Source organism: Lygodium microphyllum, chromosome 18, assembly GCF_053477565.2.
Source record: "Lygodium microphyllum isolate KBCC chromosome 18, Lygodium_microphyllum_v1.1.10, whole genome shotgun sequence".
NCBI classification, from domain to species: domain Eukaryota; kingdom Viridiplantae; phylum Streptophyta; class Polypodiopsida; order Schizaeales; family Lygodiaceae; genus Lygodium; species Lygodium microphyllum.
This window is the reverse complement of record NC_141152.1, coordinates 116,648,040-116,720,128: the sequence shown is the minus strand read 5'-3', so window position 1 is coordinate 116,720,128 and position 72,089 is coordinate 116,648,040. Positions and strand designations below refer to the sequence as shown.

At 39.7% G+C, this 72,089-nt stretch overlaps 2 protein-coding genes across 5 annotated transcripts; both read right to left on the bottom strand.

Annotated features, from left to right (window-relative positions):
• Window positions 1-23,612: 23,612 nt before the first annotated feature.
• Window positions 23,613-38,723, bottom strand: LOC148021285 (uncharacterized). Of its 3 annotated transcripts, none has more exons than XM_087699143.1 (3): window positions 38,579-38,723; window positions 37,945-38,087; window positions 23,613-24,077 (listed from the first exon to the last, which is right to left on the bottom strand). In XM_087699143.1, the coding sequence occupies exons 2-3, from the start codon at window positions 38,082-38,084 to the stop codon at window positions 23,804-23,806; spliced, it is 414 nt and encodes a 137-aa protein (XP_087555269.1). In that variant the 5' UTR covers window positions 38,085-38,087; window positions 38,579-38,723; the 3' UTR covers window positions 23,613-23,803. The 3 variants fall into 3 exon arrangements, with proteins under 3 accessions (XP_087555269.1, XP_087555268.1, XP_087555267.1); XM_087699142.1 differs by lacking the exon at window positions 38,579-38,723 and adding an exon at window positions 38,346-38,515; XM_087699141.1 differs by lacking the exon at window positions 38,579-38,723 and adding an exon at window positions 38,164-38,329.
• On the bottom strand, window positions 24,099-37,928 carry LOC148021286 (uncharacterized). Of its 2 annotated transcripts, none has more exons than XM_087699139.1 (2): window positions 26,905-37,928; window positions 24,099-26,784 (listed from the first exon to the last, which is right to left on the bottom strand). In XM_087699139.1, exon 1 carries the CDS (start codon window positions 31,174-31,176, stop codon window positions 29,695-29,697), a length of 1,482 nt encoding a protein of 493 aa, XP_087555265.1. In that variant the 5' UTR covers window positions 31,177-37,928; the 3' UTR covers window positions 24,099-26,784; window positions 26,905-29,694. The 2 variants fall into 2 exon arrangements, with proteins under 2 accessions (XP_087555265.1, XP_087555266.1); XM_087699140.1 differs by having other exon boundaries at window positions 26,930-37,928.
• Window positions 38,724-72,089: the final 33,366 nt, after the last annotated feature.

The window sequence follows — 72,089 nt, the reverse complement described above, 5'->3', positions numbered from 1 at the left end:
CAATCTAAGGTGTGCACAAATTGATCCTTTTTCATCCAAATTCTAGAGAGTGCATGGCCTTGTAAATCTAGAGACTATAGTCATATCTAGGTGCATATCTATATTTGTAACATGTCTATCCACTGAATCCTAATGGCACAAATTTATCAAGAGGTAATCAATGTAACTTTCGCTCAAAACTCCCTTGTAATAACCAAACTATATTACCTCAAACTACTTAAGTCTACCTCATAGGGAAAGTTCCACCTCAACCACACAAGGATCAACCTAAAGCAAGCCTAAATCATGACTATAGTCTCCTACCATGGTTATCTAACATTAGCTTAAGATAACTACTTTGCTATCATCTCTCAAACTTGAGTAAAACATTGCATTGATTTAAAGAGAGTGAGAAATTAGGGGGAGTAATATGCATCAATCACTTTATTGATAAGGTATAGTCTCAACTCACGCTCCCTAACATAACATTGATTTGGATCCAGGATGACACACTAGGATAGTTGACATTCGATCATTTCTAACTTGACCTAATCTAGCATTTCAGATTTTTAATGGAACTATCTTGGCTAACCAAGACTACTTTGCTATATAAAAAATTGATGGGCAATTTAAACACCCCCTTCCCTCAAATAGTAGCTTTAGTTTTCTAACTAACCTAACATAATTTATCCACCTCTCTCTACACTCTTTGTTTCATGTTCTCTCCCCCTTCTCTTTCTTTCTCTCTCTCTCTCTCTTTCTTTGTTGCCCCTCTCTTTCTTTCTCTCCGCCCCCTCGTGTTTCTTACTCATTCTCCTCTCTCCCTCCCTTTCTCTCTCTTTCTCTCTTTCTTTGTTATTTTTCATGTTTATTCTCTCTCTCTTGTTCTCTCTTCCTTTTCATTTCTTCTTCTCCCTCTCTTATTTCCTCTCTTTCTCCCTCAATGCACCTCATTCTCAAGAAAAACAAACAAAAGAAAAGAAGAAAGAACAAGAACAAACTAAGAGGAGGCAATGTACTTACCGCAAAGGCCCGAGGATGGATTCTTCATCTCCTCTTCGCAATGGCCCCTCTTCTTCATTTGTGCACTTCTCCCTCTTCTTTGCGAACGGCAGCGCCAGTAGTAGTAAGAAGCTCTCCTTCTCTCTCTTTCTCTCTTCCTCTCCCTATCCCTCCCAAAGCCACGATCTCTTGCAAAAAAATGCCGCAATCGGGTTTTGCCCACTTTTTTTTCTCAGAGTGACGTCACTATTTGCATCGCTATCTGCATCGAATTTGCAACGCAAATAGCGACACCACTAATTTGCATTGAAAATTCCCATAGGGTTACCCCGATTCCCTTATAGTGATGTATAGGCATGCACGGGTGCATGTGTGCATGTCATCTACCTTGCTAGCAATAGTTTGAATATTTCATGGTTGTAAGGTATGCAAGAGTTTCTCCTACTCTTCAACTCTTTGATATTTCTTTGTTTCTTTAATAGATAAATCCCATTAGTGTCTTTCTCAACATCATTAGCTTCTTCTACATAAGTCATTGGCATTAAATTTAAGCCAAAATAAACATGACAACCATTAAATTTAAGCCATGGGGCTTACCACCTTAGTTCTTCTTGGTGTAAGTGATTGCTCCTCTCATGCACTTGTAATAATTGTCTCGCTCAATACTACAACTGCTACAATCTCCTTGTAATTGATTCTAAATGTGGTGTGATGGCTTCCATATAATGTGATTCTCATCAAAAAATGAAATTATGATTTATTTCTATCATATGATTTGTAAATATAATATGATTTGTGCAAGTTGGGTGATGTGGTCTCTATGGATTGTGTTGTGTTTGCAATGTGTACCATGTAAGAGAAATGGTGTGTGCCATAGTTACCTTCATGTTATCTACATGTTAACAAGCTACAAAAGAAAAAGAGATAAGAGTAAATTTCATGTTATCTACATGTTTACAAGCTACAAAAGAAGAATATAGAAGAGTAAATTTCATACTTTGAGTCAAAAAGAGAAGAGTAAAATCATGTTACCTGCATGCAGTGGTAGTGGTGGAAGGGTAGTCACCTAGGGCAACATCTTGAGCCTTGATGATAGGAGAAATTTGCTATCCAAAAGGCTTTACCAATGGTAGAAAGTGCTCTCTCTCTCTCTCTCTCTCTCTCTCTCTCTCTCTCTCTCTCTCTCTCTCTCTCTCTCTCTCTCTCTCTCTCTCTCTCTCTCTCTCTCTCTCTCTCTCTCTCTCTCTCTCTCTCTCTCTCTCTCTCTCTCTCTCTCTCTCTCTCTCTCTCTCTCTCTCTCTCTCTCTCTCTCTCTCTCTCTCTCTCTCTCTCTCTCTCTTGATTTCGAAAAGTATCCTCTAATGTGGTCCAAATTCTCTTCTAAATTTTATATTTAGCCATATACATTCATTCCTCTATTTTTATTAGCATTGCTCATTAAGGCATATGCTATTACAATGGTGTACACTTACCTAAATTAGTTAAGTGGCTCACTTTTTAGACTTGTTGAGTTATGAATTGATTTAGTTTAAATCATGTTCACTTTTGAGAATCTCAGAATTATTTAAAAAATTAACACAATTTTTTTGGGAAACCCCTTGCCCACCTCTCTTGGATACTTCATCCACATGCCAACCTACACACACACACACAGAGATGTGTGTGTGTGTGTATGTGCATGTGTGCATGTGTGTATGTGTGTGTAAATTGCGTCTAGAAAAGTGTGAGAGCCTTAGCCCATCAATTTCTCTCTTTTTGCTCTCCAGTGTTCAATCTCCCCCCCCCCCCCCCCCGGGTAAGGGTATGGGTTTTGTAGCTATGCCATAGTCTTAGAGCTAGAAACACCTATATAGGGAGTAGTAGTCACTCAAGCTCTAATTGGGATGTGCTTCTACATGTGATTTCCTATTATGAGTGTGGTGAACCCTCACATGTGTGGTGTCATGAGGGTGTAGTCCTGAGATGTGCCTCAATGTTGTATATTTCTATATTATGAATACATATAATTCCTTATTGATATATCTTGTGTGCCTTTTCATTGTGCCATTTTTCTACCTCATGACAGGTTATGACTTGAAGTCCGGTGAAGGTTTCTATACCCTTGCACTCACCCCTGTTTAATGGATTGATATCCTTAACAATCTAAGGGAGGTTTTCTTGACTCATTGTGGAATCTTAATACAACTCATTCTATCAAGTTGATCAATGCCTATTGGTCTAAGACTTGACTCGTTTTAGCAGGGTCTTAACATAGCCTTTTCTATCAAGCTCGTCAATATTTGCCACACTATAACTTGGAGGTCTTAGCATAACTTTGTCTATGAAGTTGGCTAGGGTCTTGCCCATTTAGACTCAATTCTTTTATTATTTTTCATTCCAATGCACCCTTGACTCAATTACATTTGAGGAGTGGAGGCTTCATAGTCCTAACCTTATTCTACTTGGTGCTTATAGCGTTGTGTGCCAAGCTTTGTAGGCGCAATCCCAAGTTATCCCGCTACTAGGATCAAGGCATGGTGACATATTGTTGCCATATTGTGCTGCCATGCCTTAAGGGAGGAAATCCATTGAATTGCTCCTTGTGCAATTCCTCCCATTCTTCTTTCCTTCACCTTAGGCCCTGGTGACTTGTGTCTCTTGGTTTGTTTGCCAAGATTCTTTGCCCTCATTGCCAAGTTAAGAACTTGGGTTGTTTTCCCTAGCCTCTTTGTTGAATCTTTCTTGCTTGCTTTAAACTTAGACAAATTGGCTGGTTCAGCTTACCTTTTCATGCGAAAGGTGTGATCTTGGTGCATGGCACCTCTTTAGCTCTTATTAGCCTCATTTGGAGTTGAAGTTCTTGGGGGATAATGGACTAAGTCGTTACACTTAGACTAGATTTCGAGTTGTGGAAGTAGAGGTATCATTGAAGTTCTTGGGGTGATGCCCATATTTGGAGTGTGTGGTGTGTCATGGATGCATATGATTAGGATGACAACTCCTTGCACAGTTGCTTGTAGCTTGAATGCTGAGATCTTAATCTTTACCATCATTTAATATGGTCCCAACAGGTTCCATAGTCCAAAGACATTCACCTTAAGAGTGAGTTGGAGAGTTCTCTAAGACTCAACTAGCAAGGTTCTTGAAAAGACTAGAGACACTAAGACCTTGGGTATATAATACAAGTTTTTTACTTTTATTTAGCGAATGGCATCACCTAGATGGAGCATGCTTGTTGTTAAGCACCAAGCTCTTGGGTAGTCATGAACTTTGATGGTAACCATTTTTTGATAGATGCAACCATTAAAGCCATTAAGGAGGAGCACAATGAATATGGCATGGATTTTGATGTCCCTTAGGATAATGTGGCCATTGTTGGTAGATTTCAAAAACTCCGTTAGACCCTAAAACTAAGGTACATTCACTTTTGGCTATACATAGGCTATTGCAACTGCTATGATTGGGTTAGTGAATGCAAGGGATGAGGTCATCCTATTTTCCCCATTTTTTGTTTCTCACTTATTAGCAACACTTTCAATGCTAGAGCCAAGAGAACAAGGAGAAGAAGAAGAGATAGAGAGAAGAAGATAAAAAGAAGGAGAGGAGGATGGATTTCTATTGGAGGTTCAATAGTAAGTTCATGTAATTGCAAGTTCTTCCATTGGCCCTTGTGCATTAGTTGGAGTAACTACTAGATCTTGGCAAGCGGCATCACCACTAAGTTTGGTAATACCAACCTGGAGAGGGGTCCCTCAACCCCACATTGATCCTATTATTTCTACGGATACAAGAGCATATCAAGTCCACAACTTGCAAAGGAGTCCAAGTGCCCCTATATTCCTTGTGTTTGGTTTTAAAGCTAAGTTGAGAATTATGGTCATCATATGGTCCTAGTCTTATCTCATAAGTCATATATTTAGTATCTAGACCTCTTTCTATTCCATAGAAATGAAGGGTATCCATGAAGTTGAAGCATAAAGAAATATGCATAAAATTGCATTGTGAAGTAGCAACTTGTATTGCTAGTACTACCTAAGTTGGTCATGCTATTGAGAATTTTAGTGACCTAGGGGATGGTAGAAACAAAGATAGATGTCATGTGATACAATAATGTAAGGATTAGGCATAATAAATTGTAAATCATTCAAAGGTAAGTTTGTGATTATCAATTAGAGTATCTTGCTATTAAGGTCAAATTAGGGATAAATTTCAATCCTAGAAGTTGTGCATTTTGACCCCTACAAATGTGATCTTCATCACTGTAGTTTAAATCAAGAAGAATGCTTGAAAAGGACCAACCTAGTCCTTAACTTAGCTAATATTGGAACTTGGATTACCCATGCACTCAAGTTACTTGAGTATTCATGATTTATTGCATCTCTAGAAGGGGATTATAAGACTAACAAACTCTTTTGGAAAATTGGAAAGAATTGTTCCTTATGATATGTTTAGGAAGTGGTTGTACATGTCAATTATTGCATCAATCAAAGGGAAGTTTGTAATGTAATAAATGTCTTAGGATGTGACCAGCAGGACTAGGAGAATCAGTGGCACAAATTTCTTGAATCATATGGTTCAATTGATGAGGAACCTTATGTGATTGTAATTGCCCAGCAAAACATTCAAAGGACAATGAATTGGTTTTATGATAAGGCTTACTCTTTTGAAAAAACAATGATTTTACGAGCCAAGGATAAGTAGGTTAGTTGACTCTATGGAGTATCCAAGTGACTATTTAGATTGATATTATGGAAAAGAAATGTTTTCCTATTGATCATAGGTTGTTTGCTTGGTTGTGTATTTGCGTGTTAAATTGTTAGGTGATCTTAGTACAGAATTGAGGACCTGGACTCAAGTCTATCCATATGAGTTATAGCTAAAACCTTTTGTTGTGGAGTGGACTCAAGAATACCTAGGTGACAAACCGCATGTTATTCTAATGAGTGCTAGGTGGCATCTCTTAGAAAAAGTCTCTCAATGAACCACTAAATTGTGCCATTGAGGGCTCCTCATTCGAGAATGTTTACACATGGTATCAAAACAAAAACAAATAAGTTAGCAATACACTATGTCTATGTTACCTTAACATTTTTACTTGTAAGTTCAAGAACAAAATAGTTGAAGTTGTCCTAAATGCAATAGTCTAAATAATATGTTTTGAATTGCCAAGCATACTCTATTAATATGGATGTTGAGCGACATGAAAATATATTTCTCTTGAAGCAAGTCAAGCCGTCTAAGTTCACGAGAAAAGGATCCAATGTTGAGATTGATGTTAAAGTATGGATTGAAACCCTTGAGGACTATTTTCATGAGGTAGGAATAAGTGAAGCTAGCAAGGCCATGATTGCCAAGCTGAAACTGGTAGTAGGTAAAGTATGCTTATGGTAAAATTAGTGGTGCCGAGATAATGCTACCACCAAAAAACTTGAAATCTAGGAAGATATCAAGAAGGCCTTAAGACAGAGATAATTGCCGCCTTCCTATCACACATTGCCTATGGATGTTACAGCTTATAATATGTTGCCTTGAAAGAAAATACACATCCCTTGCTATGTAAAAACAAGTTGAACTTGCACAATCCATCATTGAGGTGTAACTTTTAAAGTAGAAATAAATCCCCTCCAATGATAGTTTACATCCTCTCATTTAGCTTTTATTCGCATTGTGAGAGTCCTTGCATTAGAGCACCATGGTGACCTATATAAGAATTTATGGAAAAGAAGGGTGCCTTGGATACCATGTAGAAAAAATAAAAGAGAAGGTCAAGAAAAAGAATGGAGAGTACAAAAGGTGTAATGTACCTACCCTCGCACCTTAAACATTAGTAACATGAAACGATAGAAGTTATCAATGATGTTACAATTCTTATTAGAGTATTATAGCTTAGGGAGCTTGAAGACTACGTCTGTATTGATTTTTAAAAGATACTGGTAGCAATGCCTAATAGCAAAGCATGAGGATTAAACTTTAGCTTTTCCAAAATTTTCAACCACTTAAGGTGAAGCCATATACTCAAAGACCTCATCATCAAAATTGTAAACTTTGCATGAATCCAAATTCCAAGTCCTAGAGCAAAGATTATATCCGTTTGAAGTTTTTTCCCATGTGCAAGAATTTTTATGTGCACTCTACACCCGATCATGGATGGGCCATGCTTTTCCTTTTTTTGAAATTATTTTTGTACAAAAACATGTATATCCCCTAATTAAGCTAAGTCACTTGAGAAGAACTGAAAATGGCTTACTTCAAGCTTAAGTCAAGTCCTCTTGTTCATCTATATAAACAACACATGGTTAACCCTGAGAGATAGACAATTCTATTGGAGAAGAGAGCACTCTACAAGCACAAGAAAAGCTAGAGGGAGCATCTCTCAGCTCTTTAGTTATTACATGGTTGCCATCAAGCCTTTTCCCTCTTCTAAAACTCATGCAAAAGGTCTCCACGAAGCACTTTCCCTCTTTTCCACACTTGCACAAGAGCTCTACTGCTGAAATCCATGAGCTTTTTTCTCTTTTCCACATTCACATGGAAGCTCTATCAAGATCCACCAAGATTTTTTCCTATTTTCCACTATTGTGCAGGAGCTCTACCAAAATCTGCTAAGCTTTTTCTTTGTTTTCCATAGCCTCACGAAAATGATGACCCTTAATAGACATTGGAAAATATATGAGATTGTTAAAGAATAAACTTCTAAAGATTTCAAGAAAATACAGTCTAGTGATGGACTTAGAAGACATAATTAAGAATGCAAATTGTACCAAACCTAGTCATGATAAGTAGGTTTAAAAGGCAACCCCATTCTCTTTGAATCAAGTGTAGAGTTAGCCCACTCCCACCTTTTATTGTTTACAAAGTGACCCTTCTTAGGTAAGTATGCCATCTATGAGACTCTAAACACTTAGGAACCCTCTAATCAATCCTTCAAGTTGAGACCTTCAAATTTTCTATGAGGTAAACTTAAAGACTAAACCAAGTAAATCTATGTATTCTATAGGGTCCAAAGGGTATTTGTCATGAATCGCATGGTGGGGGACTTTCTTAAGTTGTGTCAAACACATAACATATACACAAGAGGAAGCTCACTAAAAAATACAAGAAGAGAGATGGAGGCTAAAACATTTTCTTGCTAGTTTTTTCTTATTCTTTATTACATAATATAGTGTATACAAAGTATAGATAAGATGCGACATAAAGAAAAGCAGCCTACTAAGTGTCAAACTTTGCATAACTGACTATACTAATCGAATGGTGCTATAACCATACTTGTTCCAAGCTAGTTGAAGAGCTTCTTAGGGCTTAGCTAAGCCTTGTTGAATGCTTACTGCGCTAAGAAGTAGCCATTCTATCCATTTTAAGTGGATACATAGCATGTTGTAGAAGTCGTGGACAACTATGATAACTTGATAGTACTTTCATATTTTGGCCATAACTTTTGCTCCATAGCTCCTACTCCCTTCTTGCTTTTGCTCATGCTTCTATCTTTGCTCCACCTTTCAACTAGTATTAGAGTAGGCATTCGAGGAGCTTTATCGCCATTACATTCAATGTGGTAAGAGAGCTTGACTTATAGCTTTCATGGCAGTCCCATTTTAGTCCATTTGAGATATGCATCGACTTCCATGATCCAAAGCCAGCTCTAACTAGAAAGAGTCGAGGTAAAGTTACAACAACTAAGGATGGTCTGCCAAGTCATCTACACATGCCAAGTGTAGATGTGTAGACCCATCCATCCAAGTGGCCCATAATCAATGTTTACACATGTTGAGCTTGCCATCTCAACATTTCCCTCAAGCTCAATTATATCTTTGTAACTCTAAGTAAGCTTCAAAATTTTTGAAGCTTCTCTGCACCCAATACCTTTGTAAAAATGTCAGCTATCCAATCCTATGTGCTAATATATACCAAGTCAATTTCTCTTGCAAGTACCTTCTCTTTCGCAAAGTGATAGTGCACCTCAATATGTTTTGTCCTAGTATGAAGCACTAGGTTCCTAGTTACGTATATGCTACTCATGTTGTCACAGTGAATAACAACTAGACCATCTCCTTGCACATCAAAATCACCCAATAACTTTGTAGCCATATCACCTCACATGTTGTCATAGAAACAACTAGTAGATCTTCTATCAGACATGCTACTAGCCCAATCAACATCTATGTATCCAAACACCTATATATCCTTACCTTTCTACCTCAAAAAAATTTCCATAATGCAATGTGGACCTCACATACCTCAATATACCTCTAATTGCATCCAATTGAGGTTTTCTAGGCATCTACATAAATTGATTGACAAGGTCAACAACATAACTCAAGTCTCTAGCCTTGTGATAGTCATATAAATTAGACTTCCTACTATCCTCCTGAACATAGTAGGGTCTTCTATCTCATCCCCAACATTAGCAGTCAGCTTCACATTTTTCTCCAATGGCACTGAAAGAGGCTTACATGATGCCATACCATATGTAGACAACATATCCAAGCCATACCGTCTTTGGGGCAGCCATATACCATCATCGTATTTAATCACCTCTATACCAAGAAAGTACCTCATCTCACCCAAATCCTTCATCTCAAACTTCTTCTTCAAAAAGTTCTTCTTGCAATCCCACTATTATTGTCACCTGTAACAATCAAGATATCCACATAGATGACTATGATGAGCAAACCCACATCTCCCTTTGTCACATAATCAAGACATCCATATAGATGACTATGATGACCAAATCCGTATCTCTCTTTCTCACATAAAGTGAGTGATCAATATTAGACATATAAAATTCAATGTTGACAAGATACTCTTTGATCTTGTCAAACCATGCTCTAGGTGCTTGCTTAAGTCCATAGAGTACCTTCTTTAACCTACACACATATGTGGGATGCTCTAGATCCTCATAACCTGCAGGCTACTCTATATACACCTCTTCTTGCAATTCACCATGCAAAAAGACATTCTTGACATCCATTTGATACAAACTCCAACCTTTCTCTACTGTTAAAGTGATCACACATCTAATAGTTGCTATTCTAGCAACTGGATTGAATGTCTCTTCATAATCTATACCATATGTTTGAGCATAGCCTTTTGCAACTAGCATAGCCTTATACCTACTAATATAACCATTTGCATTATGCTTGATTTTGTAAACCCACTTACAACTAATAGCTTTCTTGCTCTTAGGCAATGAAACTAGATCACAAGTCTTATTGGCTTCTAATATACATCCAACTCTACTTCCTTTTGCGACCAACCTACACTTATCATTAAAGTATTCTAGAAAACAATATTTTGCATTAAAAACCTACAATCCTTACTCTACCATCTAACCAATAGACACTAAATTCTTTGCGATTGATAGTACATGTAATACAAATAACAGAATCTTTGTCTTGCCATTATGCAAAGATAAGGGAACCTTTTCAATGTGTAAAATCTACACATAACCTAGATTTTGTAAGTCATTCATCTCTCCAAACCATTCAAAATGATCGGTTGTATGATTAGATGAAAAAGAAGAAGGGTGGGGGGGCGCCCATAATCTAAAATGATCGGTTGTATGATTAGATGCATCTAAATTAATATACCATACATCATCATGTGTCCTCTTTCTTATAACATCATTCATCATATGTTGCATAACAAACATATGCACATTTTTGTCTTCATTTTGTTGTGAAGACAATGCATAGTTTCCTTGATGCAATTTACCACTCTAAGTACCATCCTTCTTAGCATAATAATGGGCTATAATATGACTTATTTTACCACAATAATGATAAACAATACTAGAATTGCTAGAGACTGTGTTTTGCCATTCACCTCTTCCTCTACTAGACTTCTTCCTACCTCTAAAGATTCCATGGCCTCTTGAAACTTGCACTTCATCAAACTACTCATTTAATCCGTTTTACTAATTATCACCAGCATGTTTCATACCATGGCCTCTTGAAGAGGATTTGCAACGTCCCCTTCCTAAACTTGAGTAAAAAGCTTAGACATGTTTATCGTTTCTTTTAGATGATTGACCCTACATGTTGATCCCTTCAGTGTTGATCATGAGAGAGACCAACTCATCAAAATCTAGAAATGGCTTTTGTACATATACAGAAGTGAAAAATGACTTTCGAGATTTCACATTATTAAGGCCACCCAAAGTAGATGAAACTAAATCATCATCATCAAGCATTGTATCAATTGCTACCAAAGCATCTATAATGCTCCTCACCTTCATAACATACTCATTGACAAGCATTTTCCCTTTCTTCAAAGTATTCAACTCTTGATTGAGTTGAATATTTCATGCCTTTGTATTTATAAAAACATGGTCTAAAATTTTATCCAAGCTACATGTGAAGTTTCTGCATTTCTAATATATCCCAGTATAGTATTATCAATGGACTTCAGATAGTCAATACATCACCTTTTTGTCATTTGCATTCCATTCTTTATATGTCTTTAATTAATTTGGAGACACCGAGTTACTTATCTCTAGCTCCTTTTCTTCACTTAAAACAAACTCATAAAGGCATTTTCCAATAAGGAAGTTCATCACAATACGAATTTTCTATTATGGATAATTTTTCTTATCCAGCTTTCTCAATGATGGGGTTTCCACAGGTTTCTCTAACATTATCATAAAATTGATACAAAATAGCAAGCAAGTCTTCTATAACCTTTCACAATAAGTATAGAGCAATACACCAAGCAGCCTTTTTAACTAACTTCTCAATAGTACATGTAATCGGTAACTTGTTTGCAAGTAAAAATTGTGTTTGCTTCTTGGCAAACACGTCAGAACTTACAAATTTGAAATTTGTAATATGTATATCCAATTTCGATCAACATAACAAAAATTGTAGTATACCCTAAAACTATTATCTGCAATCTTGTGGGTCTAAAATGAGTCTTAAAATAGCCTCAAATGGCCAAAAAAGTAGTGATAAGGCCTAACAAGCTTATCTGCAAAATGTACACAGTGCTATGCTCACATACCAAATCTAGAACAATCTGAAATTTTTGATCTACCTTGCTTCTATTACCTCCACCATCACTATCCAAAATCATTGCTTCTTCTCCTTTATTTTAACCTTCACTCATAAACAACCTCTCTCAGTGGCGCCACTCTAATACCATATTACAAATCGCGTGGTGGAGGGACTTTCTTGAGTTGATATGCCAATACACACCATATACACAAGAGGAAGCTCACTCAAGAACGCTAGAAGAGAGATGGAGGCCAAAACATTTTCATTATGGTTTTTTATTCTTCTTTCTCACACAATACAATGTACACAAAGTATAGATAAGATACAACATAAAGGAAAGTGACCTACTAAGTCAAATAGTACATAACTGACTATACTAAATCGATTGGCACCATAACTATACCAATTGTAGATAGGTGTAACAACCAAATATAATAAGTGATAAGTCAGTGTCCATGTGAGGATCGTAGTGTCCACTGACATGCTAAATGTGGACATATGGACCCATCTAGCCGGATAGTCCATCATCAATGTCTACACATGTTGAACTTGCCATCTCAGTAGTATTGCTTATGGAGAGATGTTAGAGTGATATTATTGCCTCATCTAATCTAGTTGGGGGTGAGTGTCCCATGTGGTATCAAAGCAAATGTTTATTAGAATGTAAGATGTTTTGAGGGGATGCTATATAGTAGGAGACATGGGTATATGGAGAAAAAGTAGTATGGGTTTGATGGAATCAAAGAACTTAAGAGGGATACTAAGCTTTTTTTTTTTAATCATTAGCTAAATATCATAATTGAATATTCATTCAAATCACTTAGGAAAAACTTAGTCAATGTCATTTCCAAGAGGGTTTGAGTTGAGAAACGAAGCTGACTAGACTTCATGTGAGGAAGGGAATTTCCGAATTAAGGGAAGGAAGAGATGGACTAACTAGAAATTTGGTAATGTGAATCCAAGGTTTTGGATTGAGAGTATTTGTGGATAGTTAAATCACTTATTATTTAGCTCCATACAGTATTGTCTCTTATATATAAGACAAAGTGCTTTTGTGAACTCAAGAATATCAAGAGATAAGAGCTTCACTCCAAGAGAAGAAATTTCTTCTCAAAAAAATTAAATTACTAAACTTACAAATTTTTTGGCCTTGAATAATGTGATCTAACTCTAGAGTAGTTTGCCTTGAATTTTATCACCTTTGAAAATATGCTCCACAAATGACCACTACTCAACAAATTATAAAATTTTGCTTGAATTTTTCTCTGAATAACCATATTGGATCAATGAGATTAATCACTTCAAAAGATGTGTTGATATTGTTGAGATGGCAAGCTCAACACATAAAGACATTGATGATGGCCCACCTAGTTAGATGCTCACATGGCCACTTACGTATCACCTATTATACTTGGTTTGTTGCACCTACCTAACTAGTCGGCATAGTTATAGCACCAGTCAATTAGTATAGTTAGTTATGCACTGTTCGACTTTATAGGCCACTTTCTTTTATGTTGTATCTTATCTATACTCTTTGTACATTGTATTGTATATGAAATCAACAAGAAAACATTTTTTCATCCATCTCTCCTCTTGTGTTCTTTAGGGGAGCTTCCTCTTATGTGTATGGTGTGTGTTTGGTGCAACAAATCAAGTAAGTCCCCCCACCACGTGATTCATGGACAGATATGAGGTAAATCATTTTTCAATGAGATTAGCAAGGATTGTGGTGATGCCAAATCCATTGAACTTTCTCTCTATTTCCACGATTACATGGAAGTTCTCTCCAAATCTATTTACCTTCTTCTCTCTTTTCAATAATCTCATGGAAGCACTATCAAATTTACTCCAAAGTGGTGGTATTTAAGAGATACCATAAAGGAATGGAGGTTGTCAAAGAAACCACTTCTAGATATTTCAAGGAGAATTCCTCATAAGACATCATTGAGGATGCAAACCATACCAAACCTAGTCATGATAATTGGGTTTGAGTTGCTCTATGGTTTTGCTTGTGAATTGATAAGGATATTTATGAGAGTACATACTTGCTAGATCTAGAGATCAATAGATATATAGCAATTGGATTTACATAGCTAATGAGGCCAACGATAGTAGTTGGACTCACCATAAGGTCTAATGGATACCCTAGAGTAATTGATATTGGGATAAAGGGCAGTGCCCATGTTCGCCTGTAAGGGCCATGTTGTACATAGTACATATACCTATCTAAAACGTATTGAGGTACACTCTTCAATACCACAAATTGTGTGTCTCTATCTCTTCTCTCTCTCTCTCAACATGCATCTCTACATAGAAGCTCCATTGCAGCTACCTCAACAAACTGGAATCAAATCTTGGTTTAGGAAATCAAGAGCTTGGCATGTCTTCAAGTGCAGGAGCTTGAAGTTGAAGAAGAGTTCATTGTGAAGAGTCTACGTGTAGGGCAGCAAGGTTTGAAGCTTTTTCTTGAAGCTTGAAGCTTCCCTCTTCATTCGAGCTTATTGGTAGCCATTGTTGGCCATTTGGGGACCCTCCCCATCATCTCCAACACTTGGACCATCATTTTAATCCCTTCAGGACTAAAGGCACCATCAACATGGGTATGCAGATCTAGTTTTCAGCATGCTCAGGACCTACAGCAGCTGCTCCTCTTCATTTAGTATCATAGTTGTGCTCCAAAATTTGCATCTAATTCTTAGCATTGAGCATTGAAGTGTAATATTACACTTGGGATTGATATACATTCAGCTTCAGGTCTAAAATACACAATATTCACATCTGTAATAAACAGGGTAGCACCTGATCTCTTGAGATTGATGCTCATTTGATGGCTATTGGATATCTTGATGTTGGATGCTTTGAAAATCATGTGGCATTGTCTTGAGACAATTTTGAGCTAATCTTGGCAAGGATTTGGCTCAATTTGTAGACGTGCTTGTTGCTGGAATACACAATCCATAGCCTACAATTTACAGGCAGCTCTCTGTCCTTTAATGACATTGGTCCTTGGACATGCATGTTGATGCATATACATACTCAAGTGATGTCAAGACACTGAGGAATGATATGCCTATGTATTGAAGTGCATTTGGGCTAACACCATATTGGGGAATATGGGAATTTCCCATAAGTTTGGGACACATGGTCAAACCTTTGAATTTTTCATAACTTGAACGCTATAACTCCAAATCGAGTGTTCTATAGCTCGATAGATTTCATTTTTCAAGCACTTTCTAATGATAGGTCACATCATATGGTTTTGAGTAACTTATGGGCATGTTATCCGGGTGCCACCTTTTTTATTCAAAAAATGGGAATTGGGATATTCCCAAACTCACTAATATTGTGTTGGCTGATTTTGACTGAGATTTCACTCAATTTTGACAAAGATTCCGTATGCTTCAACCATTGGCAGTTTGATGTATACTATGGTTGCTACACGTCCTAACATTGCCTTTGCAGTGGGAGTGGTTAGCAGGTACATGGCAAACCCTGGCAAGAAACATTGGGAAGCAGTGAAAGGTATTATGAGATACCTCAAGGGCACAAAGGATTTGTGTATCTGCTTTGGCAAGCAAAAGGCATCTATCATTGGCTTTACGGATGTAGACTATACTGGACATATGGACTACAAGAAGTCCACTTCAGGATATGTGTTTACCTTCACACAAGGATCTACTTCTTGGATATCCAGGCTACAGAAGTATGTTTCGCTATCTACTACGAAGGCAGAGTATGTGGCTGCCACCACTGAGGCATGCAAAGAGGCCTTATGGCTGTCATGTTTGGTTGCTAAGCTTGGGATTACTGAGGTTCCTGTCCTCCACTATGATAGTCAGAGTGCTATCATGTTAGCACGGAACCTTGTCTTTCATGCAAAGACAAAACACATGCAAGTGAAGTATCATTTCATCAAAGAGGTACTTGACAGCAAGAGCATTGAGTTGGTCAAGGTGCATACCGATGATAACCCTACAGACCTTCTCACAAAGGGTCTTCCAGCAGAGAGGTTTGCACATTGCCAGCAGATGATGGGTATTGGATAGGTATAGCCTCTTCAACTTAATTAGACTTAGCTTATTCTTTTCCTCTACCTTTGGGCACATTGCCTTTAGGGGGGAGGTTGTTGGGATAAAGGGTAGTACCCGTGTTTGCCCGTAAGGGCCAAGCTGTACATTGTACATATACCTATCTAAAACATTATTGAGGTACACTCTTCAGTACCACAAATCATGTGTCTCTATCTCTTCTCTCGCTCTCAACCTACATCTCTACACAGAAGCTCCATTGCAGCTACCTCAACAATTGAGAAAACCTACTAGAAGGACACTACTTGGTATCCACCCATGGTCAAGAGCCAAGTGGTGAAAAATACCAATTATTGCCGCATCACCTTAAGTGGAGGAGCTTAGAGGGGCTTTGAGCCTGTAAATCTCTCGACACCCAATAATAGTGATGTAGTACTTTGTGATCCCCATCTCCCAGATAGGGATGGAGGCCTTGGTAAGAATGGGCATCCTTGTAAGAATTGTAGTAAAGAAATTGAATCCTAATTAATAGAACCTATGTTCCAATATTTGATTGTTTTTTTATTGTATTCAAATTACATGTAATGAACTTTATGTAAGGGAATAATAAAAGAAAGCTACTTTTGTATACTCTCATTGTGTAACATCATGCTTTGTTAACTAGATAACTAAACCGACAGTCTTCTAACAACAACTAAGTATCTATGGTTGGATGGACCAATCTATTCAATAACTTTCCTAAATACTAGATAGAGTTATTAAAATGTGACCCCAAATTTTGTAGGACGATAGAGCTAGCGTAATACCATTTTAAGGGACTAGAATGTAGTTGGGTCTTGGTCCTTACGATCATGGAACTTGATAAGAGAGCTCCACTCTCTTTGATTCAAGTGTGGTGTTATCCCACACTTACCTTTGATTGGTTACAAAGTGAACCTTCTTAGGTGGATGTTAGACTATTTTCTTCGAGACTTTAGACACATTAAAGCCAGTCAATCCTTTGAATTGAGGTTTTAATGTATTACTGCAAAGGTAGACTTGGAGACTACTCAACCAGCTAAGTTTGTGAATACTATGGGGTTTGGCTGGTGTTGCTTTTGGAGAGGGGTCTAGGCGACTACCAAATGTTACCTCCCCTAGCCTAGTTAAGGATAAGTACGTCACAAAATGATATGGGTCCCAAAAAGAATATTGTCTTCAAAACATTTCGTGTTAGCTTCACATCATCTTTTTCATATCTTTTGACATATTTTTTTAGTAAATAGGATTATGGGAACCATCAAGTGTCAAATTTTGGAGTTTTTAGATAAAATAGAGAGGAGAACCATGAAATGAACTTCATTACGTCCAAAGTAGAGGAAATAAAAATAATGTATTCTTGTGCACATGGAAACCTTTGTTTGTCTCTTCTCTTAATAAAGAGATTTGTAAAGGTCTCTCTTTTAGGTGTTTGTGTCCCTAATGTTCACATTAGCCCTCAAGTCTAAACCCTATTCTAATCCTAGCCCTAACCTAACTCTAGTTTTCATCATGGGCTTCCACACATTATTAAGATTCTTTGAAACCATAGTCATCAAAACTTCACCAATCCTCCTAGCAATCTCCAATCATTTTACCCTCTCCCAATGTCATGCTCTCAATATCTTTTGAGTCTTATCATTGGTCTATGTTTTTATCTATCAAACTTTTGCTCTAGATAACCTATGCCCACTATAACAAGTCATTGAGTGCAAGAGAAAATAATGTTGTGAACTTATCAATGACCAAGTCCAATTATATTTTGAGCCATTTAATTTAGACACTCTTGACAAGCTACCACTTCCAACATGTAATCAAGCAATGGACTCAACAAAGCAAGTAGGCCAATCTAGCAACTAGCAACATGCCTCGCTAGAAGAGGTATGATCAATGTAGGAAGCTTGCAATAGCAAACGAGTAGTGCAATTTAAAAGTAATAGAAGGAATTATGATACGGAGCACACCAAATGACATGACAATGATGCATAAATCAAGTAAATGATATGAGTATTTTCAAGAAAATCACTTGTAGAGTATGGTTATCAAAAATTAAAGGCATCACAAGTATATTTTTCTTTTTTGCATTATAGGTACTAAGATGCTATTTGTCTTCAATATTGATATCATGAGCATGAGAGAACATTGAGTATAGTTGTTTAATGTAGTGGTATGCAAGACAGCTTTCAAAATAGCATTGGGCTTGGAAAATACTCATCCTAGAAGAATAAAATGCAAGCTGCATCTACATATATGAACCAAATAAAGCAGTTGGTTTTGTGTGCGTGCGTGCGTGCGTGTGTGTGTGTGTGTGTGTAGTGAAAGTGAACTTTCTCTTAGTAGCACATACAATGATCAAATCATCTATCTTAATACAGTGCCTTTATCTTGCCTAAGATGATATTGATGCTACAAAATCCTTACAAACTAGAGCTATTTATCATATATCTATAGAAAGATTTCAAGCTCTCTACACATGAAGGTATATTCATTATGGATAGCTCTACTTCATCAAGCAATGGTTACCTTCAAGGGACTTTAAGTTTTTCAACCACATGGAAGATAGCGTCATAAGAGCCGATTGATTCCTTGACAAAAGTCAAGAATGTAGCCAAGAAGGGACAAATATCTATCGCGTTAAATGTGTGGATGGACAAATCTTCTATCTTCTATCTTTATTATTTGAAGGTTTATGTCATGCTCTTGCACCCCTTGCAAATCTTCTATCTTCTATCTTTATTTTTTGAAGGTTTTGATGTGTTCAAGCTCTTGCACCTCTTGCAAAACCCTTGGAGGTGCTTTGGGTTGTGCCACGTGTTAACCCCCGTCTATTTGCAGTTGCTCTCTCTGTGTGCATGATGTTCAAGGTACATTCACTTACACTAGGCGTTCCGTGCCTAGACTCGCCCCGTCCAATTTTTACAGGCGGGGGCGAGTGTTGGATGTGTGACACCTACCCCTGCGTTCTCTTTTTTTCTTGTGGGGGAGGTGGGGGCTACCAAGTGGCACCCCCCCCCCCCCCTTTCTCGTTACTAGTAAACGCAAAGTAAAGATTCGAAAGAGGATGGAAAGGGCAGAACCCAGCCTGGATTGTCGAGGTAGCCAAGCTGCTGCTCCCCACCTCTCTGAAAGTTGTGTTTGGTGTAGGATCATCAAGGCTGCCCCCCTCGAGGCTTTGCATCGTCAAGGCAGGCATCGCCTTGGTTGGTTTGAAGGGGTGAAAAGGCAAGACAATTATCGTCAAGGCTGCCCTGATCATTCACTTCAATGGCATCAGAGATGTCGTTCTCGAGCCGAGAGATGGTCTGCTGGATGTCTTCGGGTCCTCGCCTCTCTGAGATCTGTCTTTGCTGCTGGGATCGTCAAGGTTGCATCATCGAGTCAGGCATCATCTTGCGTGGTTTGAAGGGGTGAAAAGGCATGGCAGGCATCATCAAGGCTGCCCTGATCGGTGGCTTCGATGGCATTAGAGATGTCGTTCTTGAGCCAAGAGATGGTCTGTTGGACGTCTGCGGGTGATTGACGAGAAGGGAGAGAAAGATAGAGAAGAGGAGCAGGCTCATGTGATGTCGAGACAGGTGGTGTAGGGTTTGGGAGAACCTCCCATCATGCGGTTGATGCAATTGATATTGGAAGGAGAAGCTCTCTCTCTCTGTCTCTCACAGCATCCCACCAGGATGATGTCCGCATGCCTACGTCTTCCATGCCGTCCAATCTCTACATCATTTTTCTGCCTTCCAAGTCCTACATGATCGCTACATACCTAGAAGTTCCCCATAGCTTCCAGTCATACATGGAGGTAGTCATACATGGAGGTATTGGTGGACAAATCTCTTAAGAGTCATAAATAGGAGAGAAGATGGAGGGTGTAATGGAAGTTGTTGTCCATGCATGCAGGTATTGGCAGACAAATCTCTCTCTCTCTCTCTCTCATTCATGGTCCCTTGGATCATAATTTGGCATTCCGTGGACGATAATAAACTACTCTACTCTACTCTCTCATATTCATCTTGCAACTTCAAAGCTATATTGCCCCTCTGAAAAGCCAATACCTTCCCCCATTGCACTCGAATGTCTTTGGCTGGAAGGTCCCTCTCTAAAGACAATTTTCCTTGGTATGATGGCATCGACTTCACAAAGTCCCCCTCTTGGTGTGTGCAACCCCCTCTCATGAAGGTGTATGCAACCCCCTCTCATCAAGCTGATTGATGACTTCTCTCTCAATTCTATTTGGCTAGATGGTATCAACTTCATGGAGCCCCCTCTCTCTATTTCTCATTTTATAAGTTGCAACCTACGTGACTCAAGTGCCAAGTCTATCGATAAATTCCCACTAAGACTGCCTCTTCTTTGGTTGCAATGGGTAGGGATTTAGAGGGTGATGTTTTTTTCTAGGTTTACTTTTTGTTGTATATTCACCCCTTCAACCTGACGAAGTAGATGGGGGGTTTCCTTGGTGGGCATACTACTTTGGTTATGCTCATGGTTCAATTCCCCTTAAGCTCAAGAAGCACTTATATTTGTATTATTTTGTGTATAGTTTATAACATCAGTCCCTTGACGAGATTATTTTTTTAGTATATGGAGACATTGTAGATTCTCGACAATATCATTTTTTTAGTATATGGAGCTAATAATGTCTAGATAATCATGCTTTATTTTATGTGGGGGGGGCGGGGGGGGGGGGGGGGGGGGGGGGGGGGGGGGGTGTGTGTGTGTGTGTGTGTGTGTGTGTGTTACCACAATGTTCTAGATAGATATAGAACATTAAATGAGTGTGATTATGAGTTGTAGATAACTTGTGAGTGGGTAATATATTACAAATAATATATTAATCATACTTAATTTATTAATTATACTATGCTCACATCCACATGTGAGAAGAAGTGACAACAATAACATCCATATTAAGGAATGCACAAGTGATTCAATAGAGCTTCACCCTTGCATTTTGTAGCAAGCATATATGTAAAGTTAAAAAAGTTATAAAAGCATTTTGTAGTAATATATATGTAAAGATATAAAAGCATAGTAATGTGCACCTCTAACTTGGATCTATATGCATATACAATTGCTTTACATGTGTTTTTGGACATGTAAGCAAGTTGCACCTATATATTTAGAGTAATAGTTTGCGTTTAAATTGCTAAAAACAAATTGCCGTAGTGTGAAACATAAAGAGATCGCATGCTCAAAGGAGCCTATATAGATACACACACGTAGAATCAAAATTAGATAGATTTTAAATATATAACCTTCAAAAAACACACACAAAACTAAAACTATTCATTTGCACAAGCAAGATTTGTGGAACAACTATATAGAACATGTTTGCGAGGCTCCATCCATATGAACTCCCTTTGAAATCTATGGTACATATGCCTTTGGTATGCTACATTCGTCTTTGATAATGCATCAAGATTGTACATGTATAAGGACCCTTAAACCCTTGCATGCTCAAACCCCCACCACAAAAAGGACGTTAGTACTCTAGCCTCTAATCATTTGCAATCTCTCATAGACTATGAAACCCTCAACTCTACCTAAAACCCTTGGATAGCTTTAAAAAACCTTACTACCTAGAAATCATTATTCATATTTTCTCCTAAAGCCCACATCAATCCCTTGCTTTGAAATGTAGCTATCATACAATAATATGATTAAAAAGAAAATAGTAGTGGCTGCGAACAAGAGATGAAACTCATAAGCTTTGAAGTGTAAAACATGTTATAAAACCATACAATCTTTGAGAATGAAATCAAATTTCAAACATACTAAATCAATTTCTATGTCGGTGGAAACAATGGAGAGAGAGAGAGAGAGAGAGACACACACACACACACACACACACACAAAGGAGGGGAGAGGGAAGACAGAGTGAGTAAATCAATGTGTGTGTTTGTGTGAAAATATATGTAGTGATTGCTTGTGCATACTTGTATATATATGTGCTTACATGTGCAAACATGAATTACTTGACGTGAACAACAAAAGAAAAGAGTTGTATAAATATTTTACTACAAAAAGTGTGCACTAGCATGTATGGCCTACACAAAGGGGTAAGTTTGGAGAACAAGGCAAGAAGAATGGATTTAAACATACACTAATAAAAACACTTATAGAATCATTTGCAAGGTATTAATATTATTATCTAAGATGAGTGCTTCCAAGTTGAATTCTTAACCTTCTCTCTTCTTTTAGGGGCTTGAATTCCAATTATTACATCCTTAGGGCATAAAGCCAAACATTTCTCTCACATGCATGCGCACATACACACTCTCTCTCTCTCTCTCTCTCTCTCTCTCTCTCTCTCTCAGGTAAGTATGGTGCTACATAATCTGTGTTCACATCCAATGTTTGTAGCGATATGGCAAGGATAAGGCTCCCACAAGTGGTTATTCGGTTTATTTTTTAGCTTCACATAGAAATTCCAACCCTCGAAAGAAAGGTTATGCCAGTTTATTGCTCCAGTTTGAGGCTGGTGCTTTGCATTCAGTTTGAGGCTGGTTTGTATTTCTTTTGAGAATATTTCTTCGGAGGGTTGGAATGCAAAGCATCAGCCTGAAACTGGTTTGTATCAAAGTTTATTGCTCCTAGCTCTACCTCAAGGTCATTCTAAAAGCAAGGAGCAACATGTATCTCCAAGAACCATAATACTTAGATAATATAAATTATCACTTTTTAATATGCACTAGATTTGGCTTGCAAGACACACAATGTAAATTATAAAGCTTGTCTACCTAGACATGTAATCAATAATTGCTACTTTTGCATATACTATGCATTGTTGAAATAACTTCTTCTATTAAAACTACACAAACCATCTCACAATTAATGCTATCACTCAAATGCAAAGCAATAACCCACCTTCAAAAACATCAATGTTCAACAAATAATGGTCATAAAAACTAATATGATGATTACTTATCAAATTAGTTTTGTTGAAGCTAAATCATATTAGAAGCATCACTTGTCATGACAAATGAACTTTCACAAGGTGCACGCATAAATTTGACTTGATCAACCATGAATAAATAACTAAATTGTATTGTCTATTGTAGATATTATACAAGATGGCAATATATGGCTGAAAATATTATATATTGTCTATTGTAGATATTATACAAGATGGCAATATATGGCTGAAAACGTCTCCAAGTTTTTGAACACACTATGAATATTATTGATCAATGAGATACAACTTGTGTCTATCGCATCGTGTTAAAATAGGAGCTTGCTTAAGACATTACAACACAACGGCATAGAGTATCCTACAAAGCAACAACAAACTCACCGACACTTACCTAGATCTCATCTACCCCTTGCTATCACAAAGTACATGCTATCTACAACTACAACACATCTCACATCATAACACTAGGTGCATGCAACAACATAATTCAAAAAAATTTATAGAACATGAAACCTAGAAACCGTACTCAACATGCATTTGTAGATAAGCACTTCTACTTTGCCCTTGACACAAGAACATTCAGTAGAGCATTATTCAATTGTAGTGGTCTTACAACTATGTTACCTAAAGAATATGTCACATACCAACTCCAGAGGTGTTTAGACAAATTATCTATCAACTTGCTCTACTAACATAGATGTTGCTTCCTATGATAATTTGACTATTTGGCATAAACAAAAGCTAGATAGATGTTCAACATACCCACAAAACCTTTTCCAAATGGCCTTGAAAGAAACAATTATGTAGTAGTAGTGTTCCTATACACACATCAACAAACACCCTTTTGACAGTTTAGTTTTTCCTTTCCACTTCAAAAAGAGTGACAAGCCTTTCATGCATCAAGAATCATCGTCATCTCGCAGGGATCTTTTATAAAATGCCTTCACTTCATGACCAATAGTCTTGAGTTCTTCAGTAACAGCTTCAACACCATGTGCAACTTTCCCTAAAATTGAAGGATTCTCCTTTTTATCCTCGTCATCATCACCATCATCTTCATCAATAGGTCGGTCTCGAAACATGCTATAGGGTTTTATGACATCATCATACTCAGGCAAGCCTCTTGCTTTGGTTCCCCCTTTAGCATCCTTGCTTGCCTTTGCATCTTGACCACTACAAAAGGAGATACTCGACTGTTATATTACTACCAAGCAATGTGCCATGCAAACTCTTTCTCAACAGATAATAACCAAATGAACAAGAAAAGCAACTATGGAACATCATTATCTCAAAATGATAAAGAAATGGGTCATTTTGCCTGTCAAACACAGCGCTATGACCAGTAAAGAGAACCTAAGTTATTGATTAAGCAGGCCCCTGAAAATTGCCTCTCTCTGACCATTCATCTTATCTTTCCTTACACCCACTCTGTTCTTGTTATAATCAGTTGTTCTACAGCATAGCTTAATCTGTTCTTTCCAGTTCACTGCAATGGCATTCCTTCTCCGTTTCAGTTCAGTGTCCAGTAATATATAACAGGCAATGCCCACAGCCATGGACAGGTGGAAGGGTTGCAGCATGGGCAGAGGAAGCTGCAGGACAGGTAGAACAAGGACCAGAAAGTATAGGTCCCTGGTTTGAGATGCAGATATCATGAACAGCACTGATCATCTTTGATTAAAACTCGATATTTGACAGGACAGGTCGATTTCTGTGCATCAAAGTGGAGCTGGAAATACAGTGTGGATACACATTTAAAGTAGCAATTCCTGATGTATACGCTCATATTACTGCTGTAATATAGATATAAGACAACCATCTCCACTTTATATTCATCCATCTGTTTTGTTTACAATTGGTATCAAAACTGATTTGTGATGATGACCAGGTTAAGGAGTGAAGAGCCAAAGATCAACAGACAGTCCGTCGTTATGTCAGATTGATGATTGCAACAAAATCTTGTTAGCCACAATCACCCATATTTCAAGATACAGTCAAAGAATCCCATCTTCAGTCTCTGGCTTTACCACAAGGTTGAAGCTTTGGTGGGGGAGGTAGGGGTTGCAGACTTGAAATTTTCTCTCCTTAGAGAAACAAGGAATTCTTCACCACGGCAGCAACTGGAGGTAGCACCATGGAAGTGTGTAATGTGCATGCCAGGAACATGCATGCAAGATAGGTGAGCTGGAGTCACAGCCACTAATTCTAGGTGGATCACATTTTGTGCATGTTAACCCTTTTGCAGAGTTTGCTCTCACATTCTTGGTATGGCTTCCTTAACAGGATGAGACGCCAGTCAGAAGGCATGCACACTACAAAGCAGGATTCAACGGCTAAACCTCACAAGCTACAGGAATTCATGGTCTACACAAGCCTAGCCCATGTTAAGTGTGGATAAAGAGGATTTACTGCATGGCTAGAGATGAGGCAAATCAGTCTTCACACTCCACCCACAATTGTTGAAGTTGGTGTGTGCCATCTCATGGACTCTGAATTGATGCCCTAAATTTCATGTTTTGCTCTCCCTAGTAGTTTGAACTGTCACTTAAGAGAGTTGTTACAGCCAGGAACCTAGGACCGTAGTGTCCCTTGGGTTAGGGTTTTTTTAATTTAATCATGGTTAGATCACTTATGGTTAGGGTTGTCTATAAAAGGACATTTTGTGCAACCCTAGCATAGAAAGTGTGGCATTATTTATTGTGGTCTTTCGAGCATTGTACCTTCTTTCTATCATTAGAGCATTGGCTTTCATTGTGATTGAGAATCAATGTGCTTCCTTTTTTTTCGTAATAGGATCAATCCCCTCCTCCCTTCTCTCTCTCTCTCTCAACCAGCTCAAGCAAAACCACAAGAAAGACATGAGGGCTTGTGGTATGCATAGGTCGAGCAGTGGCTCACAATATATGGGACCCACATTGACCACCTCCCCCCCTTCCAATATGACCCTCACTCCCCCTCCATACACCTCTCTTGCACTGAGAGGAACTCGATCATGCAATAGGATCTCTACCAAATGCACATACAAAAAACATGGATCTCAACCCAGCAACCCCTTCCCTCAAAGATGTCATACTATTGAGACTAATTTTATAAACAAGGACTACAGTAAATGGCTTCATTGAGAGACCTAGATACCTAGACATATACATGCCACATGAGATGCAAATAGCCATTGGCCAAATCAAGGCCGCCTCTCATCAGCTTGCCCATATCCCTAGAACCAACATGATCTTCAAACTATGCTAGGAGGGAGTGGAGAGAGTCCATGCTAGATACCCCACATTATATAGAGGAGACATTACCCTCAAACTAGTCATGGAGTCTCCAAACCAGCCACATTTGGACCACTTCCTATTTGAGATTTAGAGGCTCCACACATCACTACTCTAAGCAAGCACCCTGCAAAGAGGGGTTAGACAAGCACAACTCACCAATTTTTTCCAAACAATGACTACACATACTACATGTACATACAGGTGACAATCCAAAGGGATAATTTGATACTCCTTTAATTTGCACTATATATCAATGATCATCATTTCTCACATCACATTTTGATATCTAGTGATGATTATCATCGTACATGGTTAGGCCAACAGTGAAATCAAAGCAGCTACTCCATAGCCATTTCTTGTAATCATCTCTTGCACAATCATCACCATTGAAAGCCACACCCATAGTTGCCTCCGTACGTCGTATGGTACTGAACAAACTATATGATTCATATCATACGATACGGTACATAACTGTAGATTTTTCGTATGGTCAAACTAACTGTTTTTTGCTGCCATGTCTAGCATGCTTCTACGTGTTCTTGCGTGTTCTTGTATCCGTGTTGTCCTCCATGGCACTTTAGGGGGGTGGGAAGCCTTGGATACTTCTGCCAAAGTGAAGCGATGCCGAAGCGTATGACCAAAACAAAGAGTGAGCACAGAGAAAGAGACAGTGAAACACAGAAAATCTGTAGTGAAGAATGTTGTATAAGGATGCAGATATATACAAGGGTGCAAAGAGAATGTCTCCACCTCAAAGATCTCAATCTTCGAGAATCTCGAGGGCAATCTCCACGGTCTGCAGCCTGAAAATTGAGAGCACAAGTATCAAAGAATGTGAAGACAAAGGCCATTCAATAGGCCAAAAAGAATACACCATAAAATATAGGTTAGGTGCATTAAATGCAGCCGACTGGACAGAAAAACTATCCGACCGGACACGTCTCCAGCCTGCCGATGTCAGCTGCCATGTGGACTGCCTGCTGCATGCCACATGGACTGCCTGTTGTACTTGCTGCATGGACTGCCTGCTGCATCTGTTGCACCTGCCTATCCAAGGAATGTCAAGGTCTAACACCCCCTCTCAAATCCTAGACACGGCAGAAGGCTAAGGGATCACAAGTAAAGCCAAAGGAAGTGCCTTTATAAACAAGTCGGAAAGATTGTCCTCTGTCTTGTAGTAGACCAAGGAAATAGTCACATCCAGAATCTTCTCCCGAACGAAATGGTACTAGATCTCAATATAATTCGTCTGAGCATGAAACACAAGGTTCCTGGCGAAGACAATGTAATTCTCATTGTTGCACTAAAGAACAGTAGGACCTTGTTGTAGGCAGCCAAGCTCCTCCAAGAGCCTAAGAACCACATTGTCTCACATGTAGTAGAAGACGCCGCCCGATACTCTACCTCAATCGAAGATAAGGCAACCGTGGATTGCTTCTTGCTGCTCCATGAAACAACACCAACCCCCAAGGTAAAGCAATAACCTATTGTGGACCTCCGATGATCCACATTGCCAACCCTATTTGAATCACTCCATCCTATAAGTACCAAGTTTGCATCACCTGTACCTGGTGGATAATAGATCCCAAGATCGAGGGTCCCTTGTAGGAACCGCAAAATCCTCTGAGCAGCCTACCAATGCACCATCTTGGGTTCACTCATAAACCCAGCTAGCACACCTGCAACATAACATAAGTCAACACAAGTATTGAGAAGCCAGATCAAGGAGAAAACCAACTGCCTATAACAAGTAGCATCCGCCAAAGGAGAATCAGAATGAGCTACAACCTTCCAATTCAGGTCCATAGGAGTCGTAAGAGACTTGCATCCCTCCATCTCATACGTAGCCAAGAGCTCTTGTACATACCGCCGTTGTGAAATAAAGATCCCCCTCGTTATCTAATAGATCTCATGACCTAAAAAGAAGTGAAGAAGTCCCATGTCTGTTGTCTCAAACTTCTCATGAAGTGTTGCCTTTGTTTGCTCGACCATCTCAGTATGGTCACCTATCACAATCAAGTCGTCCACATAAAGGACAAACAACACACAACCTCCACCTGAGGTGAACATAAAGCTGGGGATCGGCTTTGGAACGCCGATATCCCAATTTCTCTTAAGAGGAACAAGTCAATCTTCTCATTCCAAGCACGAGGAGCCTGCTTACAGCCATAGAGAGCCTTCCTCAACCTGTACACCTTACCGTTAGAAGAACCGAAGCCTGGGGGCTGGTCAACATAGATCTCCTCCTTCAACTCCCCATTTAAGAAGGCAAACTTCATATCCAGCTAATAGATAGGCCATCGCCTATAGCTAGCAAAGGTAAGAATTGTGCAAATAGTAGCCATCCCAACTGTAGAAGCAAAAGCATCATGGAATTCAATGCCTAGGCACTATGCAAAACCTTTAGCAACAAGGCAGGCTTTGTGCTTGCCCAACGTGCCATCACTGCAGTACTTAGTCTTAAAGACCCATTTGACTCCAATGATCTTCTTATGAGGAGGCTTCAGCACAAGGTACCAAGTGTCATTCCTCTCAATCGACTCCAGCTCCTGCTCCATCGCTTTCCACCAATGATCACATTGTAAAGCCTCCTTCACAGAGGTGGGCTCCCGATCCTACATGACACAAGTCATCAAATAGTAGTTAGTGTAAACAAGCTCGATGTGGTGTGTCTGGTTTCTCCGAGAACGCCCTGGGCCATCCTATGGCTGCCACTCCTCAGGGACCCTCTTAATCCTTGCATCACGAAGAGTGTCACTGTTGGGTGTAAAGGCCCTTTACACACTCTCCCATGTATATATTACATAGAAACATGAAACGGGGAACGGGAACGGGGAACGGGGACGGAGACGGAGACGGGAACGCCAAACTTAGGGAACGGGGACGTGGGAACGGGAACGGCATTTAAAAAATCAAAATTCATGAAAAAAATAATAATATTTCACTCATAATCCATGTGGACTCTGGAGTGTTAAAACTTAAAACCAAGGTATATAATCCACAAGGACAAATCATTTTAAGTTTTAACTTTAAGATATCATGCATTATTCTAAAACTACTCATTAGAAATTGAATTGCAACTTACAAGGCTCAAGAGGTAAGCTATTCAATTATAAATAATAAAATCCATAACACATATGTCAAAAATCATAAATGATAAAACAATGAACAATGAACTAAACTTAAAAGTCTAAGCTAAAAGAAAATTCCTATGGTACCATTGCCAAAAAACTTAAAAGATTACAAATATGAATTGAAGTCTAATCTTTGAAAGAACATGCTCATTGCCCCAAAAAAGACTGCAAATATAAAGTCTAATCTCTAGACTAAAGCAAAATGCGGCATGCCAAAATAGCCCAAAGGGCAACTGCAAGACTGCAAGACTCAAGTACAAATATAATATCGGCGTGGCACAACTGTCAACAACCCAAGTGTCACAGTGTCATCAATGATCATAATATCATATATAATGTAAATGTGTCATGTATCATGAGACTCGTGATAAATAAGCTAAATCAATGATCATGATCATGATCTGAGGCTACTCTAGCCACTCCTGAAGTGCCAACCTCATCATCATGTGTACCATGAATTGCTGCATCTCCCTCAACATCAGCATGTGTCTCCTCTTCTTGCTGCATCTCCCACTCTGTGAATGGATCAGGCTTTGTTGTCATACTGTTACATAACATCCTCAAATTAGCACTAACGAATACTAGATCGTTTGCCCTCTCCACACCAAGACGGTTCCTCTTCTTTGAAGCAATGTGAGCGTAGGTACTCCACAATTGCTCCAAACAAGAGGAGCTAACTGACTGACTCAAAATACGGATGGCTAGTTGCTGCAACTCAGGACCATCCGAACCATAGTCCTCCCACCACAAAGCTGCCCCAATCTTACAGCGATCCTCCTGTGCATCCCCACAACCAAAAGAACCCCGAAAGGTCCTATAACATGAAAGCTGATCTCTGATCTTTCGTCTAGTGCCATGATCAGGCACTAGACGAGACAATATAAGTCTCCATGCATCCATAACCTCACTATCATTCTCCTGAACCTTGCCCTGGAACTCAGGATCCACAACAAATGCAGCTGCATGCATGGGTGAGCTATAGGAGTTCCACCTCGTCACAACTAAATGGTGTATTTCCTCATATGCCTCATCATTTGGTACCAACTCCTGCAACTTTTCATTCAGCCTGTCCATAGCCTCATATACCTTGCCAATGCAAGGTTGCATAGCATCCATAACCCTCAATAAATGTATAATGGGTGATACCATAGCATCTATCAGCTTTACATCATCCCAAAAAGTGGAGTTATTTGCTTTCCCCAAGCATAAGATACCTGTAGGAGTATCTGTCAATGTTGATGAGGTAAACTCATCACTAAGAAATAACTGCCTCAAGGCACCACTGCATTCTCTTAACCTGCCTAGCATCAAGAAGTTAAAGGCAAATCTGGTATCAGAGTATTTTAAAAGTGTCTTCTTCGACCGCAAAGAGAAGTGATGGCGAAGAAACTGGTGATTCAAAACAAAGCTAACCATTTGAGCTCCTTGCTCTATGACAGGTGCAATCCATGACAGGTTACCAATATCCTTTAGTAGGTTGTTCAAGCAATGAGCCATACAATATGAAACTGTGATATGTGGATAATATCCCTGAATAATAGCACCTGCTGCCCTATTTGCAGGCTCTCCATCTGCAACAAATCCCACAACATGCTCTGGGCCAATAAGCTCAACACCTGTAACCCACTCTGCTGCAAGTACATCTGCTGACTTTCCTGTCCCCGATGCATCATGTAAAGATATAAAATACATTTCCCCACGAGAATAAGCAACCATACCATGAATGGATCGCTTGCGTGTATCACTCCAACCATCAGCAATCAAAGAAACTCCATTTTTAGCCCACATACTCTTTCTAGTCACTGTTGCTTGCTCAACAAGGCGCTTTTCCTTGTCAAGCAAAGTGGTATGATGGAGGTACATACGAAGGGCCACACTCACCAATCTTCTTGCACATCAATTTAAAATACTCTGACCTGGCTGCACGAAATTGAATGTAGTCATGATAAAAAAAGCGTGCCACTGATGTATCCACCTCTTCCTTCTTCTTGGGATCCCAACTAGCATCAAGTGTGCTTTGTCTACGCGCAACATGTGGCGTTGTTGATGCCATGGCCGATGCAATGCCTGTAGTAGGTGTGGAGGTAGCACTTCCTGATACTGACCCTGCTCTAGATACATCTGATGGGGATGGTGTCACAAAAGTTGCAGGGTCAACTGCAACACGTCGTGGTCTAGATGCAAGATAAGCTTGTTGACCTGCTACACGGTCACGAAGCTCCCTTTGTTTCTCCGAGGTCACATTTGGACAAAACTGCACCTCTGAATTTGGCTCATGTAGGAGATGAGCTCGGACCTGATTATGCATAAATATTAAAATTTAAAATGGAACAAGTGGCAATTGGTAGTCCATATTCTAATATTTAAGTAACTTTGAAAAATTAAAATCAATAAAAATTTGAAATACAAATGCTCGGCTCAATGGATTACCTTGTTTGCTCCACTAGTTCGCTTGTATGGGCAAAGCTTGCAAGTCCATGGTCGAGATCCTCCACCACTCAAAGGGCGGTCAGCATTTACTTCTTCCCACCATGACCAATCATCAGACCTTCTTCCTCGACCACCAACCCGACGAGCGGGGCCGGAAGATGAAGCCATTTATGATTTCAGGCTGAAAATTGAAGGCCTTAGGTTCAAGAGTCGAGAGAAGGAAAAATTGAAGGCTGAAAAGATTATTGAAGGCTCGAGAGAAGGGAGAAGGCTCAAGAGTCAAGACTCACTCAAGAATCGAGAGAGAAGGGAAAGGGAGAGAAGGGAGAAGAAGAAGAAGCTTCATGGAAGAAGGAAGAAGAGAAGGGAGAAGTGAAGAGAAGGTAGAAGGAAGAAGAGAAGGAAGAGAAGGAAGAGAAGAAAGAGAAAGAAGAGAAAGAAGAAGAAGGAAGAGAAGGAAGAGAAGGAAGAGGTTGGAGATGGGAGGAGAAAGAAGAGAAAGAAGAAGAAGGAAGAGAGGGAAGAGAAGGAAGAGAAGAAAGAAGAAGAAGGAAGAGAAAGAAGGTAGCTGGGCCCTGGGGCCTGGGGGCAGGATGCAGGCGGGTCTCGCGAGCAGAATGCAGGGCCTCAGGCAGAAGCAAGCGGGAGCAGGAGAACTCGGCCAGGCGGGAGCAGGAGAACTGGATATCCTGCACTAGGGGTATCATGACACTCAAAGAGTATCTGGCGTCTTATTTCTTCATCTTTTGGGATGCATACCCTACCCTTGTAGAGTAAATAACCATTATCAATGGTAAAATTCTTCCACTTGAATCCCATTTGAGCAACCCTTGATGCTCCATTTCCTTGTTAAACATTCTTAGATGTTCCTTCCTCAGTGGAGACCCTTTCATTTGGATCCCCATTTTCTATTGCTTTCCATATGTTGAAATATGCCGAATCAACCTGGCATTTCCCTTTTAAAAATTCAAGTAAGTCGGAAGTGAACTGAGTAAAACTCAATTCATTTATGGTGGGCATTCTGCTTAGCGCATTAGCCACTATATTGTACTTTCCTTTTCTATACCTTATCTCATAGTCAAACTCTTAGAGGAGTTCGGCCCATCTGGATTTATGTCCTTGTAGATCCGATTGTTCATTAAGCCACTTAATGCTTTCATGATCGGACAAGATCAAAAGTTTGGCACCGTACAGATAGTGCCTCCATTTCTTCATTGCATACAGCTCCCTCTCATAAACGGAATAATTCCGTTTTGCACGGTCTAATTTCTTGCTTTCAAAAGCAACCAATCGACCTTCTTGTAATAAGACTGCGCATACAGCCCTATCACTGGCATCAGCTTCAACCACGATTGTGAAGACGCAGCTAGCTAGGGCTCTTTCCTCCGCTTCTTGAACGTTCTTCAGCCGCCAGAGGCGATGAAAAGGTAAAATCTGCAATTAAAGGCCGTAAACGCAGCCTTCCTCCTCTTCAAACAGCAGCAAATTCACCAACTGGACTCCTTTCCCGTGCGCCCATACTTACTTCAGCCTTTGTTCTGATGCGTAGCCCTCCCGCTCGCCCTTGAATGCTGGAAACACAGCCTTGTGTCACGCTGAAATCTCCTCTTCAGGTAGGTTCTTCACTATTCACCACTCTGATACCATGTCAGAGTGCAACAATGCAGAAGTGTGGGACCAAGACTGAAAGAGTGAACACAGAGAGGAGAGAGAGAGAGAAAGAGACAGTAGAACAAGATCTGCAATCGGAAGTATGCTGAATACAAAGGAATGCAGATTTGTACTCGGGAGCAATGCGTATGTCTATGTATCTCCTCCTCGATGATGTCACCACACGAGCACACCTCGAGGATAGCAAGGCCTGATCACGATTTGATCTCCATGAATTGCTGAGTGCCTGTGAATGAATAAGAGTGTGCCAAAAGATTGGCTATATATAGCCAAGGAAAAAATAATGTCCAGCATTAGGTCTGCTAAGAGTGCTTGTGAATGCATGAGAGTGTGCCAAAAGACTGGCTATATATAGCCAAGGAAAAAATAATGTCCAACATTAGGTCGATTGCATTAAATGCAGCCAATTGCATTAAAAAATGCAAAGAAATTTGTCTGACTACTCGGCCTCTGTTCGATTGCACAGTCCTCTGCCAGTGGCATCTGCGACAGCATCTCCCACCACACGTGTGAATGTTGACCTGGCAGAAATGATGATGTGGCACCCTGCTGTTGACTTGGCAGAATTGATAATGTGGCCCCCTGTTGTTGACGTGGCACACAAATTGACCCTGAATTGCTATGCACATTGCTTGATAGAGGAAAATGCCTATGCCCAGGGGATGATCTCTAATAGCAAGAGCCTCACCTGAACCTCCATAATGTGACGGAAGCTGCCCCTGTAGTTGCAAAGTCACCTCATGCTCAAGCAGCATTGAGAACATATGAAGAAAACTAACAGGAGCCGTAGATGTCTGTGCTCGTAAACCATTTGCCACTCCAAACTCCTGAGGAAGCTTGTAGAGTACTATACCAACAAGATGTGCTTTTGATAGGCCAGGCTGCATAGTGCGAAGCTGGTCTTGGATTTGGGTAACTCGAAGAGGGGGCTGCTTTTGCATCTGTGCAAGCATTGCAGGTGAAAATATCTACAAAGACCGACTTGGAGTTCCAAGTGATCATGGACAAGAAGGTGCATGTATTACCGGCTCTTCCATCATATCAAAAGCTCGATGGTGACAATTACCGCATCTGGCGCGTGATGATGTTGGCCATCCTGGAGTCTTATGATTTGGTGGAGCATGATGGAGGAGATTAGCCAGCCCTCGATGAGAGATGAGTCCAAACTCTCTTCCAATGCTCGTGCGGAGTTGACCAAAGCCCAATCTCATTGGAACAAACTTGTAGTGACCGGGAGGCACGAAGATCGAGACAATAGGTGTTCCTTACTCACGGAGAGACAAAGAGAGTGAGAGAGAGCAGAGCAGAATGTGTACGATTTTAAGTACAATGACGAGTGTGTACCTTTAGATTTTTAGATAGATATATATATCTAAGTACAAGTAGTAAGGGTGTGTTCACACCCGAGCACATTTAAAGGCACAAGGCAACACACTTTTGTAGCCTGGAGATCCAAGAGACTACTCCTTCTCTGAAAGTAAACACATACCCAAAAGTGGACTTTCTGCAATCCGCATGACTAGCATAGTCTGCATTCGTAAAGCCAACAACAAATGCCTTCTGCTTTCCAAAGCAGATGCACAACTCCTTTGTGCCTTTAAGGTATCTCATAATACCTTTCACTGCATCCCAATGCTTCTTGCCAGGGTTTGCAATGTATCTGCTGACCACTCCCACTGCAAAGGCAACGTCAAATCGTGTAGCAACCATAGCATACATCAAACTGCCAACAACTGAAGCATATGGTATCTTGGCCATTTCGGCCTTCTCATCATCAAATCTAGGGCTATCCTCTGCACTGAATTTCACATATGGAGGCGATGGAATCCCAATCGTTTTCCCCCCCTCCATATTGAAACGCTGCAAAACCTTGGAGATATACTCCTGCTGAGATAGATAGAGTAATCCTTTCGACCTATCTCTGAGTATTCGCATGCCAAGAATGTGATTTGCATCGTCAAGATCCTTCATGTCAAAGCTGCTATCCATGAAGACTTTGCTTCAGTGAGTCCAAGGCATAAGTATCCCTGCAAACAATCAGCATGTCATCTACATACAAAACCAAGATAATTAGGTTGCCATCTATGGCCTTCTTGATATACAAGCAGTGATCCACTTGACTTCTATGGAAACCTTGAGACTACATAAATGTATCAAACTTATGACACCATTCTCTGGGTGCTTATTTCAACCCATACAAACTCATTTTGAGTTTATATACCATCTTTTCTTTTCCTTTTTCCACAAACCCTTCAGGCTCCTACATATATATGTCTTCATGCAGATAACCATGTATAAATGCAATCTTTACATCCATCTGTATGAGTTCCATATCTTCAACTGCAAGTAAGCCCAAAATGGTTCTCAATGTAGTCATCTTGACTACATGAGAGAAAATTTCATCAAAATTGATTCCTTGCTCCTACTTGTACCCCTTTGCAACCAATCTTGCTTTGTACTTTGATGAGGAACCGGAAGTGACTATCTTGTAAACCCATTTCCATAGAAGTGTTTTCTGCCCTTTAGACAACTGCGCCAAGTTCCAAGTGTCATTTTTCTCGAGAGATTCCATCTCTCACAACATGGCTTTATACCATTTCTTGCTGTCCTGTCTATCCATTGCTTCCTTGAAGCAAGACGGTTCACCACAGTTGGTCAACATGACATAATCAGCCACATTGTTTGCACCAGGAACAAATCTATCAGGTTGTCTAGTAGCCCTAGACAATCTCCTAACCCAATGATCATTGTTTGCTAGCTGTTCCTGCAAATTTCCATTTTCAGCATGCTGTCATAGCATTTCAGCCTGCAAATCAGTATTTACAGCTTGTTATCCTGGCTGTTCCTGCACATGTAGTGGCACGTTATCATGGACAATATCTTGCTAATCATTTTCAGCATCATTTTCTGCATTTACCGGTTCATTTACAGCAGGTATTTGCTACTGTACAACGGACATATTTTACTATCCAAAATGTATTTCTTCCCAAAGACCTGTTTGATAACCGATTAATCAAGTGTACGGCTGTCATAACAGCCTCTGCCCAAAAACCATGGGTTAATGCAGCATGAGACAGCATCGTATGGACCTTATCCCGTATGGTCCAATTCATACGCTCTGCAACTCCATTTTGGGGTGGATTATGAGGAACAATGAGCTTCCTCTTTATCCCTTTGTTGTCACAAAATGCCTGAAAGGCCTTGGATACATTCCCTACCATTGTCAGAGAAAGACACTTAAGTGTCTTATCTGTTTGATTTTTAGCCAATGCCGAGAATTTTTTAAACGTCTCAAGCACTTCATCCTTGCTACGAATAGGATAAACCCATACCTTCCATGTAGCATCATCGACAAAGGTAACAAAATATTTCTTTCCCCCTAAGGGTAATCCTAGCATCTTACATACATCTAAATATACTAACTCTAGAGGAGAAGATTTCAACGAAAGAGATTTTATGAGACGTCTGTGCATGTTTGCCATAAATACAATGATCACAATGCTCAAAATCAGCATAACGAAGACAAGGCAAGTAACCCAAACGAGAAAGCACTTTCGTTCCTGTCTGACTCACGTGTCCCAACCGGCCATGCCACAAAGAAACACTTGGCTGCTCGATCACAGCAACAACATGATCACGCACACTAGATACATGAAGTGGATACAAAGTATCACTCTTGCAACCTCAGGTAATAACCCTAGATCCCTTACAAATCTTCCATTTTCCATCACCAAAGGTGGTATGAAAACCATCATCATCTAGCTGCCCACATGGAGAAATGTAGTGTGCACGATTGTAGTGATAGGAAAGACCTTGTGGTCAGGCCCATTGTACAATGGTCTCAATCTACTTGACATGTATGAGAGGAGAGCACCAGAGGATGCATTAGCTGTGAATGGTAAGGTCATGGATGACCCCAAGTTGCAACAGCTTGGTTGGGCCATCTCAACTGTAGCAATTTACTTTCATCCTAGAAGCAAGGGGATCACACTCTTTCTCTTGAACAAAAAGAAAATGCAGCATTCTCTTTCATTCAATGTTGATATGCAGCTGGTTCCTTCTTGCATCTTTCCCATATGGTTGTCCTTGTATTGAGAATTAGAATTCAGAGTGTGAGCAGCTGCTGTCATCTAGAATTCTCAGTAGGCAGCTGGTTCAATAGGAAAATATTAACCCTATGACACAGCTGTTTACCAAGGATCCCATTATCTGTAGTGCTCTGTGAAATCCTGTACTGTTAAGAGCACCAATCTGAAGAACGGGTGCTACCAGATTAATGAATAACTCATTCACAAAATGACTACAAGCAAGTGTAAACTAGTTGAAACAATTTTTATTATGTTCCATTGCCCATTGATTCACAACTCTCCCAGAATATCCATACTTCTGATTTCATAATGACAACAAGCCGTTTTGTGAGATCTCCAGTGTTTGCTTGCTCCAGGCTGATAGATTGCAATGATGCGCGAAGGATCTCTCACTAAGGTAAGCCTTAATGCCCAATTGCATGTAAAATAATGAGGTACTTACGTAGCTGGGGTGTTACTGCCTCCTGCGGTTCGTTTGAAGTCTGAGAATTTGGGTGCTCCCGAAAATCCTCTGGTGCTGAATTTGGGGACCCCCTCTGCTCCTGCTCCTCCTTCCTCTATTCCTTCTTCTCCGTTTGACATGATCTGCAAGAAACAACAAAGTCAGAGACGAGCGTGTCTGTAAAAGAAGAAAGAAAATCTGTGATTGTGGAAATCATACTCTGATCTCAATGTCGTGAGGTGTCACAAGATTGCAAAGCAAGGGAAAGGCCGGGCGAGAGAGAGAGAGAGAGGTGTGTGTGCGACAGAGAGAGAGAGAGAAACAGATGTGTACTATAAGGAAAAGTATGTGCAGGCGAGAGAGAGCGAGAGAGAGAAAGAAAGAATCTATAGCCTGTGAACCTTGCCATTGATGATTGTACGTTTCTTGTCCTGGAAAAATCGATCAAAGAAGTGGGTCACAGTCTAGACTCGGATGTGGATGAACGATTGACATCATAAAGAAATCTGGACAGCCAGGTTTAACTTGAAACTTGTAAGTTGCAGCCCTTCTGTCCTGACTCCTGAGACTCCTCGGTCCTGAGGACCCGACATTAAAATTACATTCTCTCATCATCATCCGCAGGTGTTATTACCTCAGCTCTTTCTTATCATGCTGGTGGACCGGAGCTGGAAAGAGGGGGAGGCCCCCACAGTGCACACATCCCGCAGCGCCCACCAAAAACACGCTACCCACTGCAACCCGGTGCAAGTGGGGGAAGCTAACTTCCAAGTTCCTCCCCCCACACAGACGACTCTCTAAAAGATTCTTAATTTGACTCATTCAGATAATAAAGCAATAAGAGGGTAAGAGTGTCGTTTTATTGACAGTTGCAACTTGCCAGCCCTTTCATTGAAAAAGTTGAGCATGGCGAAAATCACTAGAATGACCCTCCAGCCGTGTCTCGATCAGATGACTACATATTAGCCACAACGAAGCCATGGCAAAGGCGATTTAATACTTTGACACACATTTAAATGTGCCAAAAAAGCTTGCCATCCTTTGACATAGATTGTGTCGATTTAAGGACAACATTTGGCAATCATCCGGTGGATAGTTTTTCAACTTTTATCCACATGTTGAACAAAAGTTTTTTCATTGCATTACTAATTGGGTGCCTGGGTACCACAATGGGTGTCGCAAAATGAAGGGCCATCATTTATTCGCCCCCTTTACCCTACATGTTCCTATTCCAACATGCATGGCACCCAATCACAAATTTCTCGCTCTGTTGTTAAAGATAGATGAATGTAAGCACTACATACATGTGCAAGACGCATACATTTTAATTTTTTGTATAACCTGTGATGAACTTGTCATACCTACTTAAAAGAGCTTCAAGGATCAATGTGTGGTTCCATAATGCGAAAATTTAATGTTTTCCCACATAATCCTTGGCCTCTCTAAAGTTGTAGAAGAAGACTCTCAAATGATTATGGTGACTTATGAATGTAAATTTGAAAATTTTTCTTTACATGCTTTTATTTCATTTATAATGTAAAACAATCTAAAAAGTCATTATTGTCAAGAATCGTGTAGTGGGGGGACTTGCTTGAGCTGCTGCGTCAAACGCACTCCATACATATAAGAGGAAACTCACTCAAGAACACAAGAAAGAGATGGAGGATAAAACATTTTCTTACTAGTTTTTTCTTCTTCTTCCACTCACAATACAATGTACACAAAGTATAGATAAAATACAGCATAAAGGAAAGTGACATGCTAAGTCAAACAATGCATAATTGACTATACTAATCGACTAGCACTATAATTATGACAGATGTAGGTAGGTGTAACAAACTAAATAAAATAAGGGGTAAGTCAGTGGCCATAGAATTATAGTGAGCATCAACGTGCCAAGTGTAGACATGCAAAGCCATCTAGCTAAGCGGTCTATCATCAATGTCTACATATGTTGAGCTTACCAACTCAACACTCCCCCTCAAGCTCAATTGTATCTCTATAAGTCCAAGTAAGCTTTAAAACTTTCAAAGATTCTTTGCACCCAATGCCTTTGTAAAAATGTCAGCTATCTGATTCTGTGTACTGTCATATATCAAGTTGATCTCTCTTGCAAATATCTTCTCTCTCACAAAGTGGTAATGCACCTCAATGTATTTTGTCCTAGCATGGAACATCGAGTTCCTAGCTAGCTATATGTTATTCATGTTCTCACAATGACTGACGACTAGACTACCTCCCTACACATCCAAATCAAAATAACTTTTGCAGTCATACCACCTCACATGCCACCATAGCAGTACCTTTATACTCATCCTCTATACTCAATAAAGCAATTGGAGATTACTTTTTCAATGCTCCATGTAATTGCTGCAGTACCAAGGGAAAACATGAATCCACTAGCAGATCATCTATTAGACATGCTACTAGCCCAATCTACATCTATTAATCCAAACACTTGTATATACTTATCTGCCTCATAAAAAAGTTCATAATGCAAAGTGGACTTCACATACCTCAATATGCATCTAGCTGCATCCAAGTGAGGCTTTCTAGGCATCTGCATACAGTGACTGACAAGGCTAATAATGTAGCTCAAGTTTGGCCTTGTGATAATCGTATAAATCTAACTTCCTACTATCCTCCTGAGCATAGTAGGGTCTTCTATCTCATCCCCTACATTAGCACTCAACTTCACATTTTGCTCCAATGGCATTGAAAGAGGTTTACACACTATCATAGAGCTATCATACCATGCTTTGATAACATATCCAAGCCATACTACCTTTGTGACAGCCATATACCATCGTCACATCCGATCACCTCAGTACCAAGAAAGTATCTTAGCTTACCCAAATCCTTCATCTTAAACTTATTTTTCAAAAATTCCTTAACTTCAACAATCCCAATGCCACTGTCACCTAAAATAATCAAGTCATCCACATAGATGACTATGATGACTAAGCTTATATCTCCCTTTCTCGCAATAAGTGAGTGGTTAACATTAAAAAACATAAAAGCCAATGTTGACAAGATACTCTCTAATCTTGTCAGGCCATGCTCTAGGTGCTTATTTCAATCCATAGAGCGCCTTTTTAAACCTGCACACATATGTGCGATGCTCTAAATTCTCATAACTTGTTTGCTATTCCATATACACCTCTTCTTGCAACTGACCACGTAAGAAGGCATTCTTGACATCCATTTGCTCTACAAACTCCAACCTTTGGTTATTGCCAAAATAATCACACATCTAACAGTTGCATTTTAGCAACAATTGGACTGAATGTCTCTTCATAATCTATATCATATGTTTGAGCATAGCCTTTTGCAACCAGCCTAGCCTTATACCTACTAATGCTAGAACCATCTACATTATTCTTGATTTTGTAACCCACTTACAACCAATAGCTTTCTTGTGAGAGAGGACAGCAGGATCAAAGCTCTGCACAGAAAACAGTGGACAGTGTGAGAGTGAAGCACGACACCCAATGCAATAGACTCAACGAGTGTAAACTGAAAGTACAAGGTACAACCCTTAAACCTTAGGGTTGTAGGGGGTATTCACACCCGAACACGATAAGTGCCCGTAAGTGTGTATCATAAGCACATACGAAATAATACCATAAGTTTGGGGGAAAAAACCTCTCCTAGCGAGAGTAAAAAGTGCCCCAGTGTCCTACTGATCAACGGACACTCCTATGTGAAGGTAGGCGTGAGTGAGGCGCGAGTGAAATACCCAACAAACCCCCATGGAGTGAAGAGTGATCAAGATTACAAGGATCATCCGAAGCTGGCTGGGTGCAGAGCAAGAACTTGAGACCTGAGCAAAAGCTCCGAGAGGTTGAGCAGAGCTGGGTAGAACTTGAGCTGAGTAGAGCTGAGCCAATGCTCTAATACCAAATGTGAGAGAGGACGACAGGATCGAAGCTTAGCACATAAAATAGTAGACAGTGTGAGAGTGAAGCACGACACCTAATGCAATAGACTCAAAGAGTGTAAACTGAAAGTACAAGGTACAATACTTAAACCTTAGGGTTGTAGGGGGTCTTCACACCCGAACACTGTAAGTGCTCGTAAGTGTGTGTCACAAGCACATACGAAATAATACCATAAGTATGGGGAAAAAAACCTCTCCTAGTGAGAGTAAAAAGTGTCCCAGTGTCCTACTGATCACCGACACTCCTATGTGAGTGTAGGCGTGAGTGAGGTGTGAGTGAAATACCCAACATTTCTTACCCTTTGGCAATGGTACTAGATTCCAATTCATATTGGCTTCTCATTAGTCATCTCCTCATCCATTCCTACATCCTAATGAGCATGACCAACAACCCCCCAACAGCATCCTCAAAGCAAGTGGATTCAACATTCTCAATTACCTTTACCATATAAGCATAATGGTGAGTTGTATAAACTTCAAAACCAAATATTTTAAAACAGGGTATCTGACCTTGCTAGACTTGTGTACCACTAGATTAGTTAATGGAGCCTTTACATTACTATGTGCTCTCTGTATACCTAATGTCTTGACTGAAGAAATACCAAGCTCATTATCCAAACTCTCTAAACCACTAGAATATCTATCAAATCCCTAATGACTAGTAGATACATCATTATCATCCGATACTTTCTTTTTTTCTTTGTCTTTATCTACAACACTTGTAGATGCACTTGAAGATGTGGGGCTACTCTTTAGTCTACCAGACCAAGGGCAAGTGTAGATGTGGTACCAGATGATGTTTCTAGTCCACTAAGACTTTGTGATTCTTGCTTTTCTTTCTCCACATAACTATCATCATCATCATCCAATGCATCACCACACTAGATGCATACCAACTACTCATCTCATTAAAAATAACATCCTTGCTCACTCTTAACTCACATGTGACAGGGTTATAACAATAATACAATTTTTACTCTAAAGAGTATCCAATAAAAATACATTTTTTAACCTTTGGATCAAGCTTCTTTTATAACTCATCTAGCATATGAACATATTTAATACAACTAGATACTTTCAAGTGTGACATATTGGCCTTCTTGCCTATAAAGCTTTCTTCGAGGATCATTCCATGAACTATAGCTATGGGAGTTATGTTCATAATATAGACAATAGTATGAATAGCTTCAAACAAAAAATGTTTTGGCATATTATTTTCAGCCCATCAATGCCTGTGCAACTTTTGCAATATGTCTATTTTTTCTTTCTGCAACCCCATTTTGCTATAGGATATACATGTAAAAGTAAATTGTCTTTTTATCACATGAGACCTCAAGAAGTCACTAAACTCATTAGAGAGGTACTCTTCCCCTCCATCTAATCTCAAGCACTTAACTTTTAGGCATGTTTCTATTTCAATAGCAACCTTGAAAGTTTTGAAGTGCTCAAATCCTAAACAATCATCAATAAATGTAACAAAATATTTGTTGCCACCAAGAGATATATTTTGTGCAGTCCCCAAATATATGTATGCATAACATTAAGTTTGTTTTTTCTCACGTCTCTATCATGTGAAAAAGGTTGTCTTATCTACTTATCCAACTAACATACTTCACATACTTTATGAAATTATATAACTCTAAAAGAAGACAATCCTATAACCAATCCTTTGGACTACATTAATTTTAGCATTTGCACATTTGTATGTCCAATACGTTTATGCCATATTTCAATGTCTGCAACCACTCCTTTTCATTAAAAATACATAATAGCATTAATAGAAAGAATTCCAACATCTAAAGTGAACATGTAACCAACTCTACTTCCTTTTATGGCTAACTTACACTTATCATTAAAGTCTTCTATAAAATAACATATTGCATTAAATTGAATTTGCAACCCTTGCTCTACCATTTGGCCAAGAGACATTAAATTCATTGTGATTGATAGCACATGTAATACATCTGACAAACTCTTTGTCTAGCCATCATGTAAGGATAAGGGAACCTTTCCAATGTGTAAAATTGGGTGGTATGAATCATCACCCATTTGCACATAACTTGAATTTTGTAAATCATACATCCTTTAAAACCATTCAGTATGACTGATCATATGATTAGATGCACCTGAATCAATATACCATACATCATCATGTGTCCCATTTCTTGTGATATCATTTATCATATGCTACATAACACATGGTCACTCATTTTTGTCTTCATTCTATCGGGAAGATGATACATAGTTTCCTTGTTGCAATTTACCATAGTGGATATCATCCTTTTTAGCATAGCAATGGGGTGTAATATGACCTGTTTTGCTACAATGATAACAAATAATACCAGAATTGCTAGAACCTCTATTCTTCTATCCACCTCTTCCTCTAGAGCTCCCACTGCCTCTAAAGTTTCCATGCCATCCTGAAACCTATATTTTATCAAATTATTGATTTAACATGTTTTACTAATTCTCACTAGTACATCCTATATCATGACCTCTTAAAGAGGATCTGCCACATCCCCTTTTTGAACTTGAGTAAAAAGCTGACATACTCACCACTTCATCTTGCATGTTGATCTCTTTGACGATCATGAGAGAGGCTAACTCATCAAAATGTGAAAATGGCTTTCGTACATATACTAAAGTGACAAATAATTTTTAAGACCGCCCAAAGTAGATGAAACCAAATCATCATCATCATCAGGCATTGCATCAATGGCTACCAAAGCATCTACAATGCTTCTCACATTCAAAACACACTCATTACAAATATTTTTCCTTTCTTCAAAGTATTCAACTCTTGCTTGAGTTGAATCTTCTGTGCCTTTTTATTTACCGAAAACATGTTTTCAAAATTTGTCCAAGCTACATGTGAAGTTTTTGCGTTTTTGATATGCCCAAGTATAGTATTATCAATAACCGCATATAGCCAATATATCACTTTTTTGTCCTTTATATTCCATTCTTTTCACACCTTCAATTCATCTATAGTCGCAGGATTACTCAGCTCTAGCTCCTTTTCTTCACCTGAAACGAACTTGTAAAGGCCTTTTCCCATAAGAAAGTACCTCGTATGAAACTTTCACTATGGATAATTATTCTTCTCCAACTTCTCAATGATGGGGTTTCCACCATTCTCTACCATGATCACAAAATCGATACAAAACAGCAAGCAAGTCTTCTGTAACTTTTCATAACAAGTGCACAACAATACACCAAGCAACCCTTTTCATTGACCACTCAACAACATATGCAACATCTTTGTAGATAAAACTTGTGTTTTCTTTCTAGCAAACATCTTAGAACTTATAGATTTGAAATCTGTAACGTATGCATGCACTTTCGATCAACACAATTGAAATTGCATTATACCTTGAAATTGTTGTCCACAACCTTGTGGGTCTAAACTGAGGCTCAAAGTGGCCTCAGATTGGTCAAAAAAATGGCTAGAAAGCCTTATCAAGCTAACTTGCATAATATACAATTCTTTGCTTACATACAAATCTCACAACAATATTAGATTTTTGCTCTACCTTGCTTTTGGTGCCTCCACAGGCACTATCCAAGGGAAAGAGTAGAAGAATGGGAGAGTTTCTTACCCATTGCTTGCTTGCTCGAATCTTTGCTTCTTCTCCTTCACTTCAACCTTCAAAATTAGACTCTCTTAGTGTTGTGACTTTGATACCATGTTAAGAATCACGTGATGGGGGGATTTGCTTGAGTTGTTGTGCCAAACACACACCATACACACAAGAGGAAGCTCACTTATGAACACAATAAGAGAGATGGAGACCAAAACATTTTCTTATTGGTTTCTTCTTCTTCTTCCACTCATAATACAATGTACACAAAGTACAGATAAGATACGACATAAAAGAAATTAGCCTACTAAGTAAAACAATGCATAACTGACTATACTGATCGATTGGCACTAAAACTATACAAGCTATAGGTAGGTGCAACAAACTAAATATAATAAGTGATAAGCTTGTGGCGATGTGAGGATTATAATGATAATTGATGCGCTAAGTGTAGACATGCAAACCCATCTAGCCAAGTGGTCCATCATCAATGTCCACACGTATTGAGCTTGCCATCTCAACAATTATGTATAGAAGTGCCCATATTGTAGCATATATAGTTCTTATGCATGGAACCATAGTTGTATTTACTCATGCACCCCCATATTTCCTTTACTCATTCTTATCTTGACTACTTCTACTTAGCTTAGATATTGCAAATTGATCCTTAAATATTGCTATAAACACCTTATATAATAGGGCGCAAGACTCCATCATTGACCCTTTGTGCAAGGAAAATAAGAGTAAAAAGAAGAAACAAAGAGAGTTATGTATGTCCATAGCATTTTTACCCACTTATTCAAAAGACAACCATGGTTTCAAGAAGTTATTCTTTGGAATGATATAGCATGTTGAAGGAAGCACCACTATAGAGTGGCCAAATTGCATGTTGAAGGACTCACAACTATAAAGAGACTAGATTGTATGTTGAAGGGATGCAAAACTATAAAAAGGCTAGATTGTGTGATTAGACCAAATTGCATGTCGAATGGAGCACAATTATAGATAGATTAGATTGCATTCTTAAAAGTTCTACCTTCATTCCCTTTGATCTATCAAGCTCTTAATAAAAAGTATTGGGTCAAGCACAATGGATTACATGGCAATTATCTTATGTATCTAGTTAGCACACCAATCCCAACAATTGTCACCATCTGCTTCTACTCCTCATATGTGGGAATAGAAAATGTGCTAATATGAAGAGACAAACACATCAATTATTTAGGGAGAGTAAGGGCTCAACATAATAATGCAACCCAGCAAGCACTTACAAATACCACATTAGGCATTTACAAAATATAGGTTGAGAGTCAAATATATGTTTATTCTCAAGTTGAATATCTTCTATCTTATAGTCTTCACTCAATGGGCTTACCCATTCTTCATCAATTGACTTAACAATCATTTACATAATATGTAAGGTGATAGCCTTGTTGACTATGACTTAGATGTAGACTCAACCATTAGAAGTATCATAGATTCTTGTGATGCAAGTGGGGAGATTGTAAAATGGGATAGCTCAGGCTATGAAGAAAGGAGAGGCACTATCAAAGTCCATGAAGTCTTGTGGAAGCTTGCTTAAGTTTATGTGCCATAGAAATTGTCATTTCTTAACATGTAGATTCCATCAAGCCATTTAAGCTAATGTGAATGGCAAGTATGTCCACTTCCAAGCTTTGTTTCACATTCTCTTAAGCCTTCCAAAGGAATGACACTGTAGATGCTCATGAATACCTACCTAATGTCGAATGAGACCACATAGGCATGTTGTGCCCTATGTGTTTGTATATAACTCCCATGTAGCTCGTGGAAACATGCCTGATTGTAGTTCATAAATACATGTCTAATCATAGGGCAACAGAATGTGGTGCCATATATCTAAGGGAATGTGGAGCACTCATTGCTTGACATTTGGAGTTGGATGCATGGTAGGCATTGAACACATAGCAATCAAAACCAAAGCTTAGGCAAATTACAAGACAACCTAGTGCAAATGGCCAAGTAGGGCGTATTGTGACTGAGGTTGTGGGTTCAGCATCTTTAGCAAGGTAGAGGTGTGAGAGGGTGTGGCGGCCAAGTGATCATTTAGATTTAGAAACTTTGACATGCTGAACTTGCTATCAAACTATCAGTCTCCCTCATGCACTACTTGGCTCCCTCATGGGCCAAGATCTCAATGTTCTTCGATGTGACAATAGGGTATATGGACTTCCTTCACCATCCTTCAATGGGATGGCAAGGGGATCATATCATGAAACCCATGGTTGCCAAGAAACATGTCTAATTCTCTTGGAAATGGACTTCTAGGCTTTGTTCAAGCCTCTCCTAGCTGCTCTGCAATTGGGTAAGGATAGTTCCGTTGAAAGGTTGGCATAGTTATCGGCACGTATTGATAAGACATCATACAACACCTACCACCCAAGTTAAGTAATTGTGGTTGGAGCCCCTCTCTAGCAATTATTGTTCCCTCTTACATAGACATTGGGTTGTTTTCCATATTTGCAATGCCAAGAAAGTACATCACTAATTCAAATGGCTTTGTATTCATGGTCTTGGAGCAACCTCAAATGTGAAATTGTCTATCTAAAATGTGTTGGCCTACAATCAACAATGACAACATCTTCTTCTAGATAATAGTTGATGAAAGGGTAGATTGCTTCTATTGCAGAGGTGGTTGAAGCATTTCAATTGAGGTTGGTTGTTAATGGCAAGAGAAACTTCCCATTAAGTTGAGTTCGTGTTGGCATGAGACTTGTGCCCTTATAAGTAGGAGGTAACAAACATCTCTCTCTCTCTCTCTCTCTCTCTCTCTCTCTCTCTCTCTCTCTCTCAGCCACGACAACATCGCAATGTATTAATAAGCATTATACATATCATTGCAAGAGACAAAGTGACACAAATGAGGCAGGTGTGGTGAGGTACAAAGGAGAGCTTGATGTAGATCCAAACATTGATGGAAAAAACCTAAAGTAGTAAGATGGAATCCTTGGGAGATGAGCTCCACAGAGAGAGAGAGAGAGAGAGAGAGAGAGAGAGAGAGAGAGAGAGAGAGAGAGAGAGAGAGAGAGAGAGAGAGAGAGAGAGAGAGAGAGAGAGAGAGAGAGAGAGAGAGAGAGAGAGAGAGAGAGAGAGAATCATAAAAGCCATAAATATGGTTGGCTGTAGCATGGGAGAATCACCTTCAAAAACTGTAAGGCATATATTTGTTGTATGGATACTACTACTAAGAAGAAGAAGAAGGAGAAATAGCATGCCCCTAGAATAGAAAGCCAAGAGGAATGTGGCCCTAATGCAACAAGATGGGTCCAAGATGCCAATCAAAAGAGCATCAACTTGTCCAAGTGGCCATTCATGACCAAAGGTTGGTTTAAAAGAAGATACGTGGGAGAGAGAGAGAGAGAGAGAGAGAGAGAGAGAGAGAGAGAGAGAGAGAGAGAGAGAGAGAGAGAGAGAGAGAGAGAGAGAGAGAGAGAGAGAGGACATGTAAGAAGGGGAAGATGGAGCTTGAGGTAGGTAGTGTGATATTATATCGGTGAGTAGGTTGAGCTTGGAGGTAATAAATATCTTAGATGTACTCATTCAAAACTATTAGATTACTATATGGTGTGAGATAAAGGCATTGAATAGTGGAAAGGGATGGTGTTGGGGGTTAAAGGCCATATGTGCCTAGCCACCTACATTTACTTGTATACAATACCCGTACACTTGTACACTATAGGTAGTGGGTGCCCATCACTTTCACTTTATTCTTTATTCTTTTAGTAGCAATAGAATAAGGGAAGGTAGGTCACACACTATAATTGTTGGAGTTCCCACATATTGGTCTCTCTCTTCTTGCTTGAATCTCCACAACTCTTACTTTCTTCTTGCTTCTACTCGCACCTCCATCTTCTACTCACATTTCAACTGGCATCAAAGCAAGCATTTGAGGAGCTTCATCATCACTTGCCTTAGCACAGGAAGAAGAACTTCACTTTAATCTTTCATGGCTACCCACCCTTCATGCTTTCGAGATACACGTTGAGTCTCAACTTGCTCCATGGCTTTCAAGACTTACTATGGGAATTCAAAGGGACCCATTGAGCATTGCTCATTGGTGTTTGAGTTGAGAAGCATCAAGGAAAAGCCAAGAGTAGCCAATGCACTTTGCACTAAATTTTCAACCCCTCTGGTATCTATTTCTCATATTTCAACCCATGCTTGCTCCTGGGATTTGCTACACTCATTGGCAATCACTTCAACATTGTTTGGCTTGCTCTCAAGCACTCCTTGGAGAGTTTTTGATCAAGCATTACACTACTATTTGGTATAAACATGTTGTATACCCTATGAATAGCAAACAATGAATTCCATAATGTATGTTTGATGCTTTAGTGATGCTATTTTGGTGCATGAATATTATGGTAATGCTTTGGGATGCTACTGCTTCGTTGTTGTAATAACTGTTTGGACATCAAATATACAACAATGAGGTTAATGCCTATTATGTCTACATATGCTTTAGGTATGCTATTTAGCTACAATGATGCTTACCATTGATCTACATGCTTGGATATGCTTATGACATGCTTTAAGGCTTGGATTTGAGCTACACTTGATGTATTTGAGCTCTGGTCAGTCACTTTAGTGATCCCACTTATGGGTATTGAAGACTTATTGGATATACATACTCTGAATGTGTTTATTATGTACTTGGGCTTCTAGGATGCTATGATATTTATGTATTGAGCTTTGCTTGCTAGCTTTGCATTCTAGATTTTCTCCTAGTGGAAGATACTTGTATTTATTCGGCAAACCTTGGTCTTTAGAGATTGTGGGAGTCTCTCGATCATATATATGCTCAGCTAATATATGCATACATTGTTCTTGCAGATACTCACTCTCGTGGACTAATTTGCTTTTGAGCATTATTGCATACCCAATATCTATCATTGTCAATGGCTATTAGTGGTGGATTCTTGACACACATTGGTTGTATGCACCTATGTGCTTGGCAAGTTTCATGCTTTGAGAGTTGTTGGTACTTGGTTGCTACACTATTAATTGCATTCTATATATCCTCGATTTCTATCTCGATATTCCTAGTAGTGGGAGCTTAATGCTTGGTCATTTTCCAACTATTTTATAGTCATTTACTGCAACCTATGGACATCAATGCTAATTATTGTTTATGAGCAATTTCTTTGAGTATAGATACATTTTTTGAGCACTCTACTCCATATTGTTTGTGGGCAACCATATACCCTTGCCTACCCTATTGGCTTAGTTTTGGGACTATTTTGCTATAATTATAGCAGCCCATACTCTTGTACTTTACAATCCTTTGTAGTCATTATGGCAAGTACTTCTCATATATCACAGTTGATAGTGCTATTTTCAACATTGAAAAGCTTAATGGCAATAACTTCTAATATTGGAAGATGCAAATATGGTAGGACTTGCTGTAGAGGAAGCAAGTTAGGCCATTAAAGACCAGGGGCATAAAGTTAGAAGGTTGAGATAGAAATGATTGGGAAGAGCTCAATGAATTATGCAAGTCCACTATCATACTATCTTTGTCTAAGCACACGTATTTCAATGTTATCTCTACTGAGGGCCATACATATGATTTATGGAAGAAGATCCTTGATCTTTTTGACAAGCAAAGTTCTACATCTTAGTTGTATTGGTTGAAGAAGCTTGTGGATCTTCGCATGATGGAGGGTACACCCATGTTTACTCATTTGAATGAATTACTCTCTATTTTCAACTAGTTTGGCTCATAGGATATCAAGTTCGAGGATAACATAAAGTCTTTATTTTTGCTTGTCACACTACCAAAGTCATGGGATACATTTCGTACTACTATGGGTGCTAATCCTCCTAAGGGTGGTTTTTAATGTAGTGATGTAGAGAGTACATTACTTATTATTGAAGAAGTAAATAGGAAGAATATTGATGGAGATTGCACTTTTCATGCACTTACTATTAGAGAAAGAAATGGTGGAAATGGCAATAATAACCATGGTAGAGACTCATGGCCCTAAAAGGGATACAGGAGACGCAGGAGAGAAGAGCACACACAATGTAGGTGCTGTCAACAATGTTATGATAGCCTTATTGCACTTTCATATCTATATCAATAAAGAATATGGGCGATCACTATACATAGGCAGGCCCAAGGGCTTTTTACCCCAACAGCCTCCCACTAAAAGGCCAATGGGCCAAGGAGTGAAAAAACAAAAGAAAAGAAAAGAGACAGGGTGAGGAATCATGACATCTCACCCAACGCCCAATCGGAAAGCGAGTTGTGCAATAAGTGGCGGGAACCTCCTCTCATAAGAAGAGTCAAGCATCCCTGAGTCCAATGACATCCAGGAGATAAGTGATCCCATAGTGACTGCTTCCCATGAAGCAAGCAATACAACTCATAAGTGCACAACTGTGAAGCGTCAGAGTGGCGCATAGCATTAGTGCAGCACATAAAAGACAGCGGAGAGCATACAAACTCTCCAAGGTCAATCATTGAAAGAGGGCTAGCATCCCAGACACAAGTCAAACAGGGTCTCAAGATAGTATGCGACCTCAGCAAAGCGGAAGATTGACATACGATTGTAGAATCAGCCATAAAGCGCACTTAACGCATATCAAGAGGCATGAGAGGTGTTTGCGTCTCATAAAAGATAGCATGATGGCTGCGTAGAACTTGCTGGGCATCTAAATCCCAAAACCTGTAAGCCGTAAAGTCACCATCTCCATAACCAAGGAGTATGCATTTGCGTGACATAGGCTCATGTGGCATATTGACAGATGCCTGGTAGAGCCAAACATCCTCAAGTGATCATAGGAGGGTCTCATGCCACTCCATGCCTCATGCGGAGTAATAACATCCAAAGAGAAACATGACGTCCGATTAACCAAGTAGACTATCGTCATAAGGGCCTCAGTCCAAAAGCCATAAGACAACCTAGCTGTGGTAAGCATAGAAGCAACCTTTGCCTGTAAACTCAGGCACATGCCATGAGCAATCCCATAATACCGTGGGCATAAGAAATCAATGCCATATTGCTGACAAGAGATCTGTAAGTTGGGAGAGATAACATGACTCTCATAATCCATCTGCAAGCATCTAGGCCTGCTACCAGCAGAATCCATAAACCTGTCAAGCATAGTAACAACATCCTCAATCCGTATCAAAGGGTAAGCCCAAACACGGTGGGTAGCATGATCCATGAAGGCCACAAAATATGACACTCCACCAAGTGACTAGGAAGGCATAGGCCCATATATTGCAACATGGACTAGATCTAGAGGAGCATGCCTCACACGATCGCCATAAGACAAAGAGGCTCTGCACCGACCATGAGTACAATGAGGGCAAGTAGCATGGGGAAGAGCAGGCAATAAGCCCATATCACATAAAGCATCCATCTCAGTGTGTCGTACATGGCCTAGGCAACAATGCCATAACAATGCATGTGGTATTTGCGTAACTGCAACCATAGAATCTCCCACATGAGAGACATGCACTACATAATCACTGCCATATCTAGCACCTATGGCTAATACCAAGCAACCACGATGGATTTTCCATGAAGTATCCCCAAGAGAGACATAATATCTTGCACCATGCAACTGACAGACAGAGATCATGCTCTTACTGAGCATAGGTATATGCAAGACATCATGAAGCATAAGAGAAGACCCATTTGGCAAAGCCAAGTGTATATTCCTTGTACCAATAACATGACAATCTTGCTCAAGGCCCAAAGAAATACATCCGTCAACCTCCCTATAAGAAGAGAACCAAGCTCTATGTGGAGTAACATGACAAGATGCCATACTGTCTAAAAGCCAATCAAAGGTATAGGTCGTATCACTGAGCAAGTAATTTGTAGGGTAACACGATGCCAGGAGTCTAGGCTCAGCTGCATCATCATGGGTACATGCACCATACTACTATCAACGGTGGTCTCACCTACTGTATCGTTGACTCTGCTCTCATGTCTAGTGCAGCGCAATCTTTTCTGCTCTCTAATACACTTGAAGCATTTACGCTTCACATGCCCTGTCTTTCCACTATGAAAGCAAAAAGAACCTGTAAAACTTGTAGAAGAGAACAATTACTCTGTAATAACATGAGTAGGGCTGTCAAATACATCCAAGGAGCTCAAAGAATCAGGGAAACTCTCATCAGAGAGAACATGATCATCAAGAGGATTGTTTGCATGACTAGAAGAGCTGGAAGTCATCATAGCATAATGCAAAGGGGACTCATCCAAACCAGAAGGGGGGAACACAAAGGCATCAACCATGGATGCCAAAGCTCCCGCACGGACAAGCCTAGCAGACAAAACCATGACATATCCAACCACTATAGCTCACAGCCATAAAAGAATAAGCATGCATCAGAGCCATAAATGCATAAGCATACCCGAAACATAGGAGTATACATAACTTTGCAGTGTCTCATACCATGTATTGACAAACATGTCCATGAAAGGTGATAAGGATCGAAGCTTGCACGTGAGAGCTAGGGCGGGAGAGCAAGAGCAAGAAAGAGAGAGACAAGAAATGGGAACTCCAACAACCACAATGTATGGCCGGGCCTTCCTTTATTCAAATTGTCACTAAAAGAATAAAGAATAAGTGATTGCGATGGGTGCCCGCCACCTGTAGTGTATAGTGGCAGGTATTGTTAGTGTAGTAATACATGGGCGGCTAGGCGGAGGCACCTTTACCCCAAGCAACCTCCCACTTAAAGGTGAATTTGCCCCAGTGAGAGAGAAAAAAGAAAAGACAGTACAACATGTACACATGTACAACAGGATGAGGAAAAAGACATCATCTCATCCAATGCCCATCAATCTCTTGAGGAAGGCAAAGCGCTTGGTAGTAAGGCTTTTCATGAGCAAGTCTGTAGGATTTTGCTCAGTTGGAATCTTGACAAGGTCAACAGACTTGTCCTCAATGACCTTGCGAATGAAGTGATACCTCACCTCAATATGTTTCGTCTTCGCATGGAAGACCAGATTCTTAGCCAACTGAATGGCACTCATAGAATCCGAATGCAGTGTATGCATAGCATCTATCATACCAAGGTCTGCAAATCAAACGGCCTAACTAGATAGCCTCATTGCAAGTCTCTGTGGCTGCAATATACTCGGCCTCTGTAGTAGAAAGCGCCGTACACTTTTGCGCCCTGGACATCCAAGAGATAGCCCCTCTAGCATAAGTGAACACATAGCCAGAAGTGGACTTCCTACTATCTGCATGTCCTGCAAAATCAGATTCAGTGTACCCCATGACTCCTGTATCTTGGCTGCCATAGCGAAGGCACATATCTGCGGTGCCCTTCATGTACCTCATGATACCCTTAACGACATCCCAATGTTTCTTGCTAGGTGTAGCCATATAACGTGCCACAACCCCAACTGTAAAAGCTATATCTGGACGGGTGGTGGCTATCATGGCATACATGAGACTGCCCACGACTGATGCATAGGGAATCTTGGCCATCACAGCCCTCTGCTCATCTGTCTGTACATGTGGAAGCACTCAAGGACTTTATGTACGTACTCTCTCTGTGACAAATAGAGGAGTCCCTAAGATTTATCGCACGTGATGCACATACCAAGTAAATGAGAGGCATGTCCCAGATCTTTCATCTCAAAGCTCTTCTTGAGCTCAGCCTTAAGAGCATCTAGCTCCTCATGAGTTGTCCCTGCTAAAACCATGCCATCCACATAGAGTACCAAAATCAGTAACGAACCATCACGGGGTTTCTTCATGTAGAAGCACGGATCCACAGCACTGCGGCTGTAGCCCTATGACTGCATGAATGCATCAAACTTATGGTACCATTCCCTAGGTGCCTGCTTCAAGCCATATAGACTCTTCTTTAGCTTGCACACTAGGTGTTCCCTGCCAGAGTCTGCAAAGCCTTGAGGCTGCTCCATGTAAATCTCAAAATGCAAGTTCCCATGTAGAAAAGCCATCTTGACATCCATTTGGTACAAGTCCATGTCAAGCTATGCAACCAAGGCCAAGACTAAGCCTAGGGTGGTCATCTTGACCACAGGAGAAAAGACTTCATCAGAGTTGACACCATGCTCTTGCTTAAAACCCTTAGCAACCAATCGAGCCTTATATGCAAGCTTGGGGTGTCCAGGGATACTTTTTAGCTTGCACATCCACTTGCATGGCAAAGCTTTCTTACCCTAAGGCAAGGAAACCAAATCCCAAGTCTGATTCTTATGCAATGAGTTAAGCTCAGACTGCATAGCTCTCTCCTAAGAGTGACAATCACCCCTGTGCATAGCCTCATCATAAGTAAGAGGCTCTTCTACATTTGTAACCAGTACATAATCCATAGAGGGTGCAAAAGGGTTAGGAGGTTGTCTATCTCTAGTAGAACGCCTCAATCCAGGCTCTGCTACCTGACCGACATCGTATCTAACATCAGCATGTCTAGCATCTCGGCCATGAGCGTCAGGTGATGCTGTGCGCTATCTAGCTGGCCATGGAGCGAGAGCTAAATGGGAGTAGGTGGTTCCTCTTGAAAGATAACTCTACGTACCTCAAGCACTTTCTTAGGCTACATATGCATTTTGTCCTCATGAAAGATGACATCATGGTTGCGGATCACTTTTCGTGCTTGCGGATCCCATAGACGGTAACCCATCTCTCTTGCATCTCCATATCCAATGAAAATGCATTTGACACTCTTAGGATCTAGCTTATTGGGTTTGTACATGGGCACATGGCATAATGCCTCACAACCAAAGACACACAAATGATCATAAGAGGGGAGTTTGCCTACCCATACCTCCTCTGCAACCTCAAAGTTAATGCCACTACTAGGCGACTTGTTAATGAGATGCACTGCAGTAGTAACTGCCTCAGCCCAAAAGTGCCATGGTAAGCCAGCCTGGCTAAGCATTCTACAGACCCTTTTCTGAATGGTCCTATTCATGCATTCAGCCATACCATTCTGGGGTGGGGTGTAAGGGGCGGTCAACTGACGTTAATTACCCCGCTCATCATAAAACTATTGAAAAGCATGTGATACATACTCACCTCCATTATCTGATCTTAGTTATTTTAGCATTTTCCCAGACTGGTTCTCTGCCAATGGAAGCCAACACTGAAATGTGTCTAAGACATCAGATTTTCTCTTTATGGGATAAGCCCAAACCTTACGTGAGTAATCATCTATGAAAGTAACAAAGTACTTTGCTCCACCAAGTGACTGACAAGGCATGGGCCCACATACATCTGAGTGCGCAAGAGCTAAGGGCTCACCCATGCATTTCTTACCAGACTTTTTATGCATATTTCTAGCTGTCTGCCGCGCCATACAAACAATGGTCACAAGAATCAAAATGCAAAGAGTCAAAGAGTGGAAGATATTGCAAAGCATGGAGCATTTTCATTCCTTTAAGAGACATATGCCCCAAACGAGCATGCCAAAGGGATACATGGGGAATAGAACCCACATACAAAACATGATCCGATGTAGCTCTTGATACAAGTAAGGGATAGAGGCTACCAAACTTGGCACCTCTTGCGAGTACAAGCCTGCCACGAATAATCTTCCATGCAGAGTCTCCAAAAGACACAAAATACCCTGCATCATCAAGCTGTCTAGTTGACATAAGGCTGCGAGTCAATGCATGCACATGTCGTACATGGTGCAAAACAAAAGAACTGCTAGAAGGAAATTGCAGCCTAACATCTCCAATGCCCACAATGTTAAGAGACATGTCATCACCAAGTCGCACAAAACTAGACATGGTACGATAGGTATGAAACCAATCTCAACAGGATGTCACATGAAAGGACGCACCCGAATCCAAGAGCCAGCACTGCGCATACATAGAATGTATCTCAGAAGTCTGTAAGGCATCGCATAAAGAAGTTGCAAGTATGTAATCATCATCTGAATCGGTGGCCTGCATGACATTAATCTCTTCTATCTTCACACTAGACTTTGCAGGTACAATATTACACTCAGAAGACTTTTTCTACACTTTTTCTTTTCCCTTTTCCTTGCGCTTATCATCGCGCATTTTATGGCACTGCGGCCTAATATGTCCTGCTTTCCCACAATAATGACAGGTAAGATCAGACTTCTGTCCACGGGAGTTACTGTGACCACGTGACTTGGACCTGGAGTTCTGAGAGTCCCTATGCTTATGATCATTATTATGCCTGCCATGTCTGCCACCTCTAACTGTGAATGCATGTGAAGTGCGGGAAGCATCATTGTTTCTCCTGTTGATTTTCTCAGTCAATAAAGCACTCTCAACATCTTTGATTTTCAGCCCATCAAGCTTGTTCATGTATATGGCAGTACGAAAGACATCCCATGATTCAAGAAGGGTGCCAAGCAGAAATAAGGGGTGCAAGTTATCATTGAACTCAATACCCTATGACAACAGATTCTTCATGATAGCATGAAACTGACTGAAATGAGATGATAGGGATGACCCCTCCATGTGAAGGTCCATTAACTGCTTTAGCTAATACATTTGTGACGCAAGACTCTGCTGCGCATAAAGCTCATGAATTTTCTCCCATAAGTCCCATGCACTTTGACTCTCATCTTCAACAACATTATGATGGACCTCTTCTGAGAGTGACAAAATAATGGTAGACTTGCATAGCTCATCGACTTCCATCCAAACATCATCATCCATATCCTCATGTTTGACACCCTTGAAATGCAAGGGTTAAATCTACAACTTCTGCATCAAAACCTACCATATTTGGGACTTCCAATACCCATAGTTGGTACCATCCAACTTGGCAATGTTAAAGAGAGTTGTGTCTTTTAGAAGACCAACCATACTATCCCAAATCAATGCAAAAAGGAAAAATTGTAGGTTGTTGTAATTAGCAGAAAAGACACTAAAACCACTACTAAAACTGGCTGAAAGAGTGGATTTTACCAAGAGAAGCACGTGTCCACCAAATATGACCAAGATAACATCAAATAGTAAGCATTACCCTCAGAGAAGTGCTCAAAATCTGCAGATTTCAGCTTGCTGTAATAAATGACAAATTTTAGTAAATAAGAGCTAACTATGTCAGAAGCGGATCCCATGTCAATCATATACTACCAAGACCATAACGAGCATCATGCGAGCATAAGATAAACATATGACAGTCGATAAGCATGAATCCAACATCCAAACATGTTATGAAATATCTGCTAGTGAGTAGGCATACCCCCAGTCGATTGAACAAAGTGTGCCTGCCACTACCAAGACTTGACATAAGTAGGTATCAGCTCACAAGGAAAGGGACCCAAGTGAAAGAGTCAGCTCATAAGCATTGGAAGGAACCAAGACATATGAACCATGCATCATCCAAAGGGTAAGAAATCCCAAATAGTCTCAAAAGCTCAGATAGCATAGATCGCCTGCTCAATGTCTGTTAAGCATCCAAAGATGATCCCACTAGCATAAAGGCCATAAATATCAAGCAACAAAGCTCGAAAAAAGCATGTACAAGCACCAGTGACAAGTGTCCAAGATCAAGCATCAATGAGACATCTCGGACATGGAGGCAGTGTGACATCCATATGTAATATCCATAGACATCAAGTATATCCCAAAATAAACTCTGACAAGCCAATAAATCTTCAAAAAAGACTCCAGACAATTGAATGTCAAGCCCAAGTAAGTGCATGTCCAAAGCGATCAAGCATAGACTGATAAGTGCCAAGATACATCCAAGATAAATATCCAAATGCTATAGAAAGCAGAGCTCAAGCTCAACCAATGATTAAGAAGCAATGCCATCCTCGATGGTCAATACATCAATGTACATCTCCAAGACATGACCCGAATAGCATAGTGTTGAGAAACATGGATCTAGAGCTATGCTAGCTCTATGGAGGATGCAGATTATAGATATGGAACATGGTAGAGGTGAAAGATTGTAACTCAAGTGAATTAGGTTCCAAGATGGATTAGCTTGGACTCATAAACACAATCTTGAGTCACACAAAATGAAAGTACCATTTCATTGAAATGAGTGTCAAGTACATGCTTATATAGCTTTTTTGGATAGAACCACTCTTCCTCTCTGTGCTTATGGGATTTTGGACATCTCTCCTGGAGCATATAGCTTTTGTCATCTCTCTTATACAAAGCCTCTTCTAGGCATACATCATTTGATTTCTCAACACCCCCCCTCAAATGATGAGTCTCTACCCTTGCTGGCTTTTGCCCCCCTGCATGTAAACATGGACCAAGAGACTAGCTCTTTGGCAGCCTAGTCAAGTTAAGGCTTGAAACTTTACATCTTGGTAGGGTTTTTACAATATCCACTATGGGAACAAATTCCTTAAAACAGTTTGTCATAGTTGTTGATGGTAGCGAAAGTATCTTTTTCTTCTTCTTCATTCATGAATTGATTTTGGTGGTGGTTATTCTGCACCTGCTGTGCTCTTTTCTTGTGGAAGCATTCACTGACAATATGGCCAGTTTTACCACAATAATGACATGTCATCCGATTCCTATTGTCGGTGTTGAATCCTCGACCTCTTCCCTTGGGTCCAGTAGCTCCTCTAGTGTATAAGAGGTTTTCCCTTGAGTTGGTCTCTTTTACATCTTTGCTTTTAAATTTGCTTTCTCCATCAAGCAGTGAGTGCTCAATATCTTTGAGTGAGAGACTTGGAACATTACTTAGAGTAGACACAAGATTTTCATATGGATCCTTGTTTACGCTTGCAAGTAGTACGGCTATTGCTTCATCTTCATCAATATTCTTCTTAAGAGTTGCAAGCTAGGTTTTTAGGCTCTTGAACTTGTTAATGTGCATGGTCATAGAAGCACTGTCTTTGATATCTAGTTTATAAAACTGCATGAGTAGTTTTACCTTTGAGTTCTTTGCTTGGGTACCAAACATTCTGTCAAGTTCCTCCCAAGCGGTTCTAGCATTTCTTATGCCAGATATATGATGTAGCACATCATCACTTAGTCCCCAGGCAATGATGCCTAGTGCCTTGTTATTCGTCTTCTTCCATTTGTTGGTTTTGAACTGGTCTTCTTCAACAAACCCATCTTCATCATCTTCCTTCTTGTTATCTGCATCATCTTCAAACAAGTCCCATAAGTCTTTCCGCATAAGATGGTACATGGTCTTCTCCTTCCAGGCATGGAAGCCTTCACCATTAAATTTTGCTATATGTTCCACTTCAGTCATCTTTAGTAGGAGGTCTTACCACGAGAACTCTCGGGCAGTGTCTATCCTTTTACAAGAAGATTGAGATTTACAAGGGATTTGATAATTGTGACTTTTGTGCAAGCAAATAATTTTTTATGTGGAAATTACAAAGTGTCTTGGTAGCAACAACACTTTTATGAGTATTTGAGTGCTTATGAGTATGAACTATTATGATTGCACAAATGAATTCAAAGGCTACGTGCATGAACTAGGCTTGTGCTACGTTGGTTAGAGAGATATAGTGTGAAAGGGGGTGCTTAGGAAGGGTTGATTTTTTATCTTAATGTTAAAGTTTAAACTGAATAGACCAAACCCTTATTGTTTTTCATGCTCTCTTCTGTGATTGAGACACAAACCCGCAGTCTCATCTTCCAAGATCAATCCCGTCAGACTGCATCGCTTTCTTCATCTTCTAGATTCTTCAGTACAACGGCCTTATCAACAGCACCCGATCTCCTATTACTCGATTAGTACCAGGCCGTGAATATGTCCACAGCCTTCAATAGATCTGACGACTGTGAAGATGTCCATAGCCTTCAACAGATCTGACGACCTAGCTATGCAGGTCGTTTGAGGTCGTCTATGTGGAAATGCAAGCAGAGATCGTCTGAAGATGATCGAGAGTTGCCAATGGAAGAAGAGGAAAGCGGGAGAACACAAAGACAAAGGAAGAAAAGGCACATCAGTTTTTTCTCTCCCGTCTGATCCATCTCTTTTACTACATGTCACTCCCACAGGCCAACATATACAAGGTGTAGGAAAGAATACAGTTCTTCTTTCTTCTTCTCAAAAACACCCACACGCAGACACACGAAGCAGATTAGTGGAGGCAAAGGACTAAAGCATCAATCAGGGTGACTGAGATCACAAAGGCAATCACTAATGGTATCAGAGCTATGCTAGCTATGGAGGATGCAGATTATAGATATGGAACATGGTAAAGGTGAAAGATTGTAACTCAAGTGAATTAGGTTCCAAGATGGATTAGCTTGGACTCATAAACACAATCTTGAGTGACACAAAATGAAAGTACCATTTCATTGAAATGAGTGACAAGTACATGCTTGTATAGCTTTTTTGGATAGTACCACTCTTCCTCTCTATGCTTATGGGATTTTGGACATCTCTCCTGGAGCATACAACTTTTTTCATCTCTCTTATACAAAGCCTCTTCTAGGCATACATCATTTGATTTCTCAACACATAGTCATAAGCATACATGAGTAGAATAGCTTCAGCCCAACTGTTTATAGTAGACATTCACTGCTCTGGACTGAGTATTTCGGGCCTCAAATTAGTACCAAAATGATGGCAATCCATTAACATAGCATCGCCATACATATAGACATCATCCGGGCATCAATATGCATCAAGTGATCAATCCCGGTAAGCATAGACTTCAAAAGATAATTGCTGCCCTGTTTTGGCCAGATCTGGGACTGTTCAAAATAGTCAATGGCTGAGCTAAATTAGCTCCAAATTTGTCTCACATAAGAGGCATAACATCCACAAGTGATCCAATATCAATAGACATAAGTAGAAGCATCACATAAGCTATAGGCATACAAATACATGCTGTCTCAGACCTGAAATCTATTACAGAATATTTTTCCATAAGAATTTGGTAAATTCGATATCACCATCGCATCCGGAGCATGCCAAAACCCCAACTTAGACTTTTACCTTGCATGAATCGGGTTTCGAATGCCCGAGATATGACAAAAAGAGTGATTTTTGAGCCAATTTTGCAAACAAGCGTAAATAAAAAGTGAGGATGCTGCTGTATTTGAGAGGCCAAATTAGGGTGGGTAGGGGATAAGCAAAATCCCAATGAAGGCCTACAATAGGCCTACACAAGCCTAGGACAAGTCCAAGCAAGAGGTGAAGAGAACAAGCTTCAACGATGGAAGCTATGGCTGCCTCTTTATGAAACCCTGGTGTTCATGTCAAAGAATGGCTGAGAACTGAGTGAGAAGCAAGCTCTCATACCTCATGTAGATATCGGGGAAGGCCGAGAAGCGCTTGCGAAGAACCTGTTCTGATACTAGTTGAAAGGTGAGAAGGATCGAAGCTTGCATGCGAGAGCTATGGTGGGAGAGCAAGAGCAAGAAAGAGAGAGACAAGAAATGGGAACTCCAACAAACACAATGTGTGGCCGGGCCTTCCTTTATTCAAACTGTCACTAAAAGAATAAAGAATAAGTGACTGTGACGGGCACCCACCACCTGTAGTGTGCAGTGGCGGTTTAGTGTAGTAATACGCAGGTGGCTAGGTGGAGGCGCCTTTACCTCCAATAGTCCAGCCAAGAACGGCAAGTGGCAAATAAACCTACAAGAATCAAGCTCCAATAAAATCCCAATATCTGTGTAAAAGCATCCAGGTAAGAGGCTTTGTAAAATACATAGCAGACCATGTGCATATATGGGTGGCCATAAAGATCAACTGCTCCCTGACATACACAAGCAATAGCAACCCAAATAGCATAGATGCCATACAACAGAGAAGTAGGACGGCCATAACTGTAAATCCCAAGCACTATCCAAGTCCATTGATCATCAGTAAGTATCCCGCATATCAAATGCAAACGAGCAATCACAGCTCAATAGGCAACTACCAAAACAAGGGAGTAGTTCATTGCTCAATACCTGTAAGTGCATCCAAGTAATAGCCAAGATCCATAATTAGAGCATAAAATCCCATATAACATCCAAGGTCGTAACAGAAAAAGACAATTCATAACAGAAAAACCCAAGTCAATGTCCGATTGCTCAAGAGAATACTCAAATGAATGTCGAGAGGAGCTCAAACAACTGCCATCCACAGCCAAAGCATAAAGCATTCACCAAGTCATCATAACCCGTATTGGGTAGCCTAGGCATAAACCATGTCATAGATGAAATGCTAGCTACAAAGAAGTGACAATCAAACCCAAATCGAGCTCTAATCTCAGCTCAAAAGTATTCTGGAGCATAAACAAGACATGTGGCATAGTCTAAATACATAATGACATCATACTAAGTAGCTTGGAGCACCCCTGACCAATAGGCATAACCTAGTTGTAGCATAAATAGCTTCAGTCCTGAAGTTTCCAGCATGAAATAATAGTCCAAAACTAAGTAAAATAATGCTCAAACCAAGCTCAAATCAAGTGCCAACTCATAGTCATACATTCTCAGACATGTAGACACCAACTGGGTATAATCGGGCATCAAATGGCCATGTAGCATGAGCATAAAATGTAATGACAGGGGGCTGCCCTATTTTGGGCTGCCTATGGACTATGTAAAACAGTTAATAGCTGAGCAAGATCAGCTTCAAAACCATCTCACATGATAGGCGTACATTCCCACATCATTCGGGGAGCATTCGGGACCAATTGGGCAACCAATGTCAATGCCAATGTGTCCCAAACATAAAATGCTAATGTAGTATTGCTGTAAACTGTCTGTGAATAGTCCTGTACTGAAGCAAATCAGCCCACAAATCAATGCCAAGTCAAATGCCAAGTGCCAAGATCAAATGCCAAGTGCTGGGGGCTCTCATGAAGCCATTTTGAAGTGCCAAAGAGTGCCAACAAGGAAGGGGGCTGATCACGTTTTTTATGAAGGGGGGGACTCAAGGGAGCCACAAGGGGGCTCAAGGAAGCCAATAGAAGCCTCCAAACCAAGCCTCAACAAGCCAAGTTGAAGGGGGGAAGCTTCAAGTGGGAAGCTCATCAATGGCTGCCCCAACCTGTAAACCCTGATGTACCTGTGTGGACTGAAATGAATGAGAGAGAACAATATCTCATACCTCGTGTAGATGTCGAGAAGAGCTCGCAAAGGAGTGGCTTTGATACTAGTTGAAAGGGATGCAGGAGACGCGGGAGAGAAGAGCACACACAATGTAGGTGTTGTCAACAATGTTATGACAGCCTTATTGCACTTTCATATATATATATATATATATATATGAATAAAGAATATGGGTGTTAACCCCAAATCGAGATGGCCCCAGGTCGAGATGGTGAAAAGAGGAAGAAAAAAAGCAGATATTGTATGTTTTGGCACAAATACCAATATACTTACGAATAATACAATGCATGAGTTTTAATGGGAAGTGCATAAGTGTGATAGATCTTTACCACTTTCTCTAAGAGACTACATATTTCTCTTTGAAAATTATAACTTAACTTCATTCTCACATAAAGATTCAAGATACTTTTAAAATAATAGATTACCATGTAAACCTACATGTCTTAGCTTTATGTTATAACTTTGATCTATTTCACCTCGGATGCAATGATATAAGATATTCTGAATTTTGTTTATACGGCCTAAGAGAGACTAATTTTTTGGCACACAAATACATTTTTATGATTTTTTTGTAGGTAGGCCATAATTGTTCTTAGTTATTAAAATTACTTATTTGATTCACCTCTTTGTTTGCATGATAGATATCCTTGATGGCACATGAATTTTTGTTGGCGCTATATATAGCTCACCCTATCTAGACTAGGTCTCACCTAAACCTTTGACTTGACAGGTTGTGTCATCAACAAGATAAACCAATTTCTTGACAGGAATAGAATGATAATTATATAACCCTTGGGACTAATATGTCATGTTTCCCATAGCATTAGAATCAATAATAAAAAGAGATCCATCACAAATATGAAGTATCATTTGTGGAGAGTGTTGTTTCCACCACTATAGAGTTGAATATGTAGCTACATCTTTAGTGGCTTGAGAGTTAGTATGGCTTTGACAAGTTCTATCAGATATTGGCCATCCTCCTCTCTCTAGCACACCACTTTGATATGATAATCAAAGTGCTATTAGTATTGTTAAAGGCTATGTTCAACATAACAAGTCTTAACATATTGCAATGCATTATCATTATGTTCAATATGAAGTAAAGAAAGGCACGATCATGATTGAACATTGTCCAAGCAATCAGATGATTGTAGAAATATTCACCAAAGGACTCAATGAAGCACACTTCACTTTGCCTGCACTTAGAACTTAGAGTTGTCTCAACTTCAATCTTTGGGAATTAATCTACTATGACATTGTAGTGCCATTGTACATACTCCTTGTAAGCACCATACACTTCACACATGTACATACACCTTAGATCTGTTGGTCGTCTTTGTACATACATATTCAGTTTCACTTCACATGCATGGATTCACTTTAACTTCACATGCACTGATTCACTATACATGCACACAATAATCCTTCTTGATCATGGTTGTACATTTGTATATAGGAGCTTGGGTTTTCCCCTTGTACTCCCCAATGTTTTTTTCATCTGCAGTTAGAGACCTTTGTTTGAGTGGGGGTGTTGGAGCTATATATAGCTCACCCTATCTAGACTAGGTATCACTTATATATATGTAGATTGTGATAAATATGAAATAGTCTTTGAGAGTGCACATGGTGTGTCTCGTCTCTCCCTACATCTCAACATTGGCCCTCAACATTTGAGGTGGAGGTATTGGGTAAGGATAAAAAAGTATTGAGATAATGCATATGTGATAAGATTTTCTTAAGGCAATGAAAATAATATCATTATGAAATTTGTGGTTCCATTTTTACATGTGAGCCACTAGATACTCCAAGTGTATATCCACATATTCTACACCTTATAGCCTCACATGCCTTTTAAATTTAATCAAGTTTTCTTAAAATTTTTATCTAATTGTGTGAAGGCATTTTAGATCATGTAATGCAAACTAATGGTACTACAAAAACTCAAAGAAGAAGATGTTGGTGGAGCTTTCAAATGAATTCATGAATTGGTTTTCACATGGAAGCAAGTCTCAACCTTTTCCACAAACTTAGTGTAAGCTTTAAATAAGTAATTTGCATGTAATCTATATGCAAGGGCATGTATTGGACCCTACTAGTAGAAACCAAAGACTACCTTCCATTTACATCAAAATGGTTGGGGATCTTTTAGGAGGCTAGGATATGTGAAGACATTTGCTAGAATAAATTTGGGTGACATAGTGCAATTATGTTATGCATTTGAATGTTCTTTGTTGCGTAGGATATGCTTTTCTCAATATATGTTTGTGCCACTCAATAACTATAAGAGATTGAATCTTTATGTGCTCTTTTCTAGAAAGGTGATGCATGCCCTTTTTTGTTCTCATCCCTCTCAAAGGTTGTATTCATGATATGCTAAAAGTTCTTTTTCATTTTGTCATGAATTGGATTCAATTTCTTCTATATAAGAGGAAGGCACATGAGAACACATCCCCAATGCACATTAAGATTTGTCTTACTTAAGCCTTGTCACTATGAGTATTGTGAAGCTCATCAAATTGTACATTTTTAATAGTATCTTGTCATTACATGATAATATCTTGCATGGCTTGACATATCAATTTTGTAATGTTATTCCGTGGAAAATTTTGTGTCTATAATAATAGAATTGTTCTTTCAATGAAACAATGAAGATTCAACAAAGAAAATAGTAGTCATTTTATCCTCATGAATGTGCATATAACTTTGCTACTAGCACCTTTACAAATGATGTATTTAGATTTAAAGCATAGAGAACAATTTGAATCATTGTTTTCTAGATTATGTTACATGTGAAGTATAAAGCAACTTGAAAGTTGGAAGAAAGAAGATTATATGTTAATTTTCCATGCAAAGTGAAGTTGATAATGACAATCCAAAGAAGGAGAAGGCATCTAAGTGGAAAGATGATGTCATGTTTGAAAATGTTTGGCATGGTTTGAATAGCGTGAATTTTGAAAGACTCAAGGGTAAATTTAGGTCAACCTAACCTTATTGTTCCTCAAGTGAAAGTAGCAATACTTGAATTAAGTTCATAGTCAATCTTTACCACTTCAATCGAGTGATGATCAAACAAGGCTTGTTAACATGTGGATAGCTTGATATTGGTCTCCTTGTTGTTATATCTAGTTTTGGCACATCTTCTATAAAACCTTGCTAGCGTTCCTTGCGCATGAACGCTATCCCGCTTTGCGACAGCAGTGGGGCAACATCACACGGAAGCTTTGCTTCTCTATCGCATAGTAACATTGCCATCCTTGAGTGTAAAAACACCATATAATTCACTTCCATTGCACAACTATAATATCTATATAGTTGTAACATCTGTACAATTGCACAACCATATCATGAACACATATTCTTCTTTTGTGTCCTCGAGCATAAGAGGTCACATGCGTGCTCAGTATTTTCTCTCTTTTTTGAATCCATCTCACTATTTATTGCCAATCTCTCTCTCTCCCCACCCTTTTCACATCTCTCGTCTTTGTGAAATTTTTCACATATCTGTTACCACTCTCTCTCTCTCATTGACCTTCTCCCCTCTCTCTCCCTCTCCCTTTTTTATCTCTCTCGTCTCTCTACAATACCCATCACTTCCTCTCTCCCCTCCTTTCCACCTCTCCCTTCCTCCCCTTATTTATCCCTCTCCTCTATTTGCAAACCCCTCACACCACTTTTGCATCTCTCCCCTCTATTTTTACTCTCTCTCTCTCTCTCTCTCTCTCTCTCTCTCTCTCTCTCTCTCTCTCTCTCTCTCTCTCTCTCTCTCTCTCTCTCTCTCTCTCTCTCTCTCGTATGCATTCACAAAAGGATAGACATGTACTTACATTTAGGTGTATAGAGACTCATATATGTATACAACACCTCTTATTACGCACCATACCTGTAAACTTTACCCATACTTGCTTCGCATGTTACAATTAGAAATAACATTGCACTGGACCACAAACAAAAGACATACGAAATACATATTTTATATTCTCTCTATCTCGAATCTCTCTTACTATTTTTTTTGGCTCTCTCCCTCTCCCTCTCTCTCTCTCTACCCCTTTTCACCCCCATTCTCTCTATGTGACTCCTCTCATATATTTGTTACCTTTATCTCTCTCTCTCTCTCTCTCTCTCTCTCTCTCTCTCTCTCTCTCTCTCTCTCTCTCTCTCTCTCTCTCTCTCTCTCTCTCTCTCTCTTGCATATCTCCTCCTCAATCCCTCCCACCTCCCTTTTCATCTCTCTTCTCCCTCCACAACCTCTATGTCTTCCTTCCGCCCCCTTTTTCACCTCTCCCCCTCCCTCCCCCTCCCTCACCTTTCTTACCCCTCTCCTTTACCCCCAACCCCTCCATCTCTCACCCTTTTTACATCTCTCCCCCCTTTCACACACACACACACACACACGCACACATGCACACACACACACACACACTCTCTCTCTTTCTCTCTCTCTCGTATATGTATGTATAAAAGGATAAAAATACATTTGTAAGTAGGTGTACATACACTCATATATATATGTGCAATGACCATGCACCAAACTTGTAAACTTGTATCCATACTTGCTTTGTGCAATAGTTAGAAGTACCTCTATATTATCATTGGATGTCACAATTACAAAGTCTAAGTCTATCCAAGCATTACAAAAAAACTCTCAGTATTAAAAATACACATAGATGAAGTAGAGCCTAAAAGCAAAGTTTGTTCTAGAGATTGCGCCAATGCGAACAAAAAAACCAAAAATTTCATAGGGAGACTAACCAAAACAAAGCTTTCTTTTCTTCGAGGAAACACGGGGAAATTTTCAACTCTCCAACACAACATGGTTAGGTGAAGCAAGCCCCATTGCCACTCCTCGCCTTGGTGATGCTATAGGGGACATGACAGTCTTTCCTCTCTTTCTTGCACCTAAAATTTTAGAAAGCCACAATGTAAACATAAACACATCTAATAATTGACAAAGATTACTTAACTTTAGAATAACAATACCTGGCCTAATACATGCAAACCACTCAGCAGGCATTGTCATAGCTTGATGTAGCATCACAAAGCAACCGAGGTCTTTAAATTCATACGTCGGCCACCCCCTTGGTATTCTATCAATGTGAGATCGTTGAAACCTCTTATCTTGTTCAGCTTCACCCATATGCACTCAAAAACATTGAGTATATCCACAATGCACAACCTCAATAAAAAATGGAAGTAAAATCTCTATATTGACATAATCGTATAAACACTCAATGACCCTCTTCTTATAATCATGCATTGTTACTGCACACAATATACATTGTAGTTCCTTCTGATACTTAGAAGCTGGATAATAGCCCCAACATGGAGTAGACATATGTAGAAGTGGAGTAGACACTTAAACATACTGCAGGTTCGAGAAATAATTAGTTACTATAGAGTATATACCAACTGAATGTGGCATAAAGGCCATTTCACATATGAGCCAAGCAATGACTATGGAGCTATCAAATTTTAATGGATACATCCTTGCAAAAAAGCAAGCATACCATTGTACCCTCCAAAAAAACACATATTTCCATGCATCCTTGCAAAAAAGCAATGCACCTTATTGCATCTTTTGAAGCACATCCTTGTATACAATGTTCGTTGTGACATTCATAATGCTCCCATTTTCATCCAGCAAGACTCTCACACCACATGAGGATTTCACCTGTGAAAATGCAATATACAATTGTCCATGTGTCAATATCGGTGTCTTCAAGTAAAGACCAACAACAGATAAAGTCTGGCCCTACGACTTATTGATGGTCATAACAAACGCTCGAATAGGAAACTGCCTCTGCCTCATAGTAAATGGAAATTGCAAAGTGCTAGGAATAAAAGTGATCCTAGGAATGAAAACTCGTTCCCCTACATTTGCTCCTATTATTATCTTAGCATCTATTACCTTTCTATTGAATGCCTTACATATCAACCGTGTACCATTACATAAACCTTTTCTTGGATTTAAGTTCCTAACTTGCAGAATAATAGGTGCATTCATCTTTAGCAGCAATAGATGTGGAGGAAACCCACCTCCAAGATCTAGTGTATTTAGATACTCTACAGAGTACAAAAATGAGCTACCATGTGTCTCTGAAATCAAATCCGCACTATAGTACTATATAGCCTCTCAATGCATTAATTGCAATGCATGATGATTCAAAGAGGCCACCTCCGTATTTTGCATTGCAAGTATAGCACACTCGTTGAAATATGCTCCAAAGTTTGTCACAATGGATACTTCACTATACACACTATCAACCAAGGTTTCAATAGAGTGTCCTCTTAATACCATGCCAGATGGAATATGTAACTTATCACAATTCTCTGTAATACCCACTCCATCCCCTATCCCTTGAATCCAACCAATAAACCCATTATCGATTACATCACCAACAGTTGATATTCGCATATTCCTAGACAACCTTAGCACCTTAACACACTGCCATAAATGAGAGTAACATAGTGTCGCATTAACAATATCTTCATAGGAGCCCTTCATCACGATAGAAAGGATTTGTCTAAAATCACCTCCAAGTAAAGTGACCTTTCCACCAAATGGTTTATCACAACTCATAATATCCCTTAAAGTTCTATCAATTGCCTCAAATGCATACCTATGCATCATGGGAGCCTCATCCCGAAAAATAAGACTCGACTGTCTCAATAGTTAAGCAAGATTGCTTTAAATAGGAATATTACAGGTGGATCAATTACTTAGATCTAATGGAATTTTAAACCTCGAGTGAGCGGTACAACCACCCTATAGAAGCAAAGCAGCAATGCCAGATGATGCCATTGCCAATGCTATATGACGATCACTGCATATCCTAGCAAGCAAACACTTATAAAGAAATGTTTTCCCAGACCCACCGGGACCATCCAAAAAAAAACATCCCTAGAGTTTGCACCAATAGCATCCATAACTGTAGTATATGCAACTCTTTGTCCGTCATTCAACATTGCCTCCATAGAAAGATAAACTCTATGTTTCTCCAGCTGCAATTTATACAAAAATTCCTCTACCATTGGTGCCATAAACCTATGCCAAAGTTGACTAGGCTGAGCAAGCTCACAAAAGACCAAAATTGTAGCAAACAAAGCATGTAATTGGGCACCAATCTGCACAGAGGCAGCTTCTCCCAAGCGCATTGCACACTCATCATCACCCTCTAACATGGCCTTTGCAATGCAAGCTTCCTTAAAAGTATTGTACATCACATTGCCAACAGTACGCAAATCCTCAAAAGACATACATCCGTGAGACACTGTTAAGAGCATTTGCAAGTAATAACGCTCACCACATGTAGGCGGCACAAAGTATATTTGACCACATGTATTTCCATGCTTTCTCTTTGTCCACACCTTTCGCTGTGCATTCCACACCCAGTACACTGGGAAGTCTTGATAGCGAATAGCTCGAGCCTCTTGATGAACATGATTGCATGCAAACCACTCTGTAAGAGTGGTACATCTTCATTTTACATAACATCTAATATATTGTTTGTATCCCGAAACACCACACAATTCTCACCAGGCAAGTGTACTTGCAACCACTGTATATCGGGCTTCTCATTGTGCAATGCATAGTCATATATTCACCAACACGCTTCT

Bases quoted from the DNA above. Each gene is read 5' to 3' on its own strand.
- LOC148021286 (XM_087699139.1), bottom strand. From the start codon at position 31,176: ATGTACCTCCATCATACCACTTTGCTTGACAAGGAAAAGCGCCTTGTT.
- LOC148021285 (XM_087699143.1), bottom strand. From the start codon at position 38,084: ATGTCAAACGGAGAAGAAGGAATAGAGGAAGGAGGAGCAGGAGCAGAG. The intron at 24,078-37,944 runs GTAAGTACCTCA...CTCCTTTTGTAG, and splicing joins GGCAGTAACACCCCAGCTAC to TGGTCAAGATGCAAAGGCAA.